The 65,650-nt window shown below is 39.4% G+C and overlaps 1 protein-coding gene across 1 annotated transcript; it reads left to right on the top strand.

Moving 5' to 3' along the window:
• The first annotated feature begins 5,320 nt into the window (after positions 1-5,320).
• Positions 5,321-60,670, top strand: CCDC60 (coiled-coil domain containing 60). The gene is made up of 14 exons (XM_069871300.1): positions 5,321-6,069; positions 25,304-25,387; positions 27,111-27,202; positions 39,967-40,146; positions 42,139-42,261; positions 43,213-43,317; positions 44,986-45,076; positions 46,901-47,129; positions 51,747-51,837; positions 52,456-52,554; positions 53,872-53,994; positions 55,314-55,445; positions 58,011-58,200; positions 59,629-60,670. The coding sequence occupies exons 1-14, from the start codon at positions 5,659-5,661 to the stop codon at positions 59,725-59,727; spliced, it is 2,049 nt and encodes a 682-aa protein (XP_069727401.1). The 5' UTR covers positions 5,321-5,658; the 3' UTR covers positions 59,728-60,670.
• The last annotated feature ends 4,980 nt before the right edge of the window (positions 60,671-65,650 follow it).

Consider the following 65,650-nt stretch of genomic DNA (forward strand, 5'->3'; position numbering starts at 1 on the left):
CTGAGATCCCGGTGGTGACTAAATCCAGTGGTACGCCACACTCCTGCGTTAATCCTGCTGATCTCCCTGGGGGTTTTGCAGGGATCCCTGCAGGTGGAGAAACAATGGAAAAGCTAAAGGTTGCACAAGAAGAGCTTGGGTACCTGCTGAAAACATGACCTTCTTAGTGGACTTCTGCAAGATGAAGTGTCTCCTCTTGCTCACGTTTGCTCTCCCCCTCTTTACCTTGAAAGACCTGGAAGCTGCAGTGCAGGAGGCAGCCTATGTGCACTGCCAATGAAACGGCTGCAGGACTGGGCATAACTAATTAGAGCCTCTATAAAATGACATCTATTTCCACAGATGGGAAGTTGCTTCCCCTTTTTATGGCTGCCTCAGTTAATTAGTTATCTCGGAGGTTGCATTTGCATTCCCAGCTTTGTGAAATGCCCTTTTGTTAACTACTTTTCATATACTTTTATGAAGTCGGCCACTGAAACGGGCTCATTTATCTCACCAGCGACAGGCTCAGAGGCTTGCCCTGAGCTGTGTGCCAGATGCTGGGATTGTAAAATAATGTTTGGCTTGTGCTGTTTGGAAAGGACACAGAAGGTGCAGGGCTGTGAGAAGAAAGTCCCAGGCTGCTAAAGCCGAGGTCCTGGATCTTGACAACTTCTACAGAAGCATTCAATCTGTTGCTTTTGGTTGGCTTGCAGGAGCCAGGTTGGGATGCTCTTGTGTCCCGCTCTGGGCTTGGACATCTTCACCTTCATCCCCTGAGATGTTCCTCCACACACGGGTGTCTGATGGAAGCACAATGTGAGCATCCGACCCTCTTGATCTTTACCTGCTTCATCTCTCCTCGTGCAATTCTGGGGTTGTGCATGGCTGGTGCAGCAGGGAGAGGGGTCCCCAGGAACAGGGAACCTGGGGACACCCCAAAGCTGCTGCTCCTCCAGCTGAGCCTGCTCCAGCCATGCTGCCCATTTACCCTCCATTAGCGAGGTCATGAGCAACAGCATTAATAATCGATCATCATTGTTATTACTAGGAAGTGTTTGCAAAATCAATGTTTCCTCTGTTGCATCAGCAATCGGAGCTTTTGTGGGTCGCCAGTTTTTCAGGCAGTTTTCTGCCATAAAGAGTGTAAAATGCTGGATAACTGAAAAGTACGATGGAACAGATTTCCTCATTTCTGGCAGCTCAGCCGCCTTCTCTCCATGCGAATCTCTGCAAATACTCGAAGCAGCCCTGCGCATTTTGGTATGTGCTGATGTATCAGCAGGAAACCTTCCCAGGCCGCCTACATGTGTTTAAGGACCAAATAAGATGCCCACAGGCATTACTACAGGCAACTCTTTGATTTGCCTTCCCCCAGCACCTACTGTTCAGATGCTGCTCACCTCTCTGCGGCTCAATGTGTGAATGTTGCAAAATGGTCAAAATTGGGCAGAGGAATTGAACAGGCACCCCTGGTGGTGCCAGATTTGTGCTTTCAGCAGGTTTTGGTGCTTCACACATTGTGGTCAGCGTGCCTGGGACACAAAGTCCTATGCTAGGGGTTATGGCTGAGTGGGCTTGGTTGCCCTGGGGTGTTTTCCAAGGACCTCAAGGGAGGTTATATTGAAAAACAGAATCCTGCTATATGTTCAGACATCACTCCATTCCAAGAGAGGTTATTTTGGTGATGAGAAACCATACCTTTAAACTGAAGCTTTGAAAATTCAGAGAACAGCCCAATTGTTGGCAGGGGAATAAAGCCAGACGTAAGTAAATCTCCCTATTTTCTGCGCCAGTGAGTTTGCATTGGCTGTTAGTTGATGCTCCTGAAGGTATCCACTGGGATGCAACTATTATACATCTGAACTGTCACAAATGGAAACATCGCATTGCAAGACAAAGGGTAATTTATTGAGAAAAGGGTGTCATTTAGGTGGAAGGATGGAAGGAAGTGAGATGGTTGCTTCAGAGCTGTCAAAAGAGAATACCAGATAGGCTGATAGTCAGGGAACAGCTTTGAATTTCCAAGGCTGCCCTTGAGGGATAAGAAAATAAAAGCTAAGGACAAAAAAAAAATAAATTCTTAAATACAGTGACAGCAGAAGCCTGAAGGATCACAGTGAAAAATGGGACTCTCTGCTGTAACAATAAGTGAGAAAAAGATAGGAATGTAATTTGTAAAAGCTGTTAAATTGCCACCAAAAATTGTAAGCTGGACGGGAAAATGACATTGAAGGGGAAAAAAAGAAATGAATGCATACCTGTTGTTCCCGGAGTATTTCTTGAAAATGGGATGAAATGATGAATAGAGTGGAGTAGAAATGGAGCTGAGGAAAGGCTGAAGTGGGACAACCCACCTGGCTCAGCTGGGTGATAGGACTTGGTCACCACAAGAGCTTTACGCAGGAGCCTCCGTGGGCTGTGGGAGGAAAATGGTTTTGTGTGTGTCCAAGAATGCAAACCTATGGATTAATATTTGTTTACTTCTGACTAATACATCCTCCCCTGTCTTGGAGGGACCATATTTACAAGAAGGGCACTAAGGAGCAGGGCGCATGCAACTTGCTCCTCTCTAAGCTGGTGACTTGTTATTCCCTTCAGCTCTGAAGGGAACTTCTTTCCAGGGAGGAGTTTGCGCAAACTTTGGGAAGAACATATTGCAAACAGCCTGAGGAAAGTTGTTGATGATCTCTGCAAGAGCCTTGCCCCAAGGCTTGTGTTTGCCCACTGCTCATTGGGTGCAGGTGCCTGCACCAGCAAGAGGGAGGGCTTGGGCATGTATTGCAGGGTGGGGAGATCAGGAGAGAAGGGACATCTCCAGCACTGACCCTGTACATGTCCCCTCCAGGACTTTCCCAGCCATACTGGCTCCTGAGCATCCTGGAGAAGCCAAGTGGTGCTGTAATTATTTTAAGGCCATTAAAAAATTAATCTGCCAGGGAAGTGGAGTGTGGCTTGGACAGAATAGCGCAGGATGGCTCTTGCATGCCCAGTGCAGTCCTCAGCAGCACTTTCAGCATTTGGATTAACTCAAGGTAAATAAGCAGATGGTGCTGGGGGTGACATGTCTAAGCAAGGGTCCTCCTGCTCTGGGACTCTATGCCCCTGGCAAGTCTCAGCCTGCTGCAGCCAAAAGCTGAACTGAAGCTTCTTTGAATGCAAACCAATAAGCAAACCCAATCAAGGACCATTACCATATGCAAAAGCATCACTGTATGAATGCAGAAGCACATCTCTGGGCATGAAGGCTGTTTTAAAATCCCATTTTGATATTTTTCACATGGTAATTCTCTAGCAGATATTTCCCTTAAGTCCTGGCAGCTGAAATCCCAGTGCTAGATGAGCTATCACAGTTTGTATTAGGGAAGTCATTGAAACTATTTCTTTCTCAAATGTTTTAGTTGAAAGCAACACTTGCACACTCAGGTACAAGAAAAGCAGGTGCTTAGAGGCTTATTGTTACCAAACTGTGATATTTCTTGTGTCTCTCTAAAACACTGGGTATGTGAACATTCCTTTTCAGCTGGAAACATCTATGATTAATCTGCAGCCAATAAGAAAAGTAGCAGAAATTGCATTTTCCAGCTCCACAACTTAGCAGATCAGTGGGTGAGCACCTCTGGTCTCCACCTGAGCATGGGTGGGAAGTTTCTCCAGAAAAACAAAGCGGTACAAGACACTGAGTTTGGGGTAACAATTCAGCTTGCAGAAATGAGGGGAGGGGGATCTTTCCCTGCTGCAAGCATCCCCCAAGTCCTCCTGAAGCCTTGGGGAGGCAGAGCCCTACAGCTCTGCTCCTCAGACTGCAGCTCCTCACTTCTACCCTCTCATGTTTGGTCATGTCACTCTGAATCAAAAGCTGTAATAGCAACGAAGTACTGGGCAGATTAAAATGCAGGGAAATAATAACAAGGGTGGGAGGTGTTTCTAGATACCCTGTTCCTTTGGAGAGCTCACAGGATTCAAATGGTTGGTGTGATCTTGACAGGCTAAAAACCCAATCTGCTAGAAATCATATACCTCAAATAATGTGCTATTGCTGCTGATCGTCTGTGTATTTTAGGGCTGAATAGATACAGTATTAAATTCATCTCGAGTTCTCATTTGCCACCAGTTACTGCTTGTTTGACAAGATTTGAGTGAGGTTTGAAAGGCTTTTACTGAAAATGGTCATATAAGGACTGATATTTGATGGGTTTTCTCAAAGGCCGAACAACATCTGCCTGCGGCACCCAGACTGGGTGCAGGGGGATCAGGGGTGCTCTGCCATGGGCTCCATGTTGCTTCCTGGGAGAGAAGACAAGGATTCTATTTAATTAATTAAAATACAAATTAATATTACCTTTACTGTTATAATGACATTCAGGTGTCCTGCTTCCCAGTGCTTTAACTACTGAGCCTTCTAACAACGTTGTGAAGTGACAAAATGTTTACCTAAAGCCAAAATGTTATTTATGGCCCTGTCCTCCCTCAGCTACGTGCTTTAGTGTCTCCAAGTTTGAGGTGACACCTGAGCTTTCCCTTCAGCTAAAAGAAAGGTGAAAAAATTCACCTCCATCGGTAACCTCGTGCTTGGAGAAACCCTAAACCAGTTGCTGCCTCCTTGATGATACATGTGACAGTGATTTACAAGGTTTGATGGCAAGGTACGCTTGATCGTTCACTGCACAGAGGACACAGACAAAACTGCCAGAGAGACTTTGCTGTTGAGTTGCGAGGTTCACAGAGGACCCCTTCGTGCTGTAAACCCCTCCTCAGAGAGAGTCCAGGTGCAGCTGGATCCTGACTGCATCCCAGACTTATCAGGGAATCAGTTAGTCCCCACATCGATCACCACTGGTGGTTATCCCTTGATCAAGATTTATGGGAAAAGGCCAGGCTGGGGTGGGGGGAACCTGGTCACCCTTGGGGCTAAAGCAGCGTTTGTGTGGCACAGCCTCATGCTGCAGCCTCATCCCTGAGGATGAGCAAGCAGCCACGTAGGGCACAGGGCAAGCCTTGTTCCTCAGGGCACCCACAGGGCTCACTGCTCAGCCCTTGCTGCGAATCTTGCTCTTTAGGGCACCCAAAGGGCTCACTGCTCAACCCCTGGTGTGAGCTTTGCTCCTCAGACACCCGAAGGCCTCACTGCTTGGCCTGTAGCACAAGCTTGAGACAGAGGGTCAGGGCTCAGCCCTTTGTGCATGGCACCATTTGTGCTGCTCCTTGTGAGCTCTTGTGCTCTGCGTCTCCCAGGCAACCAAGCGTGGCGGCGGCTGCCAACACGGCTCCCTGGGCTGGCGGAGGAGCAGGATGAGTCCTGCCTGTGAGGAGGGAGGTGAGGGGTTAGGCTGGCTCCCAGAGTTTGGGAGGTGGGACGGCTGCGGGCAAGGGGCCTGTGTTGGTGTTGAAAATCGGAACTGAAGCAGTTTTGAAGCCTTTCAGGGAGAGGTGCTCCGGCTCAGGGTGTTCCTGGTTAGGATTTAGGTGTCTCTGCCCTCTGGGATTTATGATTGAGAGGCTGCTGAGGGGAATGAGTCCTTGTATTGTGTGTGTTGGTGGCAGATTCTCTGCTGGGTGACCCTTTAGGAAATGGAAAAGTCTTGCTTCAAGCGTTGGGCAGTTTGTGTGTTTCCATGACGGGGAAACAGGAGTTTTTAATAATTTAGGGAGAAAAACTGCCCAGGTTCTCTTTCAGGAATGATGCCAGTACCAGATGCACCTGAAAACTGCAGAGTCAAGGCACCTGTGGGAGCAAACACAGGGAAGAGCAGCAGACCCAAGGCACCTGGGGTACCAGATCCACCTAGGAACAAGAGAGCCCAAGCGCTGGCAGTCACTGAGGTGTTGAATCCCCGAGACTTTGTGTGTATTCAGGCTTTGCCTGACTCTGCTCAGAAGGCAGGAGAGGTCTTGGCCAGAGCCAGAACAATTTACAGAAGCAGCGAACCTACAAGAGAGCAAGTGTTCTGGGAAAACTACCGTAGGAGGAAAAAGCAACTCACTGAGGGATACTTCACCCCCATTGGGAAGCCTTATCTGGAGCTCGGAGAGATTCTCTCTTTAGAACCAAAGAATCTCACCCTCTACTCTTCGGGGCAGCTGACACAGGTAGGCCTGACTTTCCTAGTTCTGCTTTAAATAGAAAAGTAAGGAGGCTTTTCTTCTAAGTAAATTCCTTTCCAGGAAAAGGAATTATTATTTATGCTTAAAGTAATGTTTGAAATTATATTCCATGCCTTCCTGTAGATAATCACAGTCTAATCTGGTATTTGATAGTGGCACAGAGCTTTTGTGTATAAAGCAGGATTGCTTTAATGTGTACATTGTGATTTGGGAACTGGCTTTTGAAACTGATCTTTAAAGTTCTTAATGAGAACACTTAAAATGAAGCAGAAACAATATCAGGCTAACGAACAAAAAGGACAACATGGAACAATGAGAGCATGTTTAAAGGAGTGTAGTCAGGTAGAGGTGACAAGCTTTGAAAATAGAAGGAGGGAAATTATACTGAGGACTTGAGGGTAAAGGATGGGTTAAAAAGAAGGAATAATAAATGATGGCAGTTGAGGGATGGGTAAAAAGCTCAGAAATTGAGCATAAGGATTATATAAACAGCAAAGTGTTTGTAATACAACTTTCATCGGTGGGGATGACTTTGGAGATAGTGGGTTAGTTATTTTGTATTTTACTTGCATCTGCCTGTTTGAGTTTCTGGAAGGTGTCAGGGAGTAGCCAGGAGCATCTGTGACAGTTTGCGTGCTGGATTTCTCCTGTTTTCCTTACTGCCGTGTGTGCCCACCAACTTGGTGGGTTTTGTGCTGCCTCAGGTTGCTTTTAAGTCAAGCTTGAATTATTAAACCGTGGGGACCAGAACCCAGTCACTGATGCTTGTGGTGTTCTGTCATTTGTTTTGTTTTCCTTACAGCTGTAGGTTCACACAAGGAGTTCTGAAGCTCTCTGAGTTTTTGTGTTGTTTTGCACAGAGAGCAATTTTCTTTGTGGAAAGAGAGTGAAGTCTCTCCAGCCTGTCTGTAACATCAGTCTCTGTGACTTTGAGCTACACTTTGCTATGTGCTTTCTAATGGAGTGCCCAAGGGATAGTCTCTGACAGCTGCACCAGAAGCAGTGTGGTTATTATTCAGGGTAGGCAGAAAAGATTCTGTCCATCCACCACTTAATTTTCTGCTCTGATTGTGTGTGTTGCATTCAGAGCTTAAAGTTTTAGATCATATTTTAAGCTCTGAACAGACAATGGGTGGCGTTCACTTTATTTTTACACACTACCTGAAGAAGCATCTTGCTGGCTGTCTTCATTCAGAGGCTTGTTTCTCTGCATTAGTGAGCATCCAGCAAGTCTTGCCAGTGTTCTTGTTTTAACTCTTAACTTCTAAAACAGCTTTCCTCCTGAATGTTAGAAGTTGCTTTAAAGATTTTTCAACTGCAGATAGACTCTTGAACATTCTAATAATCCTGAAAATGCTGGTTAATTTGTGTTTGGGGAAAACGTTTTTTTTTTTTTTCTATTACCTGCATTTTATGCTTTATATGACTTATTTGCTTCCCGTTCCCACCCACACCTAGCTATCTCCAGAATGTTTTGAATAACTGAGAAGGTTGTAGATACTGGATATGTCTAATTATAGATGTCTGAGAGCATAACATTCCTGATAGTAGAAATCATGATCTCTGATGCATTTGCACTCATCTCTGCCTTCTGAGTTAGCGATTTCTTTAGCCACAAGTACAGCTGATGATTTGCAATGATGAATGACATTAAAATTAGTAAACAACAACAAGATGATAAAAGCCTTGTGAATTCAACAGGACTTGAGTATGCTAATATCTGCTGGCAAATACTATTTTCTAAACTGATATTACTGAAACCATGCATTTTAAGAGCTAAAAGCATTTGAGTAAGTGTGCTGCGATGGTGGTAGAAAATGATACGGGTATAGGGTATTATATGTAATAATTGCACGTTTAGGATGCTTTTTTATATACATAATGGCAACATCTGTGTTCGGAAAAGCTGTGTATACATGGAGGCTTTTTATCTTAAGTAAATGTAGTATCTGAAACATGGAGCTGATATCAGACTTTTCTGGCTGTTGCACTGGAAACTGCTGTTCTGTAGCCACAAACAGAATGTGTCACCTGTCGTGCAGTGAGGACACTAAGTAAAGGTGGGCCAGTGCAGTGGAAGAACTGCATTCCACTACAACCCACTGGGACAAAATAACCCCCTTCCAAACTACTAGCAGTACCAGTCAGGGATGGGGAAGCTCAGAAAGCGTAGCGTTTGTATTTCAAGACAACCAAACAACACAACACCCTGCCAACCACACAAAACCCACAACAAGGAGGCTTCTTTCACCCATCCTGTACACTATTATACAAGCATAATTAAGTGGCCAGCATTTGCAACAATGTGGATTTTATGACCCCTTTGGCTCTAGATTGGCAGTTATCCTGATTTTTAGCCCCAGCTGTGTCTCACTGTTTTCAGGTATGCTTTAGACATGCTGTCTGCTCCCTGCTACTATCTTTTCTAGAGGAATCCTGAGATGCTGAAGGGTATTTAACCAGATCAGCTACACCAAGCATCTTCCCAATGGATTTCAGGTTCTTGCCTTTCATAACTTAAGGAGGTGTGTGGAAGGAGACTCCCTGTGAGGCTGCCTGGTTCTGTGTTGTGTCAATATTGACCCATATCCACATGGTGAGATAGTGCCCTTCCAGCTTCCATGGTGCATAATTGGAAGTTGCTTCGTTTGAGGTTTCTTTCCCCTCTCTCTCAAAGGGTGGGTGCATATTGCAGGCAGCACTGATTCATTGAAAGGCAAAGAATGTAGCTATCCAGACAGTATTTTTGATTTCCTGGGTGTTCAGTGCAGTGTGTTAAAGGTCTCTTTCTTATTCCTTAATGTAATGGTGCACGGTGACGTTAGTCACCTTTTATCATGTTTATGTAGCTTCTTTCCCTTAATTGCTATGACAAATTCATTTGCAAAAGCTCTGAGGTGACTTGTTGACTTTTTACATGAAACAAAGGTGGCCATTCTGATCAAGCCCTAAAAACAATCCAAGTCCACAAAATCTTGAGTATTATTAGTGTCAAAGCCTTCTCTGTACTTGTCATGAAATTCTGTTCTGTAATTCTGTACTGTAGGTAAATAGGTCACTAGATAAGATTGACAACAGCATCTGCAATGAAAGGTTTTGAGCTGGAAACTGAAAACGAAAACAGAGCAATTTCTTTCAAGAGAAATTACACTCATGTTTGTTATTGCTGCAGTTAAAGATCTGTCAGGGCTTCCAATTTAAAACCTTGCTTTCCAGAAGACTAAAGACATGATTTCAAGGCAGAACTTACAATGCAAAGAACCTTTTTCCTGCCAGCTCTCTGATATGAAGGTCAGTCATAATTCCTTATCGCTCTGGGAAAAGCAGGAAAGGATTTGCGGTGGGTTGTCTTCCTAGAATCTCCAAAATGGAGAAACTGGTCAGACCAGACCACACTGGTGTGGTCACATTCCTAATGCTTTCCAAATGGATTGACCAATACATGGTAGTTGATCAACCCCACATCTAGCCTCACACCTGCATCTAAGAAGTTCTGTGTCTGAATTTATTACAGGTTTAGAAACTTGCTGTTTGAAGAATGTGAAATTGGAACAAAATGCTAGTAAGAAAGAGGATAGCACAAGATTTCTTTAACTATTCAACTTGCTTTGAAAGTGAAAAAGTACAGAATACTTTCTAGAGTACTATTTTCTGTATTATCTATATAAGGTAAAATATAAAGGTGAATTATCACTGGAATGGCTGTTATCCAGAAGTGCCAAAGCATTGATAGATATGTTCAGATTCAAGTATCTCTCGGGGTATTTTTGAAGATTGTTGGCTGTTAAAATTGGACGCTTACAAATCTTTCCACTGCTTGCTAGACGTGGTCTCAGTCTTTGTTGGTGAACATCTGAATATCTCTAACAATTAAAAAATGCATATTGACAGCATGAAAGTGAGCAATGTGCTTTGTTGGCAAGGCTTAATTCACATTGATTAATGTTGGTTGTGGTTTTCCTGCTTGTACTACTTTGTGAAGCTCATCATGTCAGGACAGTCTGTCAGCTTAGGAATTAGAATGTTTATGAGGGCTGGTGCTTTGGATAGAACAAAGGGAACAAGCAAGGGAGGGTACAGAAGAGATTGCAGCAGTGAGAGAAATGCTTTGATCTTCCCTAGTGATCCAAATTTATCTTGTTCTTGTGTGTTTCTCATGAAAAATTGGGAATAAAGGCGAGAAACACAAAATTATGTCCAAATTATTGTATTTCTTTTTGTCCAAAATAGTGACCACAGTGCATTACACAATTACTTTTGCACAAGTTTCATACCCCTGTTGGTAAGTGAGGAAGCTCTCAGCATGGTAATCATCAGGCAGGAGAGAATACTTGTTATCCATCTGAGGTGGTATCTGTGCTTCACTTCTCAAGGTGAAAGCTGATGTACACTTTCAACTTTCACAAGGGTCTCTGCTAGCAGCAAGCAAAACCCTGGTTGTACATGTTTTATAGGTAATATTGATTTCTAGTAAATAGAATAAGTTCCTCGAGTATTGTTTTAAATGTGTTCTGTAGCCTCTAACCACGTTAACAAGCATAACACTACAATATTTCTCCTTTTCAAAAATAGGAACAGATGCATTTCTTGTAGCAGAAGACGAACTCGGAGTATGTTTGATAATGAACAGCCTAATGGCATGTGTCTCCCTCTCTCTCGTGTATGACTTTGTTCTCACCCATCCAAGGAGGCATTGACCCCCCAGACATATGAGATGTGATGATGATACACCATTATATCGTAGTTTTTATGTACACGTTATTAAATGTTAGTAAGCCTGAATGCATAAGGTCTGCAGGCATATTAGAAAGTGGTGAATAAGCAGACTGTGGATAATTTGGCTGTGTAACAGCAGAAAAGTGTATAGCTTTAGGTGACTGAACTTGTGGTCTGGAGTGGTTTGGTTATGTGAGAGTTGTACTAAAAGGAGGAGTGGCATGAAAGATAAAACAGAAACTGTGAAATGAGGTGATAGATAATGGTGTAGTCAGAGACAGAACTAGAAAAGCGCAAATGATCTAACAAGGAAAGTTCAATTTTAGGCGAATATTGTCAAAGATGGATATGTAACTAAATTGCATGGCGGATAGTTAGCTGCCTCCTTCAATGAACGTGGCATCAGATTAGGCTGTTAGATTGTACACTGGCTACTGATGGTTTTATTCACTAGGCTTATTTCTCTTTGACTGAACCATAAATATATTTCCTTTCACTTGGGTTTAATTTGTGAACCCTTACAAAAAAGCTGAAAAGTCAGTCGTGCCATTTTTGAGGAACAAAATTTCTTATTTGTACATCCCCATGAACAAAAAGGGGGAAACCTTACAGCATTTTGCAGCAATTTTAACAAGAGAATAATAACATTGTCAGCCTGGAAATTGAGATGATGTAGCAGGCATAGTGAAGCTGTGGTCCATGCAGAATTTCTGAATTTCATTCTTTATTCATATCTGTGATTTACTCTGCCACTATAGTCATGCAGCTGTTAGAAATTCCTACCTATTCTAAAGGAACAGCAGTCATTCAGTGCTGAAGTAGTTGTGTTTATTACAGTTAATTGTAACACTGAAGCACTCATGTACTGAGAGATTTTTTTTTGACAAGTTTAACTTTGTGGCCTTCTGAAACTGATAATCATTACATCTCTCGTGCTTCTGGAGTAAGCGAATTAAAATGTGAATTATCTTAGCTAATTGCGTATGAAAAATATAAACTTTGTGGTATGGTGAAGAACGTTTTGATCCTGATCTCTTGGATTTTCCTGCAAGCGTTCTTGTTTTGTCTTAGAGTGTGAAATAAATGATAATTTGTCTGAGACTGGAGACAGGGTACATGCTTACGAAACTGCATATATGAGACTGGACTTCTAAAATTTGGTTAGGAGTAGTAGTTTTACTTTCTAACATGAATATTACATGTTAGGTGGTACTCCTAACCTGAGCCTAACTACATGAAAATGTTATGTTATATAAAAACAAAAGCTTTATGATCAGTAAATTAATTTGACATGTCTCCAGCACAGCAGCTAACTGGTAAGGTCCACATAATCTCCGTGCTGTTAAGTTCGAAACAGTCTAATCAGCTTCAAAAGTTCAATTTCTGCTCCCAAAGGCTGCTTCCATAATGAATCAAAGGCAGCATATCAAATGTAATAACGCATTGTTATTAAGGTTTTTGTAAACTCTCCAAATGTCAGGCTGCCGGTGAGGTCATGGTGCATTACACAGCTGTGATTACAGCTTGAGTTGTCATTACAGCGAATTGCTTTGCTCACCTAGGTTTTGGAATTGATCTGCAATATCATGCCTGGGGCAGGAGAAAAGTGCATTGCAAAGGTTACCCTTTACAGTGAATATTCAAAACATTACATTTTATAACAGATTTAATGTCTGCTTCTCTTAAAAAGTGCATACAAATACACCGTAGGTTACATAATGAAAGAAATGGATAATTCCTTGTGCTCGAAGAACCCGGTGCTCTCCTGGCTGCCGTGTGGCAGTTAAAAATGGCTTCTGATGGCCAGAAATGCTTTGTCAAATGATTATGTTTGGGTGAGAATGGGAAAACCAACATTTTTAGATTTGACTAAAATGCTATGTAAAATAAATGGTTGTTACCATTTATGGGTGTGATTGGGTTAGAACTTGCACTGGATAGTAAGGTTAACACTCATTGTGAGTCATGGATGAGTTTCTGGCTCCTTTGTGTCACTCTGATAGCACAAAGGAGCGTTAACGCTGATTTTACGAGACACTGGAGGATTTCTCAAATGTCATGTTCAGTGGAGTTACGTCAGGAGCGAATGTGTATGTTCCAGAAATGTAAGAAAATGTTTCAGGTGGGAAAGCTGAGCTCTTTTGCCTATGTGAAACTGTAAAACCTCCCTTTGTATGTGATCATTACTAGGAAGCGGTAGTTATTAGTGAGGGGCAGGGGAACATGATCAATGTGGCAATTTTTGTATTCACAAAAGGAAAAAAAAATCATTATCAGAGCTGATGCAAAAATGCAGGACTAGATTTGTAGGTTGGGTTGTGCTTGTTTCAAGGAAGGATTATATACTTATAGATCAGTTTGACCCCAAATGCTGCCACAAGCACTTTGCAGGCTGAATGTAGAGGCCATATCAGCCATCCCCAATTAACTGCTGCCAACAGAACAGAGCAAAACTGCTTGAAAGTTCAGGAGAGAAAGTCATGAAGAATAGTACATCCAGCTGAAAAAGACGAGGTGAATTGAAGTGAGCAGACAGTAGTTTAAGAAAGTTGAAGTTTAGTCAGGACACCTTGCTAGTCCCCCAAACATTGCATGGCAGAGGAGCAATCATCATTCACATAAAGAGAATAAGTTTCATTGATCTGAATGGAAGAACTTTGAAACCTGTTCTTAAATTAGAATATTTCCCTGTGCAGACAAAGTGAAGGCATTCAGTAGTGAGGGGGAAAAGCGTAATAATTAAAGGTTGAGTTTGGCTTGCAGACGAAAAACCATTTGTGTAAAATTAGATTGGTGGTGTTTTGCTTTTCTTGCAACTGTAGAATGATGTGTCTTAAATTGCAAGCAGTGGAAGGCAGCACTTCCCGTGGCTGGAATAGCTTGTCATTATTCATGAAATGTCTATAGAAAGTGTTGAATGCACAACAGCGATGGGGGATGGACAGTAAGCAGAGAGCGAAGGACATAATGGAATGTCACTACATTCCTTGTAGTATAATGTGACCTTTTTGTTAAATTAGCATTATGCTATTTGCACAGAGGGAGAGCTAAGATTGAGAGTATTTTTAAGCGACAATAGTCAAGTTAATTAGGCAGCTTATGTATAAAGAACTGTCGCTCTTTACATTGCATGTTATAAAGAACGATTGCTCTTTACATTAAGAGCTCAAAAGCAGTGTAAGAAGGGAGGTATTATACAATGTTACTTTGGATTCTATTCGTTTTGAAAAAGGAGTTACTCTGTTTATTTTTAAAAACTTGACTCCCACATTGTTCTGAGTATTGTAGCCTGGAATCTGGTTTTCTAGTGTGTTAAGAAGAAGGTTTTAACTTAATTCCTCAATGTCTTCTAAAAGCTTTACGCAACCTGTCTGCTAATCCACTGGGTGCAAAAGACAGATTCCACAGTCCTTTTGTTGTGAAACACTTGGATATTTTATATGCCTGTCTACCATCCTCTGCGGAATAATCATGGAGTAAAGCACCACTCAAGTGAAACACCACTACATTTTAGTCTGCAAGCATTTAACTTCATATATACCTATACAATTTCATTTAAAGGTCAAAAGGTGCTTGATAAAGTTGTTGTGTTTTATTTGTAATCATTATATTATTAATTGTAATCACTTACTCGTACATTGTATTTATTGCAAATCTTTCCCTTTCAAGAATTACTTTGACTTTGCAGTAAATTTCTTTATTCATAAAAGGCAAATTCTAGCTGTATTACATCAGGTTCCAGATAACAATCCATGTGTTTGAAATAAAGGGTCTGCTAAGCTGTTAGGTTGATTTGTAATATTTTCTTTGCTGCAATTAAAGTTGGGTTGTAGGAAATTACAGAACCCACTGAAGCCTCTGGCCAATCCTAGTCTACTGTGTTTTTGGACTTGAGCCTGTGGCACTTCTGGGATGGTGAAATCATGTCATTCCTCATCTGTTAGAGCAGTCCTTGGACTGTAGTACTTCAGTCTGAAATATATTTACTTCAATAGTTTTGGCCTCAGTGCTTCATTTCTCTCCTGCAAATACAACCAATGGTTCCTGGTGATCAGAGATAGGGCCCTCAGTATGGAAGACAAATGAGGCAACCTGTCCAGGACTCCTAGGTGGCATCATTTGGTCCCACTGAGTGTTACCATTTCCCTCTCTGCTTCAAGAACCTTGTGGTTTTGAACTCTGCTCTCTCTCAGTTGTTGATTCCACCATCACCCCTCAAGGTCATTCTTTAACTGCTTGTATCCCTTGAATCTGTTAGTTTCCAGTTCAGGTAGAGGAAGACTTAGAGCTTTATTAGATAACAAATGATCTCTGGAGCTAATTGTTCTCCTTGCTGTTTGGGAAGCTATTTATTTTAAGAATAAATGAAGTTCTGTTCTACCTATGGCCTAAAAGTTAAGAACAAACATTATCTTTTTCACTGGAAAGTTAATGGCAGAAAGTCAAGGCTGTCATATCTGACAGTTATGAATAAAACTTACAGATATGGTTGAATTCACCCTGACTGATACCTCATGTATTTGGGGTACTGTTTGATCCTAGCTGCTGAATGCAGGTTTTTGCCCAGAACAGACCAAAATAGATAGATTGTTGTTCATCTGCAGCTTAATGATGGCATGACAGTAGGGCTGAATTTAAAGAGCTTATATTCACTTCCTAAATGTTTCCTAAAGTCAGTATTTGCTGCTCTATTTAGTGTTCATAAGTTACGCCAGAGCTAGAAATGACTTCTATAGAGTGCATTTATTACATTGACAAAATAATTGAAAATCTATAACAATTGTTCCGTAATTAAAACCCAAACACTTCTATTCAATTCAAATTCTATTGTGATGGGCTTATAAACTTGAAACTGATCTCCCTCTAGTTCTGAACCTCTTTTCCAAAGTGGGCAAATTGTTCAAATAAAGGATCTGTTCAATCCTTTTTTCTAAGGAAGCTTCTCAAATACATGGGACCAACAGAGTATTAGCTTAGAGCATGTGGTTAAAATATTCTGTCCTTTATGCTGCTTTACCTTGTTGATTCTTTGTCTTAGGGTTATGTATTTATGCATTCAAGAAACTAAAATCCTTTGTATTATAAGAGAAACACGTTTAACTTTTCTGTTAGCACCTGCAGCAGGTGATAGATTATCTACACATATCTACCACACACTGCTTCTATTTTTTTCTTTTTATTAAGTTACCCTGAAATGTTATAAATTAATTCCTGGAGTCAGTGTCAGCTAAACTGACAGTGGATCAAAGCTGTGAGACAAATTGCTCATTACAGTTCAGGGAGCTGAATCCTCTGTGCAGACAGCTGTACCGTCACTGGAGGGTTCTTGGGCACTTCACCCACAGCTGCCATTGTTGGTGAAGCTCATAGGTGGATTTCTGTAAAATAAGCTCGTTTTAAATTCCCATCAGAGGAACTGCTGTGTCTCGGAAGTGTTATTTTTTTGGTTGGGTTTATTTCTTGTCACCCTATGTAGAGCCCATGTCACTATGCAACAGCCTGAACTATAAACAATGATGTTAATCCATGAAAAATGAGAAATTAAACCTTGGCAAAGTCCTAATGATCCTTGTCCATCAGATAAAATCTTTATTTTTATGTTTTTCTGACTTTTTCTAAAAGCTCAGCAGCATGGAATCCATTCAGCTTTGCTGTCTGGCAGTCAGAGATCACTCTTGCTGACAGTGAGCTCACTTCATCTCTCAGTGAAAGCAGATAAAAACGGATTAAAAAAACCCCAAACAAACAGCAAACACTTTTCTAGCTGTTACTCTGCTATTTCCCTTAGCTTATCGGAGATGTTTGAATCTTTCCCTTTTAAGAAAGTTGCTTTTGATAAAACATTGTGTGCATCATTTTTTTTCTCCCCTTCAGGTATTTCATTTTCAGCTGTTGTCCTAAATTAACACTAGCTTTTATCATCTATGTGCAATCTGAATTTGGTGTTTGGCAACAACTGGTGAGTCCAAGCAAGTCAGTTATGTAAGATAGAAACTTTGAACTAAGGCTTTCCAGCACCTATTGACTGTAGCAGCAGATTGTATGAATGTAAGTCTTTGTGCTGTTTTGCTCTGAGGTCAGCTGGAAGACACTATTGCTTGAAAACAGTGATTTGATGGCAGTATGACATACAGCCTTGAAACTAATGGTATTCAGAATAGGAAATCAAAACAAAGACAATGCTTAAGGAGAATGGGGCGCAGATGTAACGCAGTCTGTGTGTGCAGCTGGCATGGCTATCACAAAATGCTTCTGAAAATAGCTGTCCTTTGCAAAGTCAAGTTTTGACAGTTTAGTTGTGGCTTATTCCCTTACTTATGTCAAATGTTAGCAGTTTAGTCTGAGTTTCTTTTACAAGAAGTGTAGAGTAGTTCTTAAATATTAATACTGTGAGTCACAGGTAAAATGATACGGAGCATAATTTGCAGATAATCTAGTCAAATCTATCCCAGAATGCTAGGTAACTTAATCTGAGGATTGAGCCTACACCACATACAACAAGGGGGATGTGTGCCTGTGTGCATGCTTAAGTTTTAGTACAAACTGCAAATAAATAATAAAGAAAGGGCATTTTTAGTTTAGTGCATCTGAAACTCACGCAGAGCTGTCTGCTAGGACCTTGGTACAGATGTGAAGGGTGGTTTGGCCTTTGTATCAGGATTAAAGGATAATCTGTAATCTTGCATAAAAAAGGGACCACTAAGATGCTTTTCTTGACATGTTCATCTGTCTCATGTTTATCGCAGATGAAGTTGGTGCCAGCCAGTCTATGGATATGCATTCATTCTACCCTTGCAGTATAGACTGTATTCACCCCTGTCAAAATATGGATTCAGTAAGGGTCTTTATTCCAGCAAAGAATGGTTCAGAATTTCTGGTTCAGAATGTGGTTATCTATTTGTTTGTAAACTCTCTATTTTCAGTTCATCTGAGGAGAATATGCAATTTATATAGCACCCATTGTTTACTTTGTTTTATGTAAAGTATTATTGGGAAAATATTTTAAGAAATATGTAAGTATTTTAATAATCTTAGCCTCCAAATTGCATCCAAAAATGCATGTTTGTCTCAGGGAATCAACAGGAGTGGCTGCCTGGAAAAAAAACCCAGTGGAACTCTGTCCCATATTGTGATGCGTTTGTGGTAAAAAGATGACTTCTTTTCTAGGGCTGGCAGCTGCACTCTGTTCATTTTACAGGTCATTAAATTTCTCATTATACAAACTCAATCATCTGAGTTTTTAAAATATGATTTAGACTATCTAAAAGATTAGATAGTGCAGGATAAATGTAGAAGTTTAAATTTTGAAAGACAACATAATTTGAAAAAATGACGGATAAATTCTATAATGATCCTACATATTATTCTCATTGTATAGCAACTCCATATGGAAGGTTACATTCTAACCTTAGGTATATCACTGCATGCAGAGTGACACCAAACACATTTTGTATTTGCCAGCCTGCCTGGAGATTCTGATTAACCTGCCAGCATTCTTAGAGGAGAGGATCTGTGGCAGTCGTTTGTGCACTAGGATATTGTCTATGCAGCCAGAAAACTGCATCCTTTCAATAATGTTTTATAGTGCTGTGATGATGGAAGAGAATTACTGTTACTAAACTCCTCCAATATTTCTTTGCAGAAGTTTGTTTTTCCTAATCACCAAGCCTTAGCTGTCTTTGGGGGGGGGGAAATCCTGCCTTCCTCCCTGCTCCCTGAATTGGATTTAATGTTCGCAAAAAGCTCAAGTTCTACAGATGAGAGCAACCACTTTGGAAAAAAAGTGGTTAGTTTTGATAACTATGTGGCCTGAGTAATAATTCAGTTAGAGTTCTTACTTGGAAAGCAATCTGTTAGCACAGCTCTCCTCCATGTGATCTTTCTTAGGAAAGCCGCAGATGGGAGGAAGCAATGTTTAATCAGCTGAGCTTTCTGTTAATGTTGGCTTTCCATTACTTTCTTCCACAAAAACATGAGTCACTGTGATCCCACAATAACAACAGTTAGTGTGTCACTAATGAGATGATAAGATGCAAGTGAAACAATTGCTCTAACAAGTTCAGGCTTCACCTTTCCCTGTACGTTTGAACTTTTCTTCTCCAGTCACAATATTGCTGTCCAGCCCTTCCATCACCTTCTGGCTGCTATTATGTAAGTTTTAGATATTACTCAGCAAAAAGCAGAGCCATGAAACAGAACACATTAGCTTCAAGCTCTTCTTGTAAAACCTGTATGTGACCAGGGATAAATCTCTTATCTTGTTCTACCTTCATTTTTCTCTTATGGAAAGAGGATAACACCACAGTCCTACCTGACTAGAACATTGTGAGAATTAATGTCTTAAAGGTAGTAAACTGCTAAACTACTGCAGTAATGGAAACCTTTTAAGTACTGTAGATAGATAGGCTTTGGAGTCCTCTCTGCTGCAGGATGCTGTTGGTAGCATCCTGTGTCCTGCCCCTCACACTCAGAGCCAATGACGCTTAGGTATGTGACCAGGTGTGAGTAGTACTACTTATATCTGGGAATGAAGCCAAAAGGATAGGTAAGATCTTGCTCTGTTTTATTAACACACTGACAAGAAAAAGGGCTGTGCCTGAAACTTAAATAATTTCTACATTGGTGTTTAGTAAGTAGAAGCTAGCATGAAAGAAACCTAGAAGGAAAAGGCAGGGCCTGGGGTCTGGGCTGTTTGGGTTTTTTTCTGATTCCTGAGAAATGACAGGACAATCTGAAGTTCAAATATTAAAGAATTAACAATCTTCACAGGTGAGAACAGTGAGCACTGGCCAAAACCAACCATCAGCTTTTGCATGCACTGTTTGTATATTTAACCAATACCCTTCACCTTCTTTTTTTATTTCTCTATAAGAGAAATTCTTTGATTGTTCTTAGTCCGGCTGTGTTTGAGTTTTGTGGCAATTTACAACTTTGGTTTTCTTTGTCCTCTACCAGGTGGCAGTCATCATGCTTTTTATTCCATGGGTTTATTGATCTGGTCAAAAGTAATTAAAGAGATAATTTGTTCTCAATTACATTTCCTTGAATTTCCCGAGGCTGGTAACTCTGCTCTCCAGCTGTGCCTTCCCCAACTCCTTCTCAAATTAACTTTGTTCTCACTATGAAATAAAACAGAATAGCATGTTCTCTTTTCCTTTTTCTTTTTTTTTTGTTTGCTTGTTGGTTTTGGATTGAATAGAGACTTTGTGCTGTAGCAGATATCGATCTGATAATTTTATTAGGTACTCCTGCCTTGGTTCATGAACTTTCATGTTTTCAGCATAGCATTCCAATAAGAAATCCTGTGTTAGACTAGCAGAAGCAAGAAACTCATTTTTTTAGGTAAGTTTATTGATGTTCCTGCTTTCTGAGTGCCCTTTGTGCCTAAGGGGTTCTTTTCAGCACTTTTATAATCTATTTTAAACTCTACTAAGCAAGAAGGAAGTGAGAACCATTGTGGTGCAAAAATGTCTTCTTTTTTGTAGTTTAACACAGACTACATTCATTCTTAGTAGAATGGATTTTTGGTGATCCAAAACATCTTTAGGATATTTCTGGAAGAAGATTTGGCAAAAACATCTGTAATTCTGACCTCAGTAGGGAAAAATATCTAGAAAACATTAGCTGAGCCTGAGTAATATTATCCTTGCCAGTATGCAACCAGAAGTATTTATTAATAAAACTCTTTGGAAGTGTTGCATACACCTAAATTACTGGCATGTTACCCACAGTCCATGTAAATGATAGAAACGGAAGACAGAAATATAAGCAGTGTAGAGAGATGTCACACAGAAGTGAACAACGGTTTTTGCTTTATTATTTGCATCGACTGCCAAGGACACATTTCAAAATTTTCAAATCACCTTAACGAAAAGGGATGGCAGGTCATATGATGAAGTTGCTTAAGGGGTTAAAACTAACTGTAGAGTAACTGCACTGACAACAATGGTATTACCACTGAGATTAATTTGATCCAATTATTTTACAGAACTTCCCAAACTTATCAGAATTAGGTAAATATCCTTTGGAGACAAGAAAAATAAAAAGAGGATTTCCCCAAAGAATACAAGAAAGGAAGAGAAATCAATGACAAATAATAACAGAACCAGTTCAAATAGCTTTGTATGAAAACAACAGCTTTTCTCTACTTAGGCTTTCCATCACTATAATACCAGAGTATTTCACAGCTGTTAATGAAAGAGAAGTGTTGTTTTTTCCATTTCAGACATGGGTACAATGAGCTGTGGACTTTGTACTAAAATCCAATGTAGTAAAAAAAAAAGAAAGATTCTGCTAGCTGGGGTAAGGTGCTCAATGTTTTATTTAGGATGTCAGAGGGCATTTCTGACAGAGGTAAAATTGAATCTACTTATTCCAAATTTCATTCTCGTGCCTTCACTAGCAGACAACCTTTCTTTCCCTTTTCAGCTGTCTCATTCTATTCGCCTGATATGGCTCTATTGACAGTAATGTGTTCATTGCAGTGCAGAAAGAGACCTACAGGACTAGAACTCCCTCACTCATTAAAACTACCTATGGTAAAACACTGGGATGAGTGCCCCTTTCCATCAATATTGGGAACATTTCTAACTTGGAGACCAAGAGTGGAAGCTGCTGCAATAGCTCTTATCAAGTACGCCCCTTGGCAATGGAGATTCCCAACTGCAAAGTGCTTTGCATTATTGATAAGGTATAGCACAACTTTAACAAATCCAGAATCTTGTCTTTGATGCTGATATATATTTATATCTGCAGATGTAGTTGTGGTGTTTCTTTTAAGCAGAAGCACTAAAGTAGCATTACTCTTAAAGCAATCTTAATTTTCTGCAATATATTCTTAGTGAAGTCCTCTGCCTCGGAGCCTCTTATGTTTAATTGAAAATTCTGTTTTGGTCTCCATGTCTGTTCCATGTTCTCACATTCTAGTGAAAGGGCAGAAAGGGTCAGTATTGAGCGGCAGCAGTAAAGGAAGAAATGGTGGAAAAAAAATCCTGAGTACTTGGCTAGAGTACTGTCTTTAAAATTCAATGCTTAGAAACCCACCTGCAATAGTCATCTCTGTATGCAGTGCTTCACAAAGGCTTTCTAAAGATCATTGTAAAACTAAGAAAATACATTTCACCAGGTCGACCTTGCATTTGGATGACTAAATGTTGACTTGTGATGAGGCTGTTCCGATTTATTTTCATCGAAATGCATTCACAGTTTGCTAATGTAATCATAATGCTCCTATTCGAGTGATATATTAGAAGATGAGTGGACTAGGTGTGTCAATCTGCTGGTTTTGACAATGACACATAAACTTAATGAGTTACCCGTAATGAATAAAATTCAGGAATTGCCAAGGAAATGAGTTTTTTCACTAGCTTAAACAAAGAAATTGAAAATGTGCAACCTAAGTGTGCTGATTGTACCTGAACTATCCATCTACAGATGGCATCCATGGCACCAACTCCATTATTTCCACAATGAGATTTGGAGAAGAAAGCTGGAAATTCTCAGAACTTACAGAATGATATCTGCAAAGATCATAGGTGAACAAAATGGAGAAAATGTTTAATGAAAGGAAGGATTTGTCAGAGTTGAACCGTTTTTAATCTCCAAAATTGTTTAGAAGAGCAAGTGGAAGCATTTGGGAATAGTTAGGATAAATCCTAGGGTCTGCAGGCTGTGATTTTCTGCTGAAACAAGCTATTCAAAAGAATTTGTTCAGCCAAAAAACAGCTGAATTTGTTCAGCCTTCAGTTTTTTCTCTAAGGATGAAGAGGACACAGGAAGAGCTGTCTAAGGCTGTAAGCAGGAATGCCAGGGCAAAGCTCGAGGCAATCGGATGTCATCGAGCTCCACCTACTGCAGTATTTTTGTAGTTCATTTTACCTAGAGCTCCTTGATGTAATGTCAAGAAAAATGACCATAATCATTTTAATGGAAAACTTTTGGGTCATTTCCTCATGTAATCTCATTTTAAGATGATGTTTCATGTATTACTTTATGATTTTTTTTAATTATTGCTTCTTACATATGGAGTTGTATGAGATTTTGTTACTTCACTATAATGAAAGCAGGAAATGATCACTGAAATGGGCCTTTTGATGGCTTAAAAGCAAATTAGGTGAACTATATGAAAGTCTTCGTAAGTTTGAAACACTAAAAATATACCTAAACACCCAAACTCCAGAGATTGTTCAGATTGTCATGATAATGAGTGGTTGAGTTTAACAAATTAGACGTGTTGGTATTGTTTCCTCTCAGTTTTTTATATCTGCACTGCAAATTAAAAAGATAGTTTTCTACTGTTCTATGATTATGTTCTGTTACCGTTTTAAGCTAAGATTGCACCTTTTCAATAGATGACATAGTAATGAAAGGTAATATTGTAGCAAAGGAACCTATTCCCTTCTGTTTTCTGTACTAAGGCTGATTGAATCACATTACTGGTGCATGAGTGGAGGGAGTGTCATAGGTGATGCTACCCTCCCTGAGCAACTGTGCAAAGCTTAGGTAGCTCTTAGTGAGTGAGCTCTTTCCTTTCCTTACATCCTGGCAGAGGTAGGATGCAGGCAAGTGTTGCACCTGAGAAGACTTTCCTTCAGTGCCCTGTGGCACTAGACACTTGACTATAGCTAAATGGCTCCAGCTCCTACGCTACTGGTCAGTGAAATCTCAAAAATGTACGCACTGGTACAAATTAAATATTGCCCAAAATATGAGAATTTTTCCAATTTTAAAACCAAATTTCTTCTGAACTAGCTTCTTTGAAGGTGTTTCACCTACTAAGTCCTTTGTCCCATCCATCTGCCACCTTTCTGGTTTTAAGTGTACTCTGAAATTAGAAGGGTAAATCAGAGGAAATAAATAATTACTTGTCTTTTAGCATTATTTATGTCCTGGGTAGATCATTTGTGTTCATGAATATACAGGAATGTAGTTACAAATATTTTCTACTCCTTATGATGGACTGATTCTTTTACTTAAAATGGTTGTGTTTGGCAGCTTCTGTCTCAAATCCACTCTACTTCTAAAAGCCTGTTTTCACAGGTAAAGGCATTTAGTATTCAGAATCTGCTCCTTGCTGCAAATAGTTAAAATAAATAACTTGGAGAAAATATACCGAAATACTGATAATTAGATTAATGTCATGACAAATACTTAAATTTTATTTTCCCTAAAGCTCAGTGTAACAAACTCTCTGTACTGAATGCGCACTCATCCCCAGTAATCTCCTCCTATTCATATTTCCTGTAGGTGAAGTGCGAGTGCCCACTCAGGCTATAAAATTATTCTCATCTTGTTCAGTGTGTGGTGCTCTCAGTCATGGAGGTGGGTTCTTGGGTGTGTTGGTTGCCCTCTGTCAAATTGTGCTCCTGAACAGTGTCCATTTGCCATCTGCCTCTGCTGCTGACCAGGCTTGGTCAAGTGCACCGTGACTGCTTGAAACAGTTGAGCCTTCAGACTTCTCTTTGATAGTTCATTCGTTCACCTTTGTACTCAGGCTGCGGAAAATCTTGTTTTCATTCCAGCTGCTTTGCTCTTGATGCAGTTCTCCAGTGGGTGAACGTATTGTTCCTTACACTTTGTTCTCCTGAAATGCTACATGGCAACATAAATTTGGAAAGCGTTTTGTTCCTTCTCAAGTCAAGATTCCAACAAGCAAAATGTTCTGAATATTTCCATGTTTTGCTCTTCTGGAAAAGCCCTGCTGTGTAGTAAGTATTTCATCCACAGCTCAGAGTCTGCTGTGCAGTCTTTCAGCCCTTTTTATACATAGGCTTTGCCCTGACTATATGGATGCAACTTGCTGGGGTCTGCAGCTTTGCTTTGCTTGGAATCAATAAATGAGCTCTTTGATCTCAAACTAGTGTGGGAAGGAATTAATATTTTCATATCTTTTAGCCTCAGTGCCATACTCTGCTGAGTGATCTGAAGTGTTTTATTAATCTACTATATAATTTTATTTTAATAGGAAGGAAAATGTCTTCCTTCCACTTGAATAAACTGATAGTTGAAGGAGAATTAAAAGAGTGCTTGTGTTTGACTTTGAGGCTTTTTCTAAGTCTGTGCCTTCCTCGTGGGAGAAAGCACAGATCCAAGAATAGTGTTCTATCAGAGTGTGTATCTTCAGGGAAAAGTAATTTACAGGTAAGTAATTTCCTATTCCTAGCTTTGGAAATCGGATTTTCCTTTTGTGTTAGACACAGCAGTCTGTATATCCGTTTTCCAAGAGAAAAGTTACATTTTCTATGCATTTAAGCCTGGTAGTTTAGTAAGCATGTATGCGTTTTCACAGTAGCTCGCCAGCAGGTATTTTGTATGAGGATCTATTTGTGGACCAAAGGTACTTAGTGATGTTTTAAGTTTTTCTACATTAGTCTAGTCATTATTTTTGCATTAATTTGCATAGAAAATTTATTTGCACCACTTAATTTTAAAAATTATCACCTGTTACAGTATAGGTAACTTCTAGTATTTCAAATACGATTACATGGGTTTGTTCATTTTTCAGGAACTAGTGGAAGATAAAGTGCAGGAAAAACCACCCAAAGAAGTGGCTGAGGTTACTGCTAACGAGTACTCTTCCAGTCGAGAGGTGAGCCTACTGTGAAGCTTTGATTCGAGATGGAATTAAATGCAGCAGGAAAACATCACGTTTCAATTATTCATATATATATCTGTTTGTTGAATTCAAGGTTTAAAGACTTACTGTACACAAGGAACCAGCCTTTTCCCGACTGACAAACACTTCATATTTTTTATCTAGTAAAACTCCTGAAAGTATTGGATAAAAAAAATCACTGAGTGAGGTGTAGCGTTCTATTGTAATTTGGTAAAAATAGTGTTCTGAAAATTTGGTTTAGCTGTCTCAGTTATTCCATGCATCAATTCTAGAAGATTGACTTTTAAAGTATATTACAGTTTAGCACAGAAATGGTTAATATGTTCAAAATTACTTTTTATTTTAAAAAATCCTATTTTTATTAAAGTACATAGGTCAATATTGCACATACTTAGATCTTAAAAACCTGAAACTGAAAGAGCTGCTCCTTTGGGTCTTGTGTAGAGTGGCACTAATTAACGGTTGCTGAAGGTCTAGCTCCATGCCTGGGGTTTCAGCCTTTGCCTGGTGTGACCTTAACCCTCAAATTTAAATATTGGAAGGCCTGGAGATAGCTTTACTCAAGTGCCACTTTTTGGTCAACACAGAACAGTAACTGTGGTGAGTCTGTAATCATAGAATAGTTTGGGTTGGAAGGGACCTTAAAGCCCATCCAGTTCCAACCCCCTGACTTGGGCAGGGACACCTCCCACTGGATCAGGGGCTCCAAGCCCCATCCAACCTGGCCTTGAACACCTCCAGGGATGGGGCAGCCACCACTTCTCTGGGCAACCTGGGCCAGGGCCTCCCCACCCTCACAGGAAAACATTTCTCGCGAAGATCTAATCTCAATCTCCCCTCTTTCAGCTGTAACCCCCGTGACCAGGTGTCTGTTCTGTTTGGTGTGTTCTCAGCCCTGACGTGCGGCAACGCAGAGTTACAGTGTAGGCTGTACTCTCTACCGCAAAGCAATTCCAGCCTTTTAAATATAAATAAGATGTTGGAATTAAAACACATTCTAATTTTTCTGTATGCATTTGATTAATTACCTGAATTTTATTTGACAACCCAGTTTATTTACAATCTGATCCCTCTCCTTTCTCTCTAGAACAAAACTGAATGCCAGGCAGCTGATTTGCTCATAATATTTTTTTATAAAAGAGAAGAATAAAATGTTAACAAAAGAGACAGGATGGCATACTTTCAGATATACGAAAACTAACAACTAAAATGAGTTTTATATTCTTTTTTCAAAGTTTTTCTTTAAGAAAGACAAAAGTGTTAGCCTGATTTTGGCATCCAGCGCTATCTTATTTATCACAACGCAATGTTTGATTTCCCCTTTTATCTAACTTGAATCAGTCAGATTTGTTGGAAGTTAACAAAAGTAACATGTGCTGTGGAAGTGCAACTGTGCCACAGCAGTTATTCCTTAGGTATGAGCCATTGTACAATCTCTTCTTCCTGTCTCGTAGTTCAATGATTCTCATGCAAGATCTTTGTCAAATTTTGAGTCAGTAATGAGTTAAAAGCTGTTGGAACGCGTGTGCATACAGGCATGCACAACAGTGTCATGAAACACTTGTTTACATGCTTGTGAAATGACAATGATGACTATCTCATAAAACAGTTAGTGATTACAACTGATCACATGCCTTCTCTATGCTAAGGTCTTAATTAATACTGTAATACTTATTTTCCATTTGATCATTTTCAGTCTGATCCACCAGAACCATCGAAGAAGCTCTTCCAAGTTAGAGAAACAGGAAAGGAGCTGAGGACTCTTAGCAAAGCTCTAACTCGCTCGAGGTATGGGAATCCAGAGTGCACAGAAATAAGCCAGTCAAGGCTAAAGGAATCTTTGGTTCTTCAGTGGCAGCTGGGTTATAGGTGAAATAATTTGGTTTAACAGCTTGGAAAGATATTTACAATTCTTCCTACAATAATTTATAGTTGTCTATATCAATACTGTGTTGTTTTGGTGTTCTTTATAAAGGTACTTGTTACTTAGCAGTCTTTTGCATGAGGCAGTGCTGTGCCAAGATTCGGTAATAAAGTAGTCCTAAATCAGCAATGTTAGGACATAGAATGTCTGTTATATGATAGAAAATCATAGTGAAAATATCTACTGCTATTGTAGAAATAACTGCGTGAACTCACTTGGAATGCACCAGCTTGAGTCTCACACAGATGCTGACATGGAAGGAATAGACTTTTGAGCCCTTTGTCTGATGGGTAGCGAGCCGCTATAATAGGATATGGGTTTGGGACCTATATGACTTCTAGACAGGCGAGTTTGGACAGCAACCGTTACTTTATGGACCAGACCACAGAAACAGATGTGTGTGTGTTTCCTAGAAAGTAGCTCCTATTGGTACCAGACACAGTAAACTTCTTTCCCATTCCTTATAGTGGCACTGAGAAAAACAAAACCCAGGGAGGCCTGTTGGAATAAGAATTTAGCAAAGAGTACTTTCCCATTTAGGCACTCATGCTCTTAACAGTACTTATGCTGTGTTGTCACCCATGTTTCACCATTGTCACTGCAGGTGGTGCTTCAGTTGACAAGTTTGAGGCTTCAGGGTTCTTTTATGCTGCAATCACACGTTCTGATTGCACTCCAAACTCGCCTGCAGAGACCATTCACTCTATTTTCTCAGCATTAGCTTAAACAGTTGCTAAACTGCATAATAAGCCTTGCAGTAGGTGACTAGGGTTTTCTAAATCTTCCTGGAACCTCCTAGCTTTCTTGATGCGAGTGTTAAACTGAGAAATGAGATTCATTTGCAACTGAAACAGCAAGCAGTAGTACAAAAAAAGATGATTTACACCTGGCAAGGTTTAGTTACAGCAGGCTGCAAATAAAACTGACAAATTACCTGCCAGCCCCAGCAGGGTACAAATTACACTAGTTTTTACAAGGTTTCAAGACTTTAAGCCTTCGAAGAGCATTCACTAGATAAAAATAGTTGAATTAAAGTGAGCAACAATAAGGAGACATCTGCATGAAAATTTAATTATTAGGTTAAATCTAAGCAAATACAGCAGTCAAGACAACACATGATATTGTATCAGTGTAATATGTTGAAGATAAATTAGGTTCTTGCACTGTTTGAGGTTAACTGCATAAAAGTCAAGAAACTTAAAGAATAGTAGCTTCTCTGCATGTGCTACTATAAAGGAATTGGAATCTTGCATTTCCCAATAACGTTTTTTAATATTCCCAAATTTTTATATCAGTAATTTCTAAATTTTATACTAGCTATTCATGATAATGTTAAATTTCGCATTCTTCTCTTTTATGCTTCTTTGCCTCCAATTATATTTATTCTTCACTTACTCTATTGATTCAGTTTCAGTGAATTTTCGCTTGATGAACACGGCTGAAAATAGTAATAAACCATAAAAATAATAAATGCTATGTACTTTAAAGTTTGGATAAGCTATTTTAGTAAAGCATGACTTGTGTTTGCCATAAACACACTGTTAGTTATATGCAACTGCCTGCATTCATTGTTCATTGCTAAGTTTCAGTGCGACTGAGGTCAAGTTAAAGTTCTTTTGATGATAACCTGCCAAAGATCAGTTTATTACTTGATATATGCGTTTCAAGCTTTTGGGGCCTGCTTTTGGTTGCTTTACAGTCTTTATTTTCAAATGTATAGAATAAAAAATACTTGCAGGTGTTCTGCAGGATGAAGATTGACATCACCAGTGGTACTAGGAGACCTGCTTTTTAAAAAATTCTAACAAACTTTGTGGGCATTTAGATAAAGGAAGGTGAATCACTCATTTAAACACCATTTACAGTTTGAACAAATGAAGTGTCATTTTGTTAGCAGGATAACATGAAGGGGTCTTGGTTTGACACTTTTTGGGAAATGTGCTTTTGAAATGCCACTTTTGTGTACTTCTGCCAACCTAGAGAAGTTAAGGATCAGCACTGGAGTGAGCATTCTATGTGAAGGTCAGAAATGATGGGGAGTGTATTGATCCTAACTTGCAGCTGAGGAGCTAAATTTTTACCTACCTTCATGCAAATCGCTTGACCTATCTGCAGCTCTGTGAACTAAATTGGGATTGGAAACCAGGCAATGAAAATCTCTGCACAACTGTGTAGTTTTTAAATTAACATGCATGGCAGAGTGGGAGTGAGAATTGCTTTGGCTACTGAAAGCAATTTATATAGACACATATTTTTTCTTATAATTTTCATTTAAATGATTTTTTAGATCTGATTACCACTGTCTTATGCTTTTAGTTAGTTTGATAAATTGTACAATGCCTAGTGCTCGAGCACATGCAAGCATTGTCTTTTTCATCTTTGCAGCACTGCATGCATTAGGTGGATAAATACAAATACTCTCGTAGGTAAATTATGAAAGTCAAACTGGGGATGTAAGATTATCACTGAAAGACCTGCAATTGAAACTTGGATGTCTTGAGTAAGTAAATGCCCTACTTGGACTTCATTGATGCCTCTGTTTCTCCAACTTATGCTTTTATTTTCAAAACTGGTCTACTAAATTAGAAGGTCCACTGAAAGACTTAAGAGATCCAACCCATTACTCTCAGTGAGTGCAGTTGTTTCCTATAACACATGTTTAGTCTAACCTACTTTTAACTGAAGACATTTGTTTCCCGCTTCACATTATGATAAATGCAGATTTGCCTTCCACTGAATTTTTAATGGTAATGCAATCTGCAGAATTATATTAATGTAGATTTTTAATGATGTGAATAGATTTGATTCTAATGCGTTTTGATGTAATATCTTTTCTCTGAGTGATTAAAACCCCCTATTTTAGTCTTTCATCACTTCTCACCTCCAGAAGCCAAACAAGATTATATTTCTTTACGTACATTATCAGCAGAATTGTCTGTTAAACCCTGATTAGTTGTACCTGCACCACACCAGCAGAGGATGGTGGTGATGTGTAATTTTTCTTAGTACCTAATTTGGCTTGCAGAATCCTTCTTAATGTTGATGCAGAAGATGAAAGGAACCCCATGGAAATGCTGTTAAGTAAAAAAATACCTACCTGCTAAAGCAACTCCAACTCTGCCATTTTCTTCTTGTCCCATAAATCTAATTCACAGTTGCATTCAAAACTAGCTTCCTATGATTTCAAATGACTAGGTGGAATTATTCCTGACCAGAATTTTTCCATGACAGCTGAAATGCGTGGAAGATGAAAAAAGGGAAGACTTAATCTTGTGCTACTGCACACAATTGAATGGCATACACACATTTGTGTTTTGAGGATCAGAAGTTTAGCGTGGTCAGGACTTAGTCAAAGCTGCTTAGTACACTCAGGAAAAATGTGCCTTTCTGCTCCTGTGTAGGCAATGGTCTCTTTAATACTAATTTCTGGAAAGCACTCTTGTCTGAATAAATGCTCAAATGAAGTTTGGCTGTCATATTGTGTACTACCAAGCAGGGTTTACATTGTAATCCCAGTAGTGATCCTGTGACATACCTAATGTCATTTCTTCTTCTTGCTGTGTCAATTAAATAATGAATCCTACTTATTTTATATTATTTAAGAAGCGAACTATGATATGAGCCCTAGTGACCATGGAGGATTTGCTTGAGAAAAGTCAGGGAAACCCATTTTTTAAATATGAACTCACTTTCTCTAATGCTTTTCAGAAATGTACAGTAGCCAAATGACCCAGTATGCAGAAAAATATTCCACAGGAAATATTCATCTGGAAATCAAAGGCATAAATTGACTGTTCGGGTTTTTTTAATTTTGATTGCATTGTGTAAGCCTGGAAATTCTTTGAGTGTCATTGTATGACCTTTTAACAATGAAAATTTTCTAGCCATTCATTATGAGTGTTTGCACAATGTTACTTTGACTAAATCTGCACATAGGGGCAAAGAAATCAAACCCACAGACTTTTTAACCAAATATTGAGATGTCAAATTGTGGAAAAAGATAATTTCAAGTGAGAATGACTGCACTGCAGGTTGAAAGAGATGTATATGTCAGCAATACTTCTCAGTAGCAATTTCAGACTATAGGAAAGAGCTATTTTAGGGGGAAAAAAGGCAGAGTGTAAAATGCAAGAAAGAAAGAAAGAAGAAAACTGGGATTTTCTTCTCCAGGGCAACAAATTTTAATTTCAATTAAAGCAGTCAGGCTAGCAGAGCACCATGCTATGGGGAATTTATTTGCTACTTTTTTGCCTCCTGATTGAAAAGGAACACCCAGCAGTTGTCTTAATTGGGCTTTAATTGATACGTATTCACAGGAAGTAGTGTCTGTGATCTTGCAGCTTGTTTGTATGAAGGATCATAATGGAACAAACTGTGAGGAAGATTTTTAATGATCACAGTAACATAACACAGTAGTATGAATCTTAAAATTATCTCAAAAATATTTGAAGAGTCATTACCAGAACAGACTTAGCTGCATTCATAAAGCTTTAATATTCTAACTTACACATTAAAAGCATAATTAAACTGAAGATAAACCTTGTAATTATGACCGCATACCTCCTCTCAGTAATGTTCTCTCATACTTTCTTGAGTCCTTAATGATATAAAAGAGGATGACGACAAAACAGAGGTTGCTTGAACGACTCATTTTCAAAACTATCAGTCACTGGTGTCAAGCTGAAAGTCATGCCAGCGTGTTCCAAGTGATGAGTCGTACCCAGTCACTGTAGTGAGACACCTATCACCTCCCAGATATTGCTTTAAAAATACAGCACTTAAATGTGGGAGGGATTTTTTTTTATCCTTGTGCAGCATAAGTTGAAAAACCTTTTGGGAAACCTGCAGTTAATGATCATTCCTCTTCCTTTGTAGGTCAATACATATTACTTCTAGTAGCGATTGGCTGTGTAGACACAAAGTAACTCTGGTTTACTTGACTACTAAGTACTTCCAAATGTCAGATCCAATGGATGGAATACAGTACAGCAGAAAAGACACCACCTTTGTCATTGAACATTCAAATATCTTTAGCTTTGAGCTAAGAATTATGTTTTCATTTCTGCAGCAGGACATCTTCTATTGCTATTCCTAGTAAAATTAAGCAAACTCAAGAACAAGAGCCCCTTTGAAATGACATTCAGCTCAGAAGGAGATCCTTTCTTATTGCTTTTTTCCAATGACATCTGTAAATGGGATCCAGGAATAATGTTAAATAATCCACACTTGCATGAAGATGCATTGTATGAGAACCAAGAAAGCAGACATCTTTAATAAATTATAGAAAGATGTAGGAACAGTTGCAGCAAAAGAGATTACCAAAGCATTGGAGGCTTGTAGTTGTTAATCAGTAATAAAAGCAGATGGCATAAATCACTCCTGTAGACTAATTCGGCCGCTGGACAACGCAGGTGGAAATACTCTTGTTGTTAAACTACACCACAAAAACCAGTGCTTAGGAATAAGCATGTTGCTTCAAACAAGATTAGCTGAAAATACTTTGTTGTAAAAAGGAGGTAAGGAAGACAATAGCAGCTGGAAATAATGTGAAGTGGCTGTCATCTAAGCACAGGTGTCCATGTGAAAATGGCAAGTTTTGGTCATCTTCAGCTTACGACATTTAGGAATCAAGACATTTGGGCTGCAAGTTCAAAGGGGAAGTGTCCATGCTGTTCCTTGGGGCAGTGAAGCCTTTACTTGCAAAAAGGGTATGGTGAACCCAAGTATCGCATTTCTCATTGTTTGAAGAAAATGGCTCCTGAGCATTTGTTTTACTCTGCTGTGCTACTTGAGTAAAACTAAATGTCAAACTGCTGGCAGTTTAACAGTGTTCAACTGGCTGCTTTCTACGTTTTAAATTAGAAATTGGATGGCTCTCTTAAAGTGGTTCAGGTTTCCTGAAGGCAGATCCGTAAAAGTCACTCTTGTGTGCAGGAAGTCCAGCTGCCACGAATGCGTTCTTTGTACCTGCAACAACAGTTAGTCTGACTACTTCCCAAAGAACACTTCCTCCTATTTCTTTTCCTGCTAGTAGCTGTGTAGCCATCTTTAATACTTTTGTATTAAACTGTTTACATTTTGTAATTGGAAGGGCAGCTGCTACCGAAAGATTTTAAATGGCAAGAAATATGGGGTTTTTTTGAATTTTGGTTATGACCTTGTCTGTCCATACCTATGAGTCTATACCAATGCCATCCTAATACATGAGACAAAAAGGATGTTAGCGTTTAGAGGTTATGATAAGTTGCCATTCCTTAATGTACATGGTTTACTGGAAGACACAGTGGAGCCTGTAAGAGCAGTGTGGAGAAGTTAGTTCTTAATGTGAAGTTAAGAAGGGAAGATGAGTGAGGCAGTCCTGACAGAGAAGGTGAAATGTTTATCTGCCAATATTAGTTCCCAGTGTATTTAATATTTCATTATGTCAGTTGCTTGGAAACTAGTGTTTTGTGCCCTTTTGCTGCTTGGCAGAAGTCACTCTAATTGGCGTGTTTCAAGCGCTGCCACTGCTGGCGGTTTGCAGTGGTTTTGGTTTTTTCCAGAAGCAAAAAATTTCTTTTACATGAATGATGGCTCACATTAATTAGACAGCAGTCATGGGCAAAGACAACCATTTAAGTGTATGGATGTATGAATCATTATCATCTGTCACTGGAAAGGCTGCTATTCCCATCAACATTTCTGCCTTTCCAGGCTGTTCCTTTAAGTCTTGGTCTCTCTTCCTTTTGTTCAAAAATATGTTTGTTTATGTCTGAAATTTCTTAAGTGGAAATAGCTCATTGCTTACGAGATTTTATTATCTATCTAAACACAACAGCCTAATCCCATGTATTATGATATAAAATGACACATTGTCATTGAATGTTTGAACAAAGCTAACACTTAAAATGAGTTTTCTGTTATTTAGTAGTAAAATGTCACTACTTTATAAGTGTTTTTACGTGGTAAGGCAAGACACTGGATCATGAGGAGCTTTTTCTACTTTCACACAAAAATTTTGAACCAGCAGTAGAGGGACTTCAGTGAAATTCCACTTAACAAGCAGTGAGATTTTATCAGTAATATGAACATAAAGTTATTATTGTACGTTCTTACAGCAAGAAAATGGAAAGCCCAGAAATCTCCAGATGATTTTTTTTCTTTTGAAGTTTTACTAATAGCTTCTCCACAGCTTCTTGGTGAAGAATTTAAATCAAAGCCTTGAAATCTCACAGACTTGTTTTTCTGCCTTTTTATAAGTACAAAGCTGTGTTCTCTGTGCTGTTCTGGAAGTACTTCCCCCAAGTCACCTTTGTTTAGGTACTTCTCCAGAGGCACTAATAGTTGGAAATTTAATGTGCCTATCCCCAAAGACAACTTTTCTTTGCAGATCACCAGGAGCAGCAGTTACAGCATGGCACAAATCCTGTTTTTGTTTTTAAAGAGTCATTTGAGTATAGAATATTGTATTGATCTACAGGAGGACAAAATGGGAATCTACTTCTGAAATAATGTGGGTATTCCAGATTGTTCGTATGTCTTCAACTATTCAAAACAGATGTTGTTACGCTACTACTTTAGTTGCTTGCCAAAATGGCTAATGGTTCAGTATGGTAAATGATCACATATGTCTGAGTTTCTGTGGGTTATTAACTGCATTTAATAGATTTTAATGTCACTCTCATCTGGTCTTAATTGGATCTAAGAATACTATATGTATGAATATTTACCAATTTGCTTCTTACTGTGTAATTACTCAGTCATTGAATAGGAGTAGTAACCAGTGTATTCCTGATTATCTGTTGCCTCGTGTATATGTTTGCATCTCTAACTTGGCTGTAAACACTACTAAACCAGATTTCATAGTTAATTCAAATTAGTAGCTGTGTATTAGTTGTGAATTGTTGCAAGTTTTTTCTGTCCACGTCTTAAAATTTCAGAATATGACCTGAATGCAGACCCCAACAGTAGGACTTGCTAGGCTTAACATCATGTAAACGTAACTCCATGGCTTTTTTTTTCAGAAAATATGTAGTGTATGCACCCTGTAATAACTCCCTGAGTATTTAAATGAACAATGCACTAATTCTCATTACAATTACTCAGGAAAGGTGTGAAGCAGTCTTAATATAAATAAATTTAGGACATACTGGCATAGATATACATTACAACACTGAATATGAGGCACTAAAGAGCTGAGTGAGATGGTCTGCAGCTACAGTATTTATTGATAAGAGAATGGAACAGATTCTCCACTGGTATAAATTGGTTTCGCTGTTGAAAATTTACAAGAAATGCTTAGCTTTCTCTCCTGTTGTTCTGTGTGTGCTTTGTAAATAAGAAAAGCACCTTGTGCATATGGATTTTCTCTTACCTTGGCGTCGCCCACTGTTTCACGATTATTAGCTATTTAGCTGTTGCAGCACCTTGTCAGAAGTTAAGGAACACATAAGAATTACTTCAGCTATTACAATTCAGCTACAGCCCAAATGGAGTCTGATGTGTGCTAATGCACATGCACAAAACGTAGTATTTTGGGGAAACAGAATGGCAGAAAAAGAAGTGTTATGTTGCAACTGAAACAGCAGCAAGGACAGTGACATTTAATCAATTCAAATCTGACGAGAACGTGGGCATTAACGCTTGTGCTCCTGCAGAGGTTACCACAGAGTCCTTAATAACCTCAGGTTGCCAGAACTTCCATCCTATTACATGCTCAAAAAGACAGACCCTCCAGTAACACGGTGCCCCCTAAAACTCAGCAAGGGTGTAGATGTCAAATTTAATCCGAATGAAGCAACCTTCCTGCTCTTACCGCTTCCTTCAGGATCCAGATACTCACCAGCCTTGTTTGAGAATTTTGATGGGATGACAGCTCATGATGGCATGGAAGAATTGTACTGTTTTTTAATCCGTTATTTTAGTCTGTAATGCTCAGAATACAGATTACCTGCGATTACTGTAGTTTCAAAGTCATTGCCTCTTGTGCTTTCAGTTTTATACAGAAATTTATTGTTGTTGTATTCCTACTTCTGCTATAGAAAATTATTTACTCGGAATGCTTAAAAATGGCAGTGTGTGTTAAACTGTACTTGGTTTTTCACCTGGGAAGCGTTTGCTCAATAGTCAGTTTGCCACTCGTGCAACATGTTAGGCTTCATATTCACTTTGCAACATCCTCAGCGGGGTCTGGCCTTGTGCCCAAGAGGAGCTTTCACTGGTCTAGCTGGGAGTATTGCAGATGCAGATTGAAATACTTTTAAGAAAATACAGGAAATGGTATTTAGAAAACCTGTGCTTTCAGTAGCTTTCAGAACAACGCCACATCGGTTTCATTTATAATTATAATTGTCTGTAAGCCTCTAGAAAGGGCTAAATTCTTTCTGCATAGCGTCTGGAGCAGATGTTCTCTCATCAGCTTTATTGCTGTAAAGGCTGTATCCATTACGATAAAAAATTGAATAAGCCATTTTATGAAACAGTGGCTAACGTTTTCATGAACAGAGAAATATTATGTAGTTAAATTGCTTGCTAGATACAGAGTTATTTTACTTATATCTCACAATATTTGTTCAGCATGATCAGAACATAATGTTTTGCCTTAGAGAGACAGAATCGATCTGGTGTAAGTAGACTGCAACTTCTTTGCACCTCAGGAAACGAGGCAGAGGGAGATGAGCAGGAAATGTAAAAGACTGAAGCACCCACTGCACTGGATGCAGCTGCTTAGCAGGGGAACAGCCACGTGGGTGGGTGTGCAGCTTCTGCCCAACTTTCTAGCAATCCTGTTCAGGTGGAGTTACAACCAGCTTAACTGAGCAAGGATTCGGCATCAGGAGTGCAAGTCATTCCTTTAGTGATTCATCTCCCCCTGGATTTGTTTGTGTGTGCAGTACATATGAGATTGTCAGCTGTAAAATTTAATATTTTGGGACAGATACACCCTTAGTATGATTCCTTTGAATCTAGTGAAGCTGGCCCGGTGTACTTAAACAAGGTATATTTAAACAGAATGTAAAAAAACCACAAACAGTAAATATCTAGCTTGTCTTTAGCCCAATTTAAAGGGTTTTGGCATTATTATTACAGCTTCTTAATGTTCTTCTAGCACCTAAATTATAATTAAGACAAATTTATTATTTCCTTTTACTTTTGTGATTTCTTACTTAAAGAATGGCATCAAGAATCCCAAATCTTAGCAGTAAAACTTCAATTCCTCAATAATTTAGTGGCCTTGTATAACAATTAACTGATGACCTTGAATCTCTAAAGGATTTAAAGAGTAACTCAATAAGTATGTAGTTACAGCAAGCACTGAAAATACTCTTGCAATCAATTTTCTAAATGTGTAGTACACTACTGGCTCACTGCTTTGTGCGTGTCATTGAACCTTATCTATAATAATATATTCCTGTAGAGAAAACTTGAATATTCCATGGTGTGTTATTACTGCTCAGGAAACTCTCTTAATTTTCATGCTGATAAAGACATTAACTTAGAAAAATAAGACATTTTTTCATCTGAACAGCAGTTGAAAATCTATCTTGTGACTACAGTTGACTGAAGCTCAATTGCTTTAATAAATGTATTCCAAATTTCACCTTGATTACATTTGCATTTTAATAAACGATTCTCACCTACTTGTCAAATAGTCAACCCAGGTAAATTTATTAAGTTATTGTATAAACAGGTTTGCTGTTTGTGCCAATATAACGCACAGTTACAGCAGGGGGTTGATCTTTAAGAAGTAACCCTTACATTAGCACATGCAGAAATGGAGAAAAAGCACCATGAAGGGCTAAAATATTTTTGCATACAATTATCTTGATTGTTGGCAGAAGAAGAGAGAGAAAACTACTGGAAAAGGACATAAAACAAGAATTCAAGGCCATTAAACATATTATAGTCTTCCAAGAGAAGTCCGTAAAGCAAAATACTGGGCTCCTATGACAAACACCAAGCCAGTCTGACACAACTCTGAAATCCTTATGTTTTTCTGAAGTGTGCAGCATTTCTTATCACGGGCATCTTCTTGTCTTATTTTTTAATTCTGTTTCCAAAGTTAGTATAGAAATATCTAGCAGGCAGGCTGTTCTGTACCTGAAGGGGAAATGTTTCCAGGCTTGTGTTTACAGCCATTGGACTTAAAAAAACAGTGTCAGCAAAACCAAACACCCAGTCCCTAAACCACTGAATTGTGCAAGTGGATTTTCATTAAGGGAAGCGAGGAGGGACTAGACTGCTCCTCTTGAGAACTAATGAATTCAATGCCTGCAATGTGCACCCTATGTGACCTTCAGCTGTTTTAATACAGGTCTGGTAAGAAAAAGGAGTTATTACTTCTCATTGAAATAAATGAGGCCTAGCTCTCAAGCCTGGATGGTGTTTGAAAGAATCGATACAGCCTGGTGACACTTGATTTGGAAGGCAGCAACACCTTAACTGAAAGGGATGTGTCATGTGCCTGGATAGTGTGTTTCTCTGACTTGAATCAGCTGCTACATCCTTGCTAACGTTTTAATCAAACGCTATAGAGTAATTGTGTGCCATATCTCTTTCACTGCCTTAGCTCACCTTTTATTTTTTTTTTTCTGCATCTGTTGGCACCCTACAGGGGAGCGCGTTATGGTTTCTTCTTTATTTTCTTTTACTGGTGAGACCGCTCCTTGAATCCTGTGTTCAGTTCTGGGCCCCTCACCACAAGAAGGATGTTGAGGCTCTGGAGCGAGTCCAGAGAAGAGCAACAAAGCTGGTGAGGGGGCTGGAGAACAAGAGGAGCGGCTGAGAGAGCTGGGGGTGTTTAGCCTGGAGAAGAGGAGGCTGAGGGGAGACCTCATTGCTCTCTCCAACTACCTGAGAGGAGGTTGTGGAGAGGAGGGAGCTGGGCTCTTCTCCCAAGTGACAGGGGACAGGACAAGAGGGAATGGCCTCAAGCTCTGCCAGGGGAGATTTAGGCTGGATATTAGGAAAAAATTTTTCACAGAAAGGGTCATTGGGCACTGGCAGAGGCTGCCCAGGGAGGGGGTTGAGTCACCTTCCCTGGAGGTGTCTAAGGCACGGGTGGACGAGGTGCTGAGGGACATGGTTTAGTGTTTGACAGGAATGGTTGGACTAGATGATCTGGTGGGTCTCTTCCAACCTGGTGATTCTATGATTCTTTTCTTGCAGTAATACCCTGCCTGCTGTCTCTAGCTCACTCATAGGCTTCACTGGCAGCTTCCCAGTCACTAACACTGCAGCCTTCTGACAACCAGTGGAGTGTAGCAGCTAACAGGTACCTTCAGGGCAGTGCCTGTCAGGCTGTGACACAACCAAGTTAGATAGCAAGGGGCCCAGTGGTGATCTGGCTGCTATCAATTAGAATTAGGCAGGGACCTTTAAAATCAAATAGCGGATGAAGCAATGATGAGTTTACACCATCTACTTAGTTAACCTGTGTGGAGCTGAAAGAGATAAGGGAAAGATCTCCCAGCTCATATTGGGAAGCTGTACTTTGTTACTACGCTGCAGAATCAAATACTAGCATTGAACTTAAATTTAGAAAAATGGGAAATCTCTGTTAGAAGTTAAGTTGGTGGGTAACAGGTAAATTAATTAATTTGCTGTTTCTTTAGTACACTAAACCACTGGTGATGATATTTTTTGGCAGGCAACATCTCAATTCTGTGAAGAAAGGTGGGCAACACTTTCATATACTTCACCAGGAATCACTGCAGAAGAAGAACACACTGAAAGCAGCCAAGCAAGCTCAGGGCACAATGTGGAGAATTGACTTGCAGCCAGGCGAATGCTCTTCTGATGCGAAGGACTCGGATGAAGAAATAGACACGTAAGTCTGCTCAGAGGGCTTTGGTGGTCTGAGGGCAGTGGTTTTAAAAGTTGTGGAAGGTGAAAATGTATAGGGCATTTGGTCAGCCTTGACCCAAATGCTTTGCTTGTTCAATGAGTTGCTTAAAGCTAACGTTAATTGAGAGTTTAACTTTGTTTTTAGAGGAAAGACCTCTAATATCTGCTAATATTCTGAAGACAGAAATCATCAGACTGATGATCAAATATCAAAATATCAAAACTAGGGAGTCTTGAGAATTTTCTCAACTGCAGGATGTGTTGGAGGGGACAGATGCACACCCTGAACATGTACATGTACCAACACTCTACACTTGGTAACAGCTTCTTATCATAACAGTTGACAAAGGAGAAGTTCCCCTCGTTAGTAGGCATGTCAGATGCTTCAGTGAGCATACAGTGGTCCCACTGTCTGTTTCGGCAATCTGTTGTTTATTAGGACTACAGAGAAGAAAAAGTGGGAAGTGGGTTTTGAGGAAGCACAAGCCAGGCATGTTGTTTTGAACAATAAAATCTGTGGACTTCACGTCCAATCATTTCTTATAAGTACAAATTTGCATTTATGATTTTTCTAAGGTTATCTGAATGAAGACAACTACTTCTTGAGGGTTTATCTAAGAAATTTCTTTCAAGACAGCAGGAGCACCTGCCAGCTTATATTTTAGTTAGATATCTCCTTTGTTAGACAAAACAATATGTGAGTTTATTCATTTCCTAATTAGCTGGAGAAAACAGACATGTTGATCTCAATTTAAATATAGTGCTGAGATGCCCATGCCAGTGTTGTGTGTACTAGTTAGAGTTATTGCTTTGCTTTAAAAAAAAATTGTATCAATGAAATGCTTGGGGCATGCACTCCTCAACCCTTTTTCCAACTGCTTGCTAGTTTACAGTAGGTAACAGTAAGCTGACATCCCCAGACTGGCTCGGATCTAGAAAGGAAATGTTGATCCAGAATCATTCGTTCATCTAGGAGGTCTTTGCTAAAGAAATCTGTGTAAAACTTTAAGACGTCCTCTACTCATACCTTAGTTAACCTCTCGTCTATTTTTCTACGGCCAGTTCAGTTTCAGGTTTGCACTAATTTGTGATCCAGCATACAATAGTTCATGCAATATTTTCTTTGTGGACCACCTGTCTTCTGTGTATTGTCTGTATGTGAAGGTTATAACATCTCCTGTACTTACTAAGCTTGAATCTCCATTGTCTAAGAATAGGTGTGGATAGTTCTTTACATATGGGAAAAACAGCTTTAAACGTTTCTATTTCCTCCTTGGTAGCATTTTATAAACACTCTGAACAAGTGTAAATGGCCAGACAAGCTTGTGGCAGTGAAGAAACAGTGCCCACAGGCTTCAGAGATCTCAATTTTCTGTTACATTGATTTGGCCAGAACTTAAAACTTTTTTTCATTGGGATGAATGTTTCAATTTTATCTTTATTGGTTTTTGTGTACACAAAATTGCAACCCAGCAAAAATTGCACAGAATTTTACAGGCATATTTTGAAACTTCGGCCTCGTATGTATATAATCTCACTGACACCTTCGGCATGATGGCAACAGAAGGCAAGTGGAATGTAAGCAGTGTCTCAGCGTTTTAAACAATATCTCAAACAAATCAGTCAAATTTTTTCATCTGTCTCCAAATCTGATTTCACTTAAATGCTTAATTGCTAATAATAAGCAGTATTATAAATGTATAAATATAAATTCCGTAGTTATAATTCATAAAGTACTATCAACACATCAGAAATAAGTAATGATTATATCACCTGGTAAACACAAGTATCGGGGTTGTAATAGTAATAAATCATAATAAATGCAATAATTAACAATTTAGAAATACAACTAAATTTTTTTTTAACTGCAAGGAGAAGAGCGAATGTGGTGATGTGAACATGATTCAGTTTTACTGTCTCTGTATTCATTTCACATATTCCTTTTTTAACTTCAGTCTTTGTTTTTTCCCTACAGTTGCTCTCTAACAGAAGGCAGCCACCTGAGGGATTCAGGGAAGAAGAAAAAAAAGATGACGTTACGGTCTTTCGCTCCTCTTTGTGTCAGTGTCCTGATTCCAAACCCCCCTGGAGCAAAAAGGTATGTTTGAAGGCAAATTTGTGTCCTGTCCTCCTTGGTAAGACAAAAGGGAAATTCACAATATCACAGACCCAGAACACATATGCCAAGAGCCACTGTTCAGCTGGCGAACAGGTATCCTGAGAATTTCAGGACCGTATGGTGAAATGGGCTGTCTTTACTAACAGCAACTCTTGAATTCTAACTTTAAATGACTGAATCCTAATGAGTTGCTGAAAACTCTGTACGTGTATGTGTGCACATATCATTTCCCTTGATGATCTTGAGTCAACTAATTCTGGCTAAGTTACATAAAATCTGCTTATCCCAGTATAGCTTTCAAGGTTAAGCTCATTTTAAAGAAAGGCTGTCAAAATTAAAATTTTATTTCCTTATTTAATAAAAATAGATCTCTGACAGAGAGAGGGGGAAGACGGTACTTGTACTCTGTGTATGCTTCTATATGTTTTGTATTAGTCTCTAATACACACTGTCTATTCTGTTCTAAGTTCATTAACCCAGTTGCTCACCAAAAGTGTCTTCTTATAGTTACATTTGTACATGCAATAACATAAAATGTCAAAGATAATCTTAGTTCAGGAAAAGATGGGGCCAACATTTTAAACTCACACCCTGCTTTTTCTTAAATACAAAACTTGGAAGCTACTGTCGAATCCAAAAGAATCTACACCATAAAGAGATAAATGCTGGAATCCTAATAGATGTGAAAGCACTGAGCACATCACCAAGATGAGTCCATTGAAAATTTCACATCCAAAAATACGCTTCCAGGATTCAGAATTGTGTGTCAACGCTAAAAAAAAAATAACCTTGAGAGGTGTCTAGAGTTCACTGAGACAATGAAGAAAATCTTATGCTACGGAAATGCTTAGAGGCATCTATGTCAGCCAATACAATGCTAGTTTGATTGTTTCCTTGACTCTATAATACATTTGTTTCTCTTCCTTGCAGCGAACATCTTTTCCGACAGCTGTGTGCCATACACTGGCTTTTGGAAGCTTTGACTCTTGAATCCAACAATCCAATGCGTTCTATATTAACCTGTTGGAATCCAACGTATGTATGCAATGCATGACTAGATGGAATGAGGAATTTGGAATCTTATTGTCCTTTATATGTTTTTGTTTCTCTTCTTTCAAGTAATAACTATTTGAGTTAAATGTTATCAATTCTGTATCATGAAACAAACAAATTTTACATCAACTTTGACCCTGTGGAATTAGCAGGGATTTGCATAGTCAGATCAGTAGCACAGCATGGTCATATATTGCAAGTTGCAGAACTAGAAGAAAATACTGAGCTATCCCAGACGACTTTAGTTGTGTTTTCTTTCCCTTTTCTCTTTCGGTTAATAATTATGCAAATTAAATACTTGTTGTAATATATGTATGTATATTCCCATAGCCTTCTCTTGGAGGGTTATCCCAGTGAACTCAGCAGGAATTCCATATACATTATAATTACAGAACAAAGCCAGCTATTAAGTGATACTTAGTAGTTGGTTTTATTCTATCAATTATGCATGATGATGATGGGTACTTGTAAATATGCATTACTTCTGAACTTTTATACTCTTAAAAGTAAATATTAATTTAAGTTTCTGACATTTTTAGTCAATCAAATCTTGTTTACATAACATGTATTTAAATTATTCATAAGTGTTTGGTAAGACAGTGAATGGTTTACCCTCTGATTTGCAGTGCAGATCTCTTCAAAGCAGTTCTGTTTTCTCTGTATATTCTCAGTCAAGACAAACTGTGCTTGCGTGTAACAGAGGTGGCAGAGTAGCATTACATAGAATTAGCCTGATAAGTTGGAGGAGAAAATCAGTCCAGTATGTATTGTGGATGGGTATTTCACCCCTTTGCATATAAGGACCAGCCAGTAGACTGGGATAAGAGTTTGTCAGTAAGCCTCACAGATATAGGCTGACAGCAGAGTATAAATACATAAAGCTCTGGATTCATTTCCATGTTCTGGAATAGTGCCCTGTCTTGTGGTATACTTCCTCCTGCTCTCTGTTGCTGTCCCTAACCACCACTCCTCTCCCTTGGTGTCATTTGAACTGATCTGCATACACATATACTTCATTACACAGTAACCATCAAGAATTAGGCTTCCATTTAGACTGCATTATCTCCCTCTGCACAAAAGCAGATTTTTTTTTTTTAAATGTGGTGGAGGAAGCAAGCTTTGAACACTAATCTCTTTTGTATAACCTTTGACTGATTAGATGAAGACCAAATGATAAATGAGACTGCCCCAGCAGTGATCTTGTTATACCACAGCTGCAAGAACTGCGGCTTCCACATTTACCTTTGTCAACATGATGTAACATTTTAATGGTTAGACTCACTGCAGGTCCTCATTCGGCCAATAGCACTGAAAAAATCAAATTTGTATGAGCCTGTTGTCATTCCTCTCCTTGAAATCTTGCTATAGGGGACAAAATTCTTCAGTACTCAAGCAAGATGAGAGCATGATTTGGCCCAGTACACGCATGAATGGTTGGTAGAATGACCATACTTTCTGTAGGTTCTTCACTCTTGGCTATAACTTACTCATGTCCTTTACACCTTATATTGTCCTCCCATTTCTTACAAAGATATACATCATAGTAGCAATCAGACACCATTTACTTTCCATTAACTGCATTTCTTAAAAGAATTTATAATAAAAGAAAGACTCTCAAACTGGAAAACTAATTGAATTGTTTTCACTTAGAGACCCTGGTGGCCGCAAAAAAACAATAAGAGAAATTGAAGAGGAAACGTTAGCCACACTAATGGAGGAGCTCCTTATTGCAAACATAAAGGTAACTTAATTGTTAATTTCTTCCTTGGGACCTAATCCAAATTTTCAAGCATTTGTTTAGTTGAGTAACTGAATATGATAACTCATTTTACGCTCTGGATCTTGTAACTTCAGAATACTTGTCTCTACGTTTTGAATAAGAACAGTTTCATAGTAGGTAAAAAGAAGAGTAGTATATAGCTGATTGAAACTGTAGCTTGCTCTTAATGAAAAATTCTGATGTGGGAAGACTTAAATATCCAGCTAAAACATCAATAGACTCTTGTTTGCATTTGTCCACTTTTTTATGACCCAAACTCATGTAGCAGTACTTTTCCGCATATATAGGTCCTTTTCAGTCAAATGGGAATTTCAGACTGCAATCCTGGAGGCCTTATTTGAGAGAGTTCTAGTCAGGATTTGTTTGGTTGCCTTCTTATGCAGAACATAAAGCTAAATTCGGAAATGTGTTCTGAATGTTGAGGCCTTTAAAGAAAGTAGGATTTACTTGCCACATTCAAAGCAAGCTAAGTAAAGAAGAATGCGAACAATTCAGATGAAAGCCTTTTAAAAGAAACATAAAGATAATACCTGAGAGGAAATTAAACACTACAGAAGTGTTTCTTACACTTGATGGCTGTTTTACCATTTTTCTGAAACCACAGAAAGCTAGTTCAGAATCTGCTGGAGTGACAGGAGGAAAACGAAGTGGGAATGAGTGATGCTTGGGAGTATAACCAGAAGAACTTAATAAAGAACCAGTGGGTATCTCTGTAGCACATCTTACATTTTGCTCTTCAGCAGTTTGCTTAAGCTTTTAGTTCCTGGCTTCACTCCCCATGAGGCTCGATTAAACAAGTTCTGTGAAGTGCTCTTAGAACACCAGGTGAGGCACTCTTAGAAATCTGAGCTATGGTTATGTGCAGGCCACTTGCTTTTGTTATTTGTCAGCACCTACAGCTCATACCCTCATTGCATAATAATTAAAATGATTCAATAGAAGATTGTGATTTCTGTTAGGGAATAAACAGTGAAAGTTGTGAAACTTTTAAAAGACTGTGTTTTTATGCAAATATTTCTCCTGCTGTTAACAGAGAGGGAAAGTCAGCAAGTCACATAAATAACAGAGTTGTTTCTAAATGGGAGGTTTTATGATTTTTCCATACAGTTTTAACAGTTCTCTAAGGCCAGGTCCAAACAAACGTGAGCAGAAGAAGCCAAAGCGTGTGCTAGTCTTGATGTGTCTTTTAGCATTTACATTGCTGATATTTTTTTTTCCCCTCCCTGAATTAATGAAAATTTCCTTTCTGTCATTTATGCTAATATTACTTGAGGACTGCTTTTCATATTTGATATGAAACTTCAAGTGGAAATACTAGGTTCCTTCAGGGGCATTTGCATTATGATACATACAGTTCCCATTATCAAGCCTGCTGAGTTCAGTCTGCTTTCAGACTTCAGTTTTGCATTCCTGACACAGGAAATTAATTTGCCAGGTTATTAGGCTTTGGGAGGAGACCTGAACATTTGTCAAACCACTTTGACATATTCTTCCCGGTACATGAGAAGAGAAGGTTACTCTATTATCAACCCTTGCTACAGCTTCAGTGTTACTAGTTTACAAATTACCTTGATCTGTTGGCATTAATGCTGTAATGGAGAAGTATGGAAGAAAGACAACAAAATGAAAGAGTTTCTGCCCAAGAAATCACTATTGGAGAAAAATCTGTGAGGTTACATGTGAATCAGAAGGATCTAATATTGGGATTAGCTATAGAATATGGTTCTTTGTTTTCAAATCACGTTAGAAAACACCTCCTTTCTGTTGCTTTTTTTCAATATACAGAAAAGCATCTGGAAAACACTATACAGTCCATTTAGAAGGAAGATGATCAAGACATCTACTCTGAGTATCCCTCAGCTTAGCCGTCGGTCATCTCTGCGTGGTCAAACCCCTCGTGACAGCATAACTTCCACTGTACTTGGCTCTGAAGACAACATCAAGATTAGTGTAGCTTCATCTGATGTTATGAGTGAGTCAGCACAAGCTAAAGAACAACAACCTCTCTTCCCCTGTAAGTTACTTTTCTCGACTACCAGTATCAAATGGATACCCTTTCAGTGTTACCAGGGAGAATCTACGTCAAAGACACTACTAGATGTACCAGTGTATTCCTCTTCAGGTGTATGGAACTTGGTGCAAGTCTCTCTGTGCCTTCCTTCTTAGTAAATTGATTTAAAGGCAACATAAACCCATGTGAATATTAAGCAAGAGTTTTAATTAATATTCAGTTATAGCAGTTGTAAATCAGACTGTCATCCATGTCTGTAAGGTCCAACAGGCAGTGAAAACAGCGAAACTATTCTCTGCCATAACCAACTGATCCACTGAACACTTATTTGTCTAACCTAGGGTATTCTGTTTAATTTAGGGGTTTCTTCCTACTCATTCGTCAGTGATTACCTGCTTTTGATAGACCTGACAGAATAGTTTGTCTATTAGTTCTGCAATGTGTTTCAGTACAAAGCTTGAGTATTTTCCCTTCCTTTTAAGAAAAACTGGACCAGAAAAGCACATTAGCATTTAGTACTGCTAATTATCTTTTAATTGACACTTATATTATCATTATTAGTCTGACATCATGCTCTGCTAGACTCTAAATTACTACTCAGGAAGGAGCTCTTGGAGTCATTTGGGACGGTTCTGTGAATGTTCAGTAGCTATCAAAAAGGCAAAAATAACTCTAAGAATGCAGTGGAATACAAAGCAGAAAACACTTTATGCAAAAATACAAATGTTTTGTATGTGCTTCTTCAATTCTGGTAATTCTAATTCAGAGAGGCTGGTATCAAAAGTAGTGGAATTTGATAGGAAGAAATTGTGAGGTATGTTAAGAGATACAGAATAGCTTCTATATGTGAACCAATTAAACAGACTAGGGCTCTTCAGTGCAGAAAAGAAATGTCTGAATACAAGATTATGACAGATCTCCATAATGTCACAAAGTGCATGGAAAATGACGATTAGAGAGTGTTTTTTCACAAGTTCCCTTGATACCAGATTTACGAGACGCCTAATTAAATTATCTAGCAGAACATTTAAAGCGGTGGGAAGTGTTTTCATGTAATGCATGCTTACGCTTAGGAATTCATTGCTACAGTATATTGCTGGAAGTATATTCAAGTTCAAAACCAATTAAACGAATAGAATGAAAAACAACTAATTGCTCTTAAATATACAGGAATTGGTGTGTTCTCCGAGTTGGAAAGATCTTCAGGTTCAGGCTGTCATAAACTGGGTGGTTTATTGAGAAACTTTTGCTTGTATCGTATACTACGTACACAGCTGCTGCCATCCATGGCACTGAGCATGGATGAATGGGCTTCCTTTGACATTAACTGGAGTAGTGGGGAATTCAAAGCTGTATTTTCAAGCAATCTGTTTACAGATGTAAATGAGCAATGGGTTAGTGTGTGAGATGAGATTTGAAAATAATTTTGAGCTGTAGCAGCTGGGAGCCTTCTTACCCTCCTTATGCTGTGGGACATAAAGAAATGTCTTGTGATACGTGTGATGTATGGGAAAGCTGTTCAGCATACTCTTTGGAACAACATCTATCACATGATTGCCTGTGATTTCAGGGAACTAGCCTGAGTTTCCAGTCTGGTCCTTTCAAGGATTATGTTTCTAACTCCAAAAAAACTATGGGAAGTTAGTTTCTGCAGGGCAGCTCTGTAGCAAAAGTCCAATTCTATAATGAATTTTGAAGCTGCTATAATAATGTTTAATCCTGAATTCCGATTCTAGGATGCTTCATGGACTAATCAGAAATGCATTACAAGTACAGCTGCACTGTTGCCCTACACCCCAAATTCATGAAGCTTCATGTAACTCATACAGAGAAAATTCTAAGAGCACACAATTCTAACCCATATGTGCACATATATATATTTCAGAATTGAGAAAGAAATTCCATAGTAAGCAGCTAATCAGTGCATACAGCTGAGTGTGACCCAGAGAAAGGTTTCTTTTAAGGAGATAATTCATAACTCTACATAAACTGTAATTTAGATGCCATTGTTTGGGGACTGCTGCTGTAAAATGTCTGCTTATACAAATTTGATTTTTCAGTGTTGTTGGCCGAGTAAGGACCTGTACTGAGTCTGAAAGTTTAAATTTTACATCATGTTGACAAAGGTAGATATGGTAGTCCTTGCAGCTGTGGTATAACAACAGGTCACAGCTGGGGCAGTCTCATTTATCATTTGGTCTTCATCTAATCAGTCAAAGATTATACAAAACAGATCAGTGTTCAAAGCTTGCTTCCTTCACATTTAAAAAAAAAAATCTCCTTTTGCACAGAGGGAGACCATGCAATCTAAATGGAAGCCTAATTCTTGATGGTTACTGTGTAATGAACTTTGTGTGTATGCAGATCTGTTCAAATGATGTACATTATGTTTACACTGAGAAGTAAAATGTGAGATCTGTATCTGAAAGATTAAAGAGTAACTGGGTTTTATACCCAAAGCTCTCTGGCCAGCAGTTTAGCTTTGAATTCTCAGTGAAAAACATACTTTTAAAAGAGGAGGTATAGATATTTGTGCAAACGACCTTCAATATAAAACTTATACCTGAATTTTGGGCTTTTCTTTGGGACTTATCTATGACTATTCAATTGATTTATCATTGTTAGATCCCTGCAAAACAGGTAAATATTAGTCAAGTGAAATTACTACTTTCTTCTTTGCTGTTCTTCTCTTCTCTAAATACGTTGTGACTAGCTCACAGCTATGGAGGTTAATATTTTTTTAAATATTACAAATACGGACAAGCTTGAGTATTTGTTTCCCAGTTTCTCCAAAAGGAGAATTGGAACAAGTTCTAATGCTAGAAAACAGAGGACAGAGAGGTATTGTGCTCTCTGTTGCTGTTGATGAGCCAAAAAGAGGAGCTATATCTTTGTGGTATTAGCCCTGCTTTTTTTCCTATGATGTGTCTCCAAAATCTGCTAACGGGACTGCTTTCAGGATTGGCTTTAGACAACTCAGCTGATTTTGGAGAAAACATCAAATGTACCCAGTGCTTAGTAAAGCCATCGTCGTTCCCCAAAGCACTGGTATCTGCAGAGTAGATGGGTTTCAGATCAGCTATTCAATCTGCCCAAATGGTAACCATAAATAGAAAGGACTGGGTTCTTCTAAGAAGGGTTCGGACACTGCATGCCAAGAACAGCTGAGATCTGTATGCAGCCTTAGCTCAATTTGAGCAAAGGCTCCCTGCCCATATCAACGTCAAGTGCCAGACTCTGTGGGGGATCAGTCTTTGTATTCAAACGGCTTCTGAGCTCTAAAAGGTTTGGTAGCAGAGCCAGCATCATAACAGGCTTACGCTGAGACTAGTAAGGGTCACCATGGAGACATCATTAGATCCAGCCAGTGCTGGAACTTCGTTTCTCACTAGTTTCTTTGCTCGTGAAACTCGTTTGGCCACAGCTGATAGAGGATCTTCATGATAAGCACAGTTCTTAAAATTTTAGACTGTTAGCTAATGCCCAGCAACTTGTTCCATCCATCTCTTGCATTTATTATTTCACAGTATAATATCCTGTGCTTCTAACAAGCAGAAATTGTGCTGCTATTTAACAGTCAACAGTCATTTTGTATTATACTACATGTGACACTTAACAAAAATGTAGGAAAAGGACCTTTTGAATTTGGGGATTGGAATTTCAAGGTGTGGAGTGCTCACTAAAGTGTCACTTATTACCATATAGGACATATTGAGCCCCTCAGAGGGTGACTTACAATTTGACAGCAAACACTGGGATGTTTCATAACAAGCATGACAGTTGTTTTGCTGCATGAGTGATTGGAGGGAATTACGCAGAGAAGATGGCCATCTCTGTGTCTCTCCAGGGGTTTGGCATCAAAACAGGAATGAAATAGCGATGCGAAGGAAAACAAAGATGTCAATTTGAAGGAAAACAGTGAGTTAAATTGGCTTTCCAGGTATTCAAGGGAGAGGAGAATATAAGCATTCACTTTATAGTAGAAGGCAGAAATACAGTAAAGACTTACTAATGAAAGAGTTCTGCTCAAAGGTGGACAATTTTGAAACTGTAGCCCATGAAGGACTACTTGAGGATGTGTCATGTTTTAGTGGATGCTGATGAGAAGACACAGAGAGGTAATTAGATACCCAACGATGTTAAACGTATTAAATTCCATATAGCATTTAAAAGAAAAATGGCAAAGTGATACAGCAGACTTAGAAATTAATAGAACTTGACAGTTATGCCAGTATAATGCTTACAGCACAACAGAGGAACTGAAAATAGACTTCCTGCATAGTTTGGTGCAATCTACATGTTTTTCTAATAAGTTTTTATAAGCATCTAACGTAAAAAATATTTAGTATCTTCTACTTACTGGATTTTTTTCACAGCTGAAAGAACAAAGCTTATGTTTTCAAAAGTGATTAATGAATTGGGTGCATTCATATTTGGGTACCTGTCTTGAAATCTCTTTTAAAAGCTGCTTTAACTGAAGAAACAATTTTTTAAAAAAATAGATAGCAAGTTTCTTTAGGATGTCTCATTCAGGCCAGTATATATAGCATCCTCTCTGCAAGGAAGAGAGGAATGCACTATCAAGCTGACATGTTTTAACAGATTCTATTTTTTTATCAGCCCTACAGAAAGTCATCCAGAAAATACGTGAAGAGGCATCAAAGGATGTCCATAAACAAGAAGTTATCGATAAGAAGACTGGACTGAAGCAGTACGTTGTCTAATGCGTTTCTGAATGACAGGGAGAAGCAACTGATCAAGATAGAGCTTATGCTTTTTTTTCCTTTCTCCTTCCCCCAACCCCCAAAGAACTGAATTCAACGTTCAAAGAATTCAGGTGACGTTTACATTTTTTTGCGTGGGTGGCAGGAAAGACCATTTTTTAGCCAGACAAGCAATATGTATTTTCTGGTAAATACCCCATGAATCTTGCCTTTCCAAACAATAGAGATCTTATGCTCTAGCAGCTTTGTAGGGGGGAAAAAAGAAAGTGGGGGGTGATGTTCTATCTTATTCCTATAGAACTGTTTTTTCTACCATTACATTTATCAGTGGTCTCTCTATAACGTATCTAGCTAAGCTTACATTAGATGTGCTCCCTCATTACTCAGTTCTGTTTCCACAGCAGTAGAATCTATGTGACAAACCATTCCTACACGTAGGCTTTGCTGAAGTGTTTTTCCCTTGAGCTCTGAGGTCAAAAGAAACAGATTTCGTACCTGCATAGGTCCAGCAAGTCTGTAATACCAAGAATGTTTTATCAGCACCTGTAGAATTTTTCTCATTCTGAAGGACTACTGTACACTATTTTAAACCTTTTGTCTTACAGTTTGTTGCCAGAGTCTCAGAAGAATCATAGAGTAAACATGCCATTCATTAAGGACCAAGAGAGCACAATAGCAAGGAATCAGAGGCCCAGAAGGCAGGGGTAAGATTACAAATCTATTTTGAAGCACACTATATGCTGTATAAATTCAGCGCTCTGTGCAGAAGCATTTGGCATGCAAATGTCAGAGAGCATTTTATCACATGAGAGCAGGCCAGTGAAACCTTGCAGCACATTTCATAGGTTTTGGTGCAATACGAAGGCCCTTTCCTGGAAGGACGTGACTGGAATGAAAGACAGTAAGCATCCAAATTTAATGTAATTTACGGGGTGTTTAATTGACAGTTGGAGGACGACTAGGACAAAATGATCATGAGATGGTAGAATTCTCAGTTCTAGGTGAGGTGAGGAGAGGGGTTAACAGAACGGCCACCTTAAAATTCCAGAGGGCAGAGTTTGTGGATGACACTAAACTGGGAGGAAGTGTGGATCTGCTGGAGGGTTGGGAGGCTCCAGAGGGATCTAAACAGGCTGGACCGCTGGGCTGAGACCAATGGCATGAGGTTTAACAAGGCCAAATGCCGGGTCCTGCACCTGGGGCAAAACAACCCTGTGCAGCTCCAGACTAGGGAAAGAGTGGCTAGTAGGCTGCCTGGAGGAGAAGGACGTGGGGGTGTTGGTTGACAGCAACTGAACATAAGCCAGCAGTGGCCCAGGTGGCCAAGAAGGCCAATGGCATCTTGGCTTGAATCAGAAACGGCGTGACCAGCAGGGCCAGGGAGGATATTCTCCCTCTGTACTCGGCACTGTTGACGCCGCACCTCGAGTACTGTGTTCAGTTCTGGGCTCCTCGCTACAAGAAGGATGTTGAGGCTCTGGAGCGAGTCCAGAGAAGAGCAACGAAAGTGGTGAGGAGCAGCTGAGTGGTGACATTGTTGCTCTCTACAACTACCTGAAAGGAGGTTGTAGAGTGAAGGGAGCTGGCCTTTTCTCCCAAGTGACAGGGGACAGGACAAGAGGGAATGGCCTCAAGCTCTGCCAAGGGAGGTTCAGATTAGACATCAGAAAGAAATTTTTCACAGAAAGGGTCATTGGGCACTGGAACAGGCTGCCCAGGCAGGTGGTTGAGTCACCTTCCCTGGATGTGTTTAAAAGACGGGTAGGAGAGGGACATGGTTTAGTGGCAGATAGGAATGGTTGGACTTGATGATTCAAGAGGTCTTTTACAACCTGATGATTCTATGATTAATCAAATTTACAAAATAAATTATATTAAATTTGGATTTTTACTGAGAATAAGGAGATGTCAAAATTTACCTGGGGTCACATCACTGTATGTTCTGAGCAACACAGGTGTTTACCACAAAATGGTTATCACAGAGTGTTAATTCCAGGTTTTTGTGGTGTTTTTTGTTGCAGCTGCCATATCAGCTCTTTCATTAAAAGCAAATCTAACTTGTGTGACAACATGAGGCAAAAGTTCACAGCAGTACACGATGCAGCAGCTTGTCGTTTACACGATACCCTAGAGAGCCTTGAGTGGTAAAAAGATACTGTCTTCTGTATACTCTTAAAATGCTACACATCTTGCTTCTAGTCAGATTTAGGGCTTGTCTTCAGGTCTTTTAAAGCTGCATTCATGTAGACTGATGTGAAAATAAGCATATAGGGATGATGACAGAAAGTTTTATGACTGTGTACAAAAAGTATATTAGGTATTCAGCAGTGTTTGGGGATATTTATCAATTACGTTTCTGGAAATAGTTTTACTAAAAACATTGGTTATATTTACTTTGGACATTGTACTCCCTTTCACCCAAAGACAGAATAATGAATTCAGTCTACACACAATCTATGTGACCATCTTGTGTTATCATTTCAGAGATCACTGGATATTGTTTTTCAACATTATTTTGACTCTTCTCATAGTAACAGTTGCAGTGTTCTTTCTCAAGGCCTCTTCCCAGATCAGTGACATTTCTACCTTGTTGAGCAGACAAAGCCTGTCATCCTTTTCCTTTTGCCCAGAAACATTCATCTCTGATGTTTGTGCACATGCTTTTGTCTTAATAAGTATCAGACCTGAGATCCTTCTCTACTTTGCTGTTCTGAAGGGTGTTACAGGCAGGGTTTTCTTTCTCCCTCTCATTTCCTTCTTTCCGTTCTGCTGTTCCATTTTGTACTTAGATTTTTATGTCTCCACAGCCTTCCTTACCTGGAACTGTGTCCTTGTTTTCTTCCCTGGGCAGTTGTTGTGAGGACAAGTCCACTGGAAACTTATTACCTGCAGTTATTTTACCATTCTCCATACAGCCACACAAGTGTATTCTGTTTGATCAGCATTTGGAGATGAAATCTCAGTTTGGCAGGATATAGTATAAATAATTTACTGGAAAGAAAAGCAGACTTTTTTTCTAACACAGTAGTTTTTGTAGGAATGCATGCATAAGCCCAGTTTCTGGGTGAAAATTCTAGTTCAGCTCACACAGTTCTACCTGTCTTCTGTTGTATTTAAAATAATATTTTACCCTAAATCACTGTACAGTACTCTGTTTTTAAACAGTGGATACCTAATAGAAAACAAAGGTTGAATATCAATTTAAATGTTTTGATTCTGAAGTTTGTTTGTTTTTTACCTACAGCCTAGAGTTGATACAAAACAAACTTTTTAATATGTTTGTAGAAATATGAACATGTACAGAATACTGCAAAACCAAAAATGATTATTAAAGTCCACAGACTGAACATACAATATGTTCTTCACATTCATTGTTTTCTACCTTTTTAGTATCCTCTGAGCTAACTGTGCAGAATTATGGTAATGTTTAAAGCACACTTTTAATTTTTTAATGTTTTTGTAGGAGTCAGGAAGAGCGATGTTATAAAAAATACCAGGCTTTGAAGCACTTGAAATACTTTAGAAGGGACATTGAAAGAATAAGACAGCTGGACAGAGAAACCAGAACAAAATATGATGAAAATGGCCTAAACTGGTAAGGAGGCACAGAAACATGCAGTTCAAATGAGATGGTCGGGGCCCAGAGTTGTCTTTAGTACAAAAAGCTTTTTTTTTTTCTTCCTCTGCAAAGCAAAGTACCACTAGAAACCATTGAATCAGTTGCTGGAAATGCAGGCTTTTCAAACTGATAACAATAAAAATACAGATATGATCTCTAGGAGCAGATCTTGGCATGCTCAACAATTAGGTTAACTGAAAACATGAGAAAGCTGATAAGGAAGCGTTTCTCTCCAAAGATACCAGGAAAAAGCACTCAGTCCTTGCATAAGTGTATCCTCCCCAGCACATAGCTTTATAGGAGGCTTCTTCCACCTGGAAGCGTATTAAACACACCGTACCCTGAATATGAGAGCTATTATATAAATGTACATGGGTTAGAATCACAACTTCTTCCTGTACTGAACAATCACAGTACTAAAACTGATGGCAAAGGAGATTTTGGCTTTAGCTGTGCATCCATGTTAAAAAGAAAAATATTTCCATGCTAATATTTATGAACTGCACATGGATAGTACTGCAACAACTACAAGGTAGTAGAATAACAGCCTAAATGCTTCCCAGTACAGCGATAGTATTTTATGTTTGAAAGGATATTAGCTGTATTCAGTGATCAGCTTCCAGTTACACATGAGAAATAGCCTACCAGAATATCTCAGTGAGCTCAGTGTGTTCTGTGCTGCTCTGTGCATCAGAACTCCTAGGACAGAGTATGCAAACTGCATGGGATGTTGGGTTGGGGTTTTTTTCTAACCTGCCCTCTTTCACTCTCCTTGTTGGTAAGCTTTCTGTCCTTCATTATTTGAGAAAACAAAAAGTCCATTTCTAATCTGAAGTCCAAAATGCAAATGGCCCAGAACCACATCAGTTGAATTAATGAATAAGCCTATTCTTGGCCTGTCTACCAGAACTCTGGTTTTGTCAAACCTATATACTCTAGCTGCCCTCCCATATTTAAGATCTGGCATGTAAATAAGCCCTGAAAATGGAGTGGATGTGGCTTTGCTTTTATACTTACAGTTTCACTGGAAGAAGTGTAATTTGGGCAAAGCTCCTTGCATACAAAGGAGATTGTACCCCAATACGGCTTTTACTTTTAGCCCTATGCAAGAACAGTACTACAAGTCCACTATTCCTTCATATGAATATTGTGCTTCCATAGCAAAGAGGCTCTTTGTGCCAGCATAAGTAGACGAGTACAGCTTTCTGTGCCAGGTCTGTTCTGCAAAGTGCAGTCCATGTAGGGTATGAAGAGTAAAATCTCTGACAAGACTGGTCAACCCCCTCGTGGACACACGAAGTCATGACAGAGAAATCGCTTTCACAGGACCACTTGCTCCCTTGACAATAAGGCTGTTTTTCCCCATTCTCTTGGAAACACTGCCTAGCCAAGAGCTGAATCACAGTAGGAAAACATTACTAGCATATGCTGTCAGCCTAGCCGTCTTGTCTCTCATGAAGTGAGAAAAACAAAAATAATATAAAATATGAACAGTGTGATATAGGAGTACACTGAACATAGCTTCCTTTCTCAAATAAAATATACTATTAATGCATAGATGGGTAACAAAAGGTGTGCGTGTGACCTGATTACAGTAATCTGGGTGAGGTAGCCAGTGATAATAAAGACTTGGCTGTACAGCCAGACCCACATCAGCAGCGTGCTACTGCTTGTAGAACTAGCCCTAGTGAAGACAAGAACATATGTGTTTCCTTTTTTGACCAGTTTAGGGAGGAAATTTCTCACCCCTCACCTGCTGTCCCAGTTACACGTATCCTAAACTGGAGGGGAGCAGCACTTCTGCTGATGTGTTGCCAAATGCTCAGCGCTTTGCAGTGAAAACCACAGCACACCCCAGTCATGCAGTCTAGAAAGATTTGGAACATCAGTCTCCAGAACTGTCAAAAAAGCACTGAAGAATTTATACAGAACATTTTAAAAAAGGCCATCTTTTCACAAGAGTTTTATTTTTATTGTGATGTGTAATTCTCTTTCTGAATCTCTGTATTCAGAATAAAATGGCAAAGACTGCATGTTACAATGCACTTACATCAGTGAGATTTATGTCAGCACATAGAGAGAGGAGAATGATGATAGCACAGGGAAAAGGGATAGTAAAGAGAATCAGAAAGCATGCCAGATCAGGCACTGATTCCATGGGAAAATCCATAGAGGCTAAACAAAACAAATAGAGAAAAGATGAAGAGGACAAATCTGTAGTAAAATGGAAACATTTGTTAGGATTTTATTATTTCCTTTCATACCAAAGTTTGTCATCCAAAATTTAAATGAACAGTGAAGAAGCATCTATTTCAATGCCCTGCAAAGGGAATTGGTGCACAAGTCCAATAAAATAAAGCTCTTTCGCATTATTCACTCAGAATTACACCAAGTATAACATTCCCAAAAGAGCCATTCTTTCTGTGAAAGTTATGGAGGTGGTGAAGCAGCAGAAATGCCAGGCAAACCCAAAGTTATTAATCACACATGCATTTGTTCCCATGGCTTCTTCCTTTATTGCTGTTCTTCTTTCTGTTAAAGGTTTCCTGTATTACTTGCCAGGCTCCCAGAGTCTGTGAAGAGTGACCATTACGTACAGAAAATCTTAAAGAAACTGGAAAAATTTGGCAAGAATCCTGACCTGAAAATTCCCCCTGACACCTTTGTTAAGGTTCTGGCTGATCTGCAAGTATGGGAGCTGTGTTCTCCAGAAATTGCTGCAGCAGTGGAGGTGAGATGAATTTCAGTTCTTGATCCTCTGTGTGAGGAGAGCAGGCATCTGTGGGTCAAGTTTATGCAGTGGAAAGTTACCAGATGAAATTATTTAGGGTCTATGAAGATGCTACTATTCACCTTTCACAAGGCACCTTGAACTCCTCAGAAGAAAGTTATGAAAAGCATTGGGTTATTAATCAGTATCATTTTATTACGTCATTGTTGATTTATTTACCACCACAGTGAAAGTGCCTCCTGTCATAAATTGTTAGGACACTTAAAGAGAAACGTTAACTTGTTCTTCCCCGAAAAGGCCTGTCATTCTGAGTTATTACACCCATGAACTATCCAAGTATTACATCACTGATCCAGGGACTCCACAGATATCTTCCTTCTGCTTCAGCAACACAAAAAACCAAAACAAACAAAAAAACCCCAACCTGCCTCTCAAGATATTGAGTTGGGCTCAAGTCTTGTAGTTCTAGAAGCAATTGGCATAAAAGAAAGGGAAGAGAATATATTTAGAATGTCTACCCCTATGTAATCTAACCAGGCAACGAATTTACAAAATATGGCAATGATGCCACCTTGTGGTTTTTGTTCTCATCCCAGTTATTTCCTCTAATCTGCAAGACCAACAGAAATCTCTGAGACCTGCAGGTTACTGTACATCTTACATATATCCAGCATTATCATCCTTACAAAGGCAAAGATTTAGCACCCAATATGTTGGGCTCAGACTAGCTATATTTTCTTGATATCTTCGAAAAAGAGCCATTTTGTTTTGTGCCCTAATGTGCATGTAACTAACCAGAGAGGTTGTTCAATACATAATTCTCGATGTTCATTACAAAGGTCTCTATTTCTCGCTGCTTTTAGATCTATTTCTTTGCTGTTTCTATTCTCTTCCCTTTGCATTTTGATCCCTCATATTACAACAGTAACAGAAAAAAATAAAAAGAAAAGAAGAGCACAGCAAAATCTCTTATCTACTTATTAAAAATAGCCACAGAGGAAGGAGGACCTTGGTGCTCTTTCTGACTGGAATAGATAAAGAAAACTGTCACATTTTAGGAGCAAGAACAGCGTCACTGAATACTGAAAGAGATTTCCCATGAAGTTCTTACTTAACTTCAAGTTGCTTTAATGTATGTATTGCAGTGGTAGATAAGAAGACAGCTGCAAGTTTAAAACACAAAGGCTCTTCTTGGAAGGATTCAGGATATAAATTGCAATTAAGATTGTAAAGTTCTCCCTTTAATTCATTTTAGAGCATGTCCAGCTGTTCTGAAAGTTGCATTAAAAATGTTTTAGTGATATAAAGCACTATACTAACTGAGAAGCCATTACATTTGTTCTGTTGTCACAATGGTCACACTTTCCTACATTATCTCTCTCTTACACATAAATCAAAAGCTCAGGAAAGAACCTTTTTCTCTTTCAGTTTGTACGTGAAAGTATTGTACAGATGCCGGAAAAGGATTTCAGTGAGTGGCTTCAGACAAGAGTAGCTCCACTCTGTGCACAGTCTTCCACCTTTTAATCAAACAGACAGATGAGATGGTTTTCCACCTACAACTCTCTCCAAGCAAAAAACTGCTGCCTGTTGAGATCTGCCTCAAGGAAGACTAGGGAAGGGAGTTAACTTCAGGAAGTCCCACTGACCACTCTTGCACAACTGAAATTTGTCTTTCCTCAGTGCTCCGCTCGCTGTAGTTGGCCGTAGAAAATAAAAGCTAAATACTGATTCTCCTTCCCGTATTATGTCTTGGGCACAATGTCAAATTTCAATCTCATCTAACCATGGAGGATGAAGACCAAGTTTCTAATAACAGGTCAGGTCATTTTTTCAGACTTTCCTCTATACCTGCAGTATAACAAGCATCTACTCAGTATGGTTTTACTGATTTCCACATCTGAAGAGCATTGTCTCTGTTTACTGTTTCTTTTAGCTCTGCTTTATAAAAATATCCCAAGCACAGGGTAGTTGTAAGCTTTAAGATAATTCCTTTTTAGCATTAATTTTTAATTGTAATTGAGATGTTTTATTTTTGCATTGAGTTTATTCTGTAGTTATTCTGTGATGATGGATTAATTCTTGCCTTATTAAAATCAGTATTGAAAAACCCAACATCCTCAGATGCATTTCCAGGTTTTCACCTGAAGATATGTTTTCCCCTGACTACCTTACATATGTTTGCCATTGCTCTGCTGGGTGAGACAGTAGAATGACACCCCTGAACTCACAGATAGTGAGATCTGCAAGATCTCTGATCTTTGTGAACCTGTCTGGGCTTAACTGTGTGTTTCATGGTGGGATCGCAATTGCTGGGTGATGGAATTGGTGCCCCAGTGGCCATGTGAGCTGATGATCTTAATGAGTTGCTCACCTGCCTGCCAAAGCTTTCAGGGGACCCACTGAGGAGAAATGCTGTTCATCGTCCAGTTGCAATAAGGGGAAACAACACCAGCTTAGGCTCCAGGTGAGTACAGTGACCACTGATGTGTAATATGTTATTGATTAATTAACTTATTTTATTTTCTTCTTCAATATCAAGAGATAAATGGTTTTTGAGGAAAAGAGCCAAGAACGCAGATTTCTTCGACTTACAGCCATCAGAAAAAAAAAAAAAGCTCTTAAAGTTCTGTTGGGCTCTCACTTTTGCCATTCTATATGTGGTGGTGATAAGCTAGCATCTGTACAGGTAGTGAAGCTGTATTTTCCCCTGTCCATGCTTTTCTTTCCCTCCATCCCAATATCCAGTGGCAAACTTTCCTCCAAAACTCTGTGGGGCTGATCTAGCGCCCAGTGAAATCAGCGGCAGTGCTCCTGAGAGATGAGCAGGATGAGGTCTCATTCTGACCTGTGAGACCTCAACTCCACTGTTCACTATATTACTCCATTTCTTTTAACTTACTTGCAGCTCTCCATTGATTTTGAGAAATCACAATTTTGCTGTTCTTTTGGGATCATTTCATCCATGATCTGAGTCAAGTTTCATTGTCAGTGCTGTTGCCCTGAGGCACACAAAAAGAAATCTTAATTTAGGAGCTCGGGAGCTGCTGGTTGAACTGTGATTACACAAGGTGAAACCTTCATCTTGATCCTTCCTTGCTATATGAAACTACAGTTATAAGGTTGTAAGCTTTCCTTACATAGAAGAAATCGAAACAGAGAGTCTAGGAGCTTGTCCTTAGCTGGAATACATGAGCCACGGTGCCAAAATCAAAACTTTATACCAGCCAAGCATGTGACCTAATGTGTCTGCCTGCATGTAAGATGGGAGGATTGTGCCAGATGTGATTACCTAATGTCTGAGCAGCAAGTTGAGCTCCCAAAGCAGGATGCCAATGATGAATGTTAGGAGTCTCTAATGTTTTTGTGGGATTATAAAATAGAATCATAGAATAACCAGGTTGGAAGAAACCCACTGGATCATCGAGTCCAACCATTCCTATCAAACACTAAACCATGCCCCTTAGCACCTCGTCCACCCATGCCTTAAACACCTCCAGGGAAGGTGAATCAACCACCTCCCTGGGCAGCCTCTGCCAGGGACCAATGACCCTTTCTGTGAAGAATTTTTTCCTAATGTCCAGCCTAAACCTCCCCTGGTGGAGCTCGAGGCCATTCCCTCTCGTCCTGTCCCCTGTCACTTGAGAGAAGAGCCCAGCTCCCTCCTCTCCACAACCTCCTTTCAGGTAGTTGTAGAGAGCAATGAGGTCTCCCCTCAGCCTCCTCTTCTCCAGGCTAAACACCCCCAGCTCTCTCAGCCGCTCCTCATAAGGCCTGTTCTCCAGCCCCCTCACCAGCTTTGTTGCTCTTCTCTGGACTCGCTCCAGAGCCTCAACATCCTTCTTGTGGTGAGGGGCCCAGAACTGAACACAGGATTCGAGGACTGGCCTCACCAGTGCCGAGTACAGAGGAAGAAGAACCTCCCTGGACCTGCTGGCCACGCCGTTTCTGATCCAAGCCAAGATGCCATTGGCCTTCTTGGCCACCTGGGCCACTGCTGGCTCATGTTCCGTCAGCTGTCAACCAACACCCCCAGGTCCCTCTCAGGTATGTTTTCTTTTGACAATGGCTCTTCTCTCTCCTGTTGTAACAAGGTATCGGAAGGGACTCGTCCTCTAAAAGGAAAATGGATCATCTTTTCCCCTCCTAATTAGGCACCAGCCTAATGAAAAATTTCCCCTTTCTTTAATGCCAAGGTAGAGAAGAGCTCCTCTGGAGCAAAACAACATCTTCCCTTTTCCTGCTTCCTGACAAACTAACAGCGTTCTCAGACAAGATCCTCAACCCTACTCAAGACAATTTAAAGGATTGAAACAATACAAAGAGGTTAGGGGTCCACACCCAGATAAAAGAAGACTTGAGCTTTTAAAACTTTTGGGTTTTTTTTTCCTGCAGATATCTTGGATTCTCCCAAATACTTCCATAAGCAATCTCACACTCTTCAACTCGATGCTCCAGTAGAAGCTTGCAAGGTAGATTGGAAGTAACCCATTTAACGCAGGGGAGACGGATGCACCTAGAGTCCAAACAATTTGCTAAAGCTCAGCAGTGTGTGTGGTAGCACTGCTTGGATTAGTGCTCTGCTCAGCCTTCCTCCCATTCTGTTCTGGTTCTTTACAGATTCAGCCAACGGGCTACCCGTTCACTAATTCTGTTGGCCAAAACACACCATACGGGTTTGGGTTGGTCTTGCTTCATGCACCGTAGAGATGCTCGGAGGATTCAAACACTGAACTTACGAAGAATCATGATCCTTTCTCCTGCTGCCTGATATGTTCCCAGTGTGATCCAAACCTCACCCTCCCCAGATCACACGTCTGTGAAAATGAAATAAGAACATTTTCCTAGGTCTCACTAGTAGCAGGGCAGAAAGTTGCTGTTGCACGAGAATGGCTTGGATTTTAGGCTGACAAGTGTTACATGAAAACTCATCAATTAAATAGTAAGTAATGTGTCTTTCTCCATTCACTTCCCCCTTCTGCTTCACAATGGCTCTGAAATCACCATCTCTACACTCTTTTCATAGGAAAGATTTCACCATGGTAGAATAGAAGCCAACCATCCTACTATATCCATGACAATACTCCCATCGTGTTTTACACTGGACATAAAAAGCAGCATCTTATAAACAGAGATTATAAAACAAATGCCTCTGTCTTTCCTGGAGATAAGCTGTTTTATTGTAAATTAATGTCACGACCATTGTAGGCATGTTCAGAAAGCAGGATGCATCTTTCTAATTGAGATTTCAGCTTTATGCATCACCAGTCTATTTGACTGCCTTGCAAATTAATGGCATGATGCCAGCATGTTTAAGAGATGCAACTATATTTGGCCTCACACATTAATAACAGTAATTCTTTTTGATAAGTTTTAATAAATATCACTGTTGTAGTAGTGCAGAAGATAAAAGCTCAGGCTCACAAACACCAGGATGTTTGGACTTTGGCTTCTATTAAGGTCAATGGAAATGTTCTTATTGACTCTGAGTATAGGTTACTGTAATATCAGAATAGGCTTTTATGACAAGTGCAAAGACTGATCTTTTAACCAGCAGCTCAATCTTTTATTCAAGGAACTGAATATTTGTAGCCACGCTTCTTGCTAGGCAGCAAGCCTGCACAGAGCAAAATAAAAACACACTTCCCAGTAGGAAAGCTGACCAACCACCAAAAGAAAGCGATCAAAGATCAAAAAAGATGTGACAGAAGGAATGCAGCTGGGAAAGATTCTCAGATACTCCAGCCTTAATTTCCTCTCTCTGGTGAGTTGTCTTCTTATGTGCCTAAAAGCTTCCAACAAAGGACCAAAGCTGGACTGGTACCAAGGGCATGAGGTTGTTGATTAGGACAAAACCTTCAGCTGTTCGGTGGCTGAGAGGATTCTGTACAGACCCCTTCTTCTTGTTGAAGTCCCCACCCTACTCCTTTTTCTTCAGACTTCCAAAGACTTTATGTGCATGTTCTGGATGCTAAAAAGTTCAGAGACCCCTTCAAGTGGCATTTTACTGGGAGGCATGTCTGAGTAATAATAATAATGATTTAGTACTGTTAAATTCTGGTTTATGGAAAATAATACCAGAGATGGTTTGAATCATCAGAATAGATGTAATGACACCAAATGTGTATGTAGAGAGGACTGTTCTTCATCCACTGCCTGGAGTGTAATGGGTGGAAGTAAAGCATAATATTTTTGATGTTGGCTGAAATTGAGTTGCCTCTTTGAAAGTAATAGCAGGCTCTGTATCAGGGGAGGTTACCTTAGCCAGCCCACCATGCTTGTCACCTAGAGAAGCTGGAAGAACACTTTTTGGAAGCAGACATCTTACCCTCTCTGTTTCTGTTTCAACTTACAGAATGGCTGGTATGGCTTGTTCCATCCCAACCCTTGGTTCTTCTGAGTAGGAAATGAGATTTCCTTCTGTTTCTAAATTTGCAGCCCCGTCTCTGGGGGTTTGCTTTTCTTTAGCAAAACCTTGTTTTCCTTGATTTTACTGACTGCTGCCTGAAAGAAATCAATGTCTAACCCTTTCCTGAAAAGATCATAAACAGCTGATCACAAGCCAAGAGGACAAACCAGGGCCAGAGAAAAACTGAAAATGCCCTGTTTCTTGTATTCTTCTTAATCATCTGTCACTGGCCAATGTCAAAGATGGGATGTAGATGAATTTTGGTCTACCTAACACTTGTGTTTTATGAAAAAATCAGAGAGGGAGAGAAAAGTTGAAACTTTTGGGTAATAGTCCATCCAGGGTCACTGTAATGTGTCTGAAATTGTACTTAGTTATTCACCAGGGTAACAGGAAGCAGAAAGGATATTCATTCAGAAGTCCTTTTAACAGTGAGAAGCAAGGAATGATCCTTCACGGCTACACTGAAAGGGCAGGGAAACAGCAGCATTCATTGCACTGAAGCAGCCACCGAGTTCCATATTTTGAGGATGACACCACAGCGAACTGGCTCTCTTCCTTTTTCCAGTAAGTGACCATTTCCATCCTAAAGTGCAGTCTTAAGGAATAAAAGGCAGATCCTAGATTATTCTGCAGTTGAGAAGGGAAATAAAAGGCGTATTCTACTGGAAGGGAAAGAATTTGCTCTTGCACAAAGCAGAGCAACCTCAAAGCTCACTCTTTCCCATCAGAATATGCCTTCTAAACGATCTGGCATGCTATAGCTACACAAATCTCCTGTGGCTTTCAGCTGATTACTGCATTAGCCCCACACAGCTACATCATTTTCAGTGGTGTCAGTCCTGACAAACGATATCAGTTTTCAAGATTCTGATTTTCTATTGTCTAACTAGACTTCTGCAGTGCACTTCACAGGGGCAGTATTAGACCTTAAAGTAAGGAAAGGCTGAAAAAGAAAGCCTTTTCTCTTTGTTGATTTGTCTTTCTTTTTCCTTTTTTTTTTTCCTGTCAGATGGTTGTTTCTCTTCTATGATTTGTAGA

This window comes from Phaenicophaeus curvirostris, chromosome 17, assembly GCF_032191515.1.
Source record: "Phaenicophaeus curvirostris isolate KB17595 chromosome 17, BPBGC_Pcur_1.0, whole genome shotgun sequence".
In the NCBI taxonomy this organism is placed as follows: Eukaryota; Metazoa; Chordata; class Aves; order Cuculiformes; family Cuculidae; genus Phaenicophaeus; species Phaenicophaeus curvirostris.

Excerpts from the sequence above, each read along its gene's own strand:
- CCDC60 (XM_069871300.1), top strand. The coding sequence starts at position 5,659 with ATGATGCCAGTACCAGATGCACCTGAAAACTGCAGAGTCAAGGCACCT. Across the intron at positions 25,388-27,110 it reads AGTACTCTTCCAGTCGAGAG|TCTGATCCACCAGAACCATC; the intron begins GTGAGCCTACTG and ends GATCATTTTCAG. Across the intron at positions 40,147-42,138 it reads TCGGATGAAGAAATAGACAC|TTGCTCTCTAACAGAAGGCA; the intron begins GTAAGTCTGCTC and ends TTTTCCCTACAG.